The sequence below is a fragment of the Mytilus californianus genome, unplaced genomic scaffold (assembly GCF_021869535.1).
Source record: "Mytilus californianus isolate M0D057914Y unplaced genomic scaffold, xbMytCali1.0.p SCAF_20, whole genome shotgun sequence".
NCBI lineage: Eukaryota > Metazoa > Mollusca > Bivalvia > Mytilida > Mytilidae > Mytilus > Mytilus californianus.
In genome coordinates, this window is record NW_026262669.1 from 9,206,098 (window position 1) to 9,264,722 (window position 58,625).

Sequence of the window (58,625 nt, forward strand, 5' to 3'; positions counted from 1 at the left end):
TACCTTTGCATCATTCCAAGACATTGATACAGTTCCAAATAGGTAACATAAGTTGTTATAGGAAATGTATCCCGTTGGACATCGACTGTGAAAGTTCAGGTAACAGCCTGCAAATTACATTACAATGAATAATGAAAATATTTACCAGTGTGCCCTGAGAATTGCTTTCGATTCTAGGACACTGTGTTCAAGAGCTTGTGGCTTCATGTTGTTCTATTAAAGGTTGTGTGGCTTGCCGTTTGTGTTATTGTTCTATTTATCTTCGATTTAATTTTTCACAGTTTTGTTTCCTTAGTTTGTTTAACCCAAGAATTACCCATGCAAACTAATTTTAAAAATGCAACACCAAATTTGAATATCATTTAACGTATGGGCGTTTCAAGCATCCTTATTTTGTTTATAAAACAAAGTCCCATTTTAATATAGGAAATATCCCGTTAACAATTTTTGGTGAGAAAATAATAAAACATCGTTTCATATATCTTTTTTTGCTTTTATAACAGTAATTAAGCACTGATGTCAGTAAGACCTAATTTCGAAAATTGATATAAGTTCTGTCACGTTTTACTTAGACCATGTCCTTCAATTCGTTTTAAATAGCTGGAATTGTCAACTTTATTTTCACATTAATTGCCATCGATGAAGGATGACACTGCTGGTGGACTATTAGTACTCGATGCTACCATCAACGCAGTAGTCAGTGCATCGGCACTGACATAATTTATAACAAACTTATCATAAATTTGTTGATAAATTAAATATTTATTAAGAAAAAAAGGTTCTAACTCCCTCAGGTAAAGTTGACCTTAGATAAATTTAGCTAATTTTGTGTCCCTTTTTGTCATATAGTTATTCTTGTTTTTAGTTCTATACATCGCCGGCTTTCACATGTTTTTAGTTCTACACATCGTTGGCTTTCACGTGTTTTTAGTTCTATACATCGTCGGCTTTCACATGTTTTTAGTTCTATACATCGTTGGCTTTCACGTGTTTTTAGTTCTATACATCGTTGGCTTTCAAGTGTTTAGGTTTGAATATTTTTAGTTCTATACATCGTTGGCTTTCACATGTTTTTAGTTCTATACATCGCTGGCTTTCACGTGTTTTTAGTTCTACACATCGTTGGCTTTCACATGTTTTTAGTTCTACACATCGTTGGCTTTCACATGTTTTTAGTTCTATACATCGTTGGCTTCGTTGGCTTTCACATGTTTTAAGTTCTACACATCGTTGGCTTCGTTGGCTTTCACATGTTTTTAGTTCTATACATCGTTGGCTTTCACATGTTTTTAGTTCTATACATCGCTGGCTTTCACATGTTTTTAGTTCTATACATCGTTGGATTTCACATGGTTTTGCTTTCACGTGTTTTTAGTTCTATACATCGTTGGCTTTCACATGTTTTTAGTTCTATACATCGTTGGCATTCACATGTTTTTAGTTCTATACATCGTCGGCTTTCACATGTTTTTAGTTCTATACATCATCGGCTTTCACATGTTTTTAGTTCTATACATCGTTGGCTTTCACATGTTTGTTGTTCTATACATCGTTGGCTTTCACGTGTTTTTAGTTCTATTCATCGTTGGCATTCACATGTTTTTAGTTCTATACATCGTTGGCTTTCACATGTTTTTAGTTCTAAACATCGTTGGCATTCACATGTTTTTAGTTCTATACATCGTTGGCTTTCACATGTTTTCAGTTCTATACATCGCTGGCTTTCACATGTTTTTAGTTCTATACATCGTTGGCATTCACATGTTTTTAGTTCTATACATCGTTGGCTTTCACATGTTTTTAGTTCTAAACATCGTTGGCATTCACATGTTTTTAGTTCTATACATCGTTGGCTTTCACATGTTTTCAGTTCTATACATCGCTGGCTTTCACATGTTTTTAGTTCTATACATCGTTGGCTTTCACGTGTTTTCAGTTCTATACATCGTTGGCTTTCACGTGTTTAGGGTTGAGTGTTTTTAGTTCTATACATCGTTGTCTTTCACATGTTTTTAGTTCTATACATCGTTGGCCTTCACATGTTTTTAGTTCTAAACATCGTTGGCTTTCACATGTTTTTAGTTCTATACATCGTTGGCTTTCACGTGTTTTTAGTTCTATACATCGTTGGCTTTCACGTGTTTAGGTTTGAGTGTTTTTAGTTCTATACATCGTTGGCTTTCACATGTTTTTAGTTCTATACATCGTTGGCTTTCACATGTTTTTAGTTCTATACATCGTTGGCTTTCACGTGTTTTTAGTTCTATAATTCGTTGGCTTTCACGTATTTAGGTTTGAGTGTTTTTAGTTCGTTGTAGTATTATCTAAAAGCTATTTTTTAGAGCAGAATCTATAATCCCTAGCCATACAGAACTGCCGAGGCAATGATTTTTAACAAGTGGGTGACCCCAGAGCATATTTTATCAAATATGACTTTTTTCCCGTGTTACGGACGAAATTTTCGGCCTTTAAGAATGCTTACCCCAGAAATTATTTACCCTCACGTTTTAGTACTATCCAATTGCTATTCCTTAGGGCAGCGTCTATAATGCCTAGTCATAAAGAACTACCAAGACAATAAGTCGGAAAGTGGGTGCCCCCAATGCATATTTTATAGACTTTTGTTTTATTTACATGTTTCGAACGCAATTTTCATCCTCTAGGAATGCTTACCTCAGAAATGCTTTGGCCCCTCGTTGTAGTTCTATCCAAATAACTATTTATTAGAGCAGAATCTATAATCCCTAGCCATACAGAACTGCAGAGGCAATGGTTTTGAACAAGTGGGTGACCCCAGAGCATATTTTATCAAATATGACTTTTTCCCATTTTACGGACGAAACTTTTGGCCTTTAAGAATGCTTACACCAGAAATTCTTTACCCTCACGTTGTAGTACTATCCAATAGCTATTCCTTAGGGTAGCGTCTATAATGCCTTGCCATAAAGAACTACCGAGACAATGGGTCGGAAAGTGGGTGCCCCCAAAGCGTATTTTATAGAATTTGGCATTATTTCCATGTTTCGGGCGCAATTTTCTTCCTCTAGGAATGCATACCTCAGAAATTCTTTGGCTCCTCGTTGTAGTACTATCCAAAAAACTATTTATTAGAGCAGAATCTATAATCCCTAGCCATACAGAACTGCAGAGGCAATGGTTTTGAACAAGTGGGTGACTCCAGAGCATATTTTATCAAATATGACTTTTTTCCCGTGTTACGGACGACATTTTCGGCTCTTAAGAATGCTTACCCCAGAAATTCTTTACTCTCACGTTGTAGTACTATCCAATAGCTATTTCTGAGGGCAGCGTCTATAATGCCTAGCTGTAAAGAACTACCGAGACAATGGGTCGGAAAGTGGGTGCTCCCAATGCGTATCTTATAGAATTTGGCTTTATTTCAATGTTTCGGACGCAATTTTCGTCCTCTAGGAATGCTTACCCCAGACATTCTTTGGCCCTTCGTTGTAGTACTATCCAAAAGCTATTTATTAGAGCAAAATATATAATCCCTAGCTATACAGAACTGCCGAGGCAATGATTTTGAACAAGTGGGTGACCCCAGAGCATATTTTATCAAATATGACTTTTTTCCGTTGTTACGGACGAAATTTTCGGCCTTTAAGAAATGCTTACCCCAGAAATTCTTTACCCTCACGTTGTAGTACTATCCAATAGCTATTCCTTAGGGCAGCGTCTATAATGTCTAGTCATAAAGAACTCCCGAGACAATGGGTTGGAAAGTGAGTGCCCTCAATGAGTATTTTATAGAATTTGAATTTATTTCCATGTTTCGGACGCAATTTTCGTCCTCTAGGAATGGTTACCCCAGAAATTCTTTGGCCCTTCGTTGTAGTACTATTGAGAAGGTATTTATAAGAGCAGAATCTATAATCCCTAGCCATACAGAACTGCCGAGGCAATGGTTTTGAACAAGTGGTTGATCCCAGAGCATATTATCAAATATGACTTTTTTCTGTTGTTACGGACGAAATTTTCGGCCTTTAAAAATGCTTACCCCAGAAATTCTTTACCCTCACGTTGTAGTACTATCCATTAGCTATTCCTTAGGGCAGCGTATATAATGACTAGCCATAAAAAACTACCGAGACAATGGGTTGGAAAGTGGGTGCCCTCAATGCGTATTTTATAGAATTTGGCTTTATTTCCATGTTTCGGACGCAATTTTCGTCCTGTAGAAATGCTTACCCCAGAAATTCTTTGGCTCCTCATTGTAGTACTATTGAGAAGCTATTTATAAGAGCAGAATCTATAATCCCTAGCCATACAAAACTGCCGAGGCAATGGTTTTGAACAAGTGGTTGATCCCAGAGCATATTTTATCAAATATGACTTTTTTCTGTTGTTACGGACGAAATTTTCTACTTTAAGAATGCTTACCCCAGAAATTCTTTACCCTCACGTTGTAGTACTATCCGTTAGCTATTCCTTAGGGCAGCGTATATAATGACTAGCCATAAAGAACTACCGAGACAATGAGTCGGAAAATGGGTGTCCCCAATGCGTATTTTATAGAATTTGGCTTTATTTCCATGTTTCGGACGACATTTTCGGCTCTTAAGAATGCTTACCCCAGAAATTATTTACCCTCACATTGTAGTACTATCCAATAGCTATTTATTAGAGCAGAATATATAATCCCTAGCTATACAGAACTGCCGAGACAAAGGTTTTTAACAAGTGGTTGACCCCAGACGTATTTTATCAAATATGACTTTTTTCCCGTGTTACGGACGACATTTTCGGCTCTTAAGAATGCTTACCCCAGAAATTATTTACCCTCACGTTGTAGTACTATCCAATAGCTATTCCTTAGGGCAGCGTCTATAATGCCTAGCCATAAAGAACTACCGAGACAATGGGTTGGAAAGGGGGTGCCCCCAATGCGTATTTTATAGAATTTGGCTTTATTTCCATGTTTCGGACGCAATTTTCGTCCTTTAGGTATGCTTACCCCAGAAATTCTTTGTCCCCTCGTTGTAGTAGTATCCAAAAGCTATTTATTAGAGCAGAATCTATAATCTTTAGTCATACAAAACTGCCGAGGCAATGGTTTTGAACAAGTGGTTGACCCCAGAGCATATTTTATCAAATATGACTTTTTTCCGTTGTTACGGACGATATTTTCGGCCTTTAAGAATGCTTACCCCAGAAATTCTTTACCCTCACGTTGTAGTACTATCCAATAGCTATTCCTCAGGTCAGCGTCTATAATGCCTAGCTATAAAGAACTACCAAGACAATTGGTTGAAAAGTGGGTGCCCCTAATGCGTATTTTAAAGAATTTGGCTTTATTTCCATGTTTCGGACGGAATTTTCGTCTTCTAGGAATGCTTACCTCAGAAATTCTTTGGCCCCTCGTTGTAGTACTATCCAAAAGCTATTTATTAGAGCAGAATATATAATCCCTAGCTATACAGAACTGCCAAGGCAAAGGTTTTGAACAAGTGGTTGACCCCAGAGCATATTTTATCAAATATGACTTTTTTCCCGTGTTTCGGAAGAAATTTTTGGCCTTTAAAAATGCTTACCCTAGAAATTCTTAACCCTCACGTTGTAGTACTATCCAATAGCTATTCCTTAGGGCAGCGTCTATAATGCTTAGCCATAAAGAACTACCAAGACAATGGGTTGGAAAGTGGGTGCCATCAATGCGTATTTTATAGAATTTGGCTTTATTTCCATGTTTCGGACGCAATTTTCGTCCTCTAGGAAGGCTTACCCCAGAAATTCTTTGGCCCCTCGTTGTAGTACTATCCAATAGCTATTTATTAGAGCAGAATCTATAATCCCTAGTTATACAGAACTGCCGAGGCAATGGTTTTGAACAAGTGGTTGACCCCAGAGCATATTTTATCAAATATGACTTTTTTCCCGTGTTACGGACGAAATTTTCGGCCTTTAAGAATGCTTACCCCAGAAATTCTTTACCCTCACGTTGTAGTACTATCCATTAGCTATTCCTTAGGACAGCCTATATAATGACTAGTCATAAAGAACTACCAAACAATGGGTTGGAAAGTGGGTGCCCTCAATGCGTATTTTATAGAATTTGGCTTTATTTCCATGTTTCGGACGCAATTTTCGTCCTGTAGAAATGCTTACCCCAGAAATTCTTATGCCCCTCATTGTAGTACTATCCAAAAGCTATTTAAAAGAGCAGAATCTATAATCCCTAGCCATACAGAACTGCCGAGGCAATCGTTTTGAACAAGTGGGTGACCCCAGAGCATATTTTATCAAATATGACTTTTTTCCCGTGTTTCGGAAGAAATTTTCGACCTTTAAAAATGCTTTCCCTAGAAATTCTTTACCCTCACGTTGTAGTACTATCCAATAGCTATTCATTAGGGCAGCGTCTATAATGCTTAGGCATAAAAAACTACCAAGACAATGGGTTGGAAAGTGGGTGTCCCCAATGCGTATTTTATAGAATTTGAGATTATTTCCATGTTTCGGACGCAATTTTCGTCCTCTAGGAAGGCTTACCCCAGAAATTCTTTGGCCCCTCGCTGTAGTACTATCCAATAGCTATTCCTTTAGGCAGCGTCTATGATGCCTTGCCATAAAGAACTACCAAGACAATGGGTCGAAATGTAGGTGCCCCCAATGCGTATTTTTTCGAATTTGGCTTTAATTCCATGTTTCGGACGAATTTTTCGTCCTCTAGGAATGCTTACTCCAGAAATTCTTTGGCCCCTCGATGTAGTACTACCCGAAAGCTATTTATTAGAGCATAATATATAATCCCTAGCTATACAGAACTGTCGAGGCAATGGTTTTGAACAAGTGGGTGACCCCAGAGCATATTTGATCAAATATGACTTTTTTCCCGTGTTACGGACGAAATTTTCGGCCTTTAAGAATGCTTACCCCAGAAATTCTTTACCCTCACATTGAAGTACTATCCAATAGCTATTCCTTAGGGGAGCGTCTATAATGCATAGCCATAAAGAACTACCGAGACAATGGGTCGGAAAGTGGGTGCTTAAATGCGTATTTTATAGAATTTGGCTTTATTTCCATGTTTCGGACGCAATTTTCGTCCTCTAGGAATGCTTACCCTAGAAATTCGTTGGCCCCTCGTTGAAGTACTATCCAAAAACTATTTATTAGAGAGAATCAATAATCCCTAGCCATACAGAACTGCTGAGGCAATGGTTGAATAAGTGGGTGACCCCAGAGCATATTTTATCAAATATGACTTTTTTCCCGTGTTACGGACGAAATTGTCGGCCTTTAAGAATGCTTACTTCAGAAATTCTTTACCCTCACGTTGTAGTAATATCCAATAGCTATTCCTTAGGGCAGCGTCTATAATGCATAGCCATAAAGAACTACCAAGACAATGGGTCGGAAAGTGGGTGCCCCAATGCGTATTTTATCGAATTTGGCTATATTTCCATGTTTCGGATGCAATTTTCGTCCTCTAGGAATGCTTACTCCAAAAATGCTTTGGCCCCTCGTTCTAGTACTATCAAAAAGCGATTTATTAGAGCAGAATCTATAATCCCTAGCCATACAGAACTGCCGATGAAATGGTTTAGAACAAGTGGGTGACCCCAGAGCATATTTTATCAAATATGACTTTTTTCCGTTGTTACGGACGAAATTTTCGGCCTTTAAGAATGCTTACCCCAGAAATTCTTTACCCTCACGTTGTAGTACTATCCAATAACTATTCCTTAGGGCAGCGTCTATAATGTCTTGCCATAAAAAACTACGAAGACAATGGGTCGAAATGTGGGTGCCCCCAATGCGTATTTTATCGAATTTGGCATTATTTCCATGTATCGGACGCAATTTTCGTCCTCTAGGAATGCTTACTCCAGAAATTCTTTGGCCCTTCGTTGTAGTACTACCCAAAGGCTATTTATTAGAGAGAATATATAATCCCTAGCTATACAGAACTGCCGAGGCAATGGTTTTGAACAAGTGGGTGACCCCAGAGCATATTTTATCAAATGTGACTTTTTTCCCGTGTTACGGACGAAATTTTCGGCCTTTAAGAATGCTTACCCTAGAAATTCTTTACCCTCACATTGTAGTACTGTCCAATAGCTATTCCTTAGGGCAGCGTCTATAATGAATAGCCATAAAGAACTACCGAGACAATGGGTCGGAAAGTGGGTGCCCAAATGCGTATTTTATAGAATTTGGCTTTATTTCCATGTTTCGGACGCAATTTTCGTCCTCTAGGAATGCTTACCCTAGAAATTCGTTGGCCCCTCGTTGAAGTACTATCCAAAAACTATTTATTAGAGAGAATCTATAATCCCTAGCCATACAGAACTGCTGAGGCAATGGTTGAATAAGAGGGTGACCCCAGAGCATATTTTTTCAAATATGACTTTTTTCCCGTGTTACGGACGAAATTGTCGGCCTTTAAGAATGCTTACCCCAGAAATTCTTTACCCTCACGTTGTAGTACTATCCAATAGCTATTCCTTAGGGCAGCGTCTATAATGCATAGCCATAAAGAACTACCAAGACAATGGGTCGGAAAGTGGGTGCCCCAATGCGTATTTTATCGAATTTGGCTATATTTCCATGTTTCGGATGCAATTTTCGTCCTCTAGGAATGCTTACTCCAAAAATGCTTTGGCCTCTCGTTCTAGTACTATCAAAAAGCGATTTATTAGAGCAGAATCTATAATCCCTAGCCATACAGAACTGCCGATGCAATGGTTTAGAACAAGTGGGTGACCCCAGAGCATATTTTATCAAATATGACTTTTTTCCGTTGTTACGGACGAAATTTTCGGCCTTTAAGAATGCTTACCCCAGAAATTCTTTACCCTCACGTTGTAGTACTATCCAATAACTATTCCTTAGGGCAGCGTCTATAATGCCTAGCCATAAAGAACTACCGAGACAATGGGTAGGAAAGTGGGTGCCACTAATGCGTATTTTATCGAATTTGGCTTTATTTCCATGTTTCAGACGCAATTGTCGTCCTCTAGGAATGCTTACCCCAGAAGTTTTTTGGCCCCTCGTTGTAGTACTATCCAAAAGCTATTTATTAGAGCAGAATCTATAATCCCTAGCTATACAGAACTGCCGAGGCAATGGTTTTGAACAAGTGGGTGACCCCAGAGCATATTTTATCAAATATGACTTTTTTTCCGTGTTACGGACGAAATTTTCGGCCTTTAAGAATGCTTACCCCTGAAATTCTTTACCCTCACGTTGTAGTACTATCCAATAGCTATTCCTTAAAGCAGCGACTATAATGCATAGCCATAAACAACTACAGAGACAATAGGTCGGAAAGTGGCTGCCCCAATGCATATTTTATCGAATTTGGCTATTTTTCAATGTTTCAGACGCAATTTTCGTCCTCTAGGAATGCTTACTCCAAAAATGCTGTGGCCCCTCGTTGAATTACTATCCAAAATCGATTTATTAGAGCAGAATCTATAATCCCTAGCCATACAGAACTGCGGAGGCAATGGTTTTGAACAATTGGGTGACCCCAGAGCATATTTTATCAAATATGACTTTTTTCCGTTGTTACGGACGAAATTTTCGGCCTTTTAGAATGCTTACCCCAGAAATGCTTTACCCTCACGTTGTAGTACTATCCAATAGCTATTCCTTAGGGCAGCGTCTATGATGCCTTGTTATAAAGAACTACCAAGACAATGGGTCGAAATGTGGGTGCTCCCAATGCGTATTTTATCGAATTTGGCATTATTTCCATGTTTCGGACGCAATTTTCGTCCTCTAGGAATGCTTACTCCAGAAATTCTTTGGCCCCTCGTTGTAGTACTACCCAAAGGCTATTTATTAGAGCGGAATATATAATCCCTAGCTATACAGAACTGCCGAGGCAATGGTTTTGAACAAGTGGGTGACCCCAGAGCATATTTTATCAAATATGATTTTTTTCCCGTGTTACGGACGAAATTTTCGGCCTTTAAGAATGCTTACCCCAGAAATTCTTTACCCTCACGTTGTAGTACTATCCACTAGCTATTCCTTAGGGCATCGTCTATAATGAATAGCCATAAAGAACTACCGAGACAATGGGTCGGACAGTGGGTGCCCCAGTGCGTATTTTATAGAATTTGGCTTTATTTCCATGTTTCGGACGCAATTTTCGTCCTCTAGGAATGCTTACCCCAGAAATGCTTTGACCCCTCGTTGTAGTACTTTCGAAAAGCTATTCATTAGAGCAGAATTTATAATCCCTAGCCATACGGAACTGTCGAGGCATTTGTTTTGAACAAGTGGGTTACCCCAGAGCATATTTTATCAAATATGACTTTTTTCCGTTGTTACGTACGAAATGTTCGGCCTTTAAGAATGCTTACCTCAGAAATTCTTTACCCTCACGTTGGAGTACTATCCAATAGCTATTCCTTAGGGCAGCGTCTATAATGCCTAGCCATAAAGAACTACCGAGACAATGGGTCGGAAAGTGGGTGCCTCCAATGCGTATTTTATAGAATTTGGCTTTATTTCCATGTTTCGGACTCAATTTTCGTCCTCTAGGAATGCTTACCACAGAAATTGTTTGGCCCCTCGTTGTAGTACTATCCAAAAGCTATTTATTAGAGCAGAATCTATAATCCCTTGTCATACAGAACTGTCGAGGCAATGGTTTTGAACAAGTGGGTGACCCCAGAGCATATTTTATCAAATATGACTTTTTTCCCGTGTTTCGGACGAAATTTTCGGCCTTTAAGAATGCTCACCCCAGAAATTCTTTACCCTCACATTGTAGTACTATCCAATAGCTTTTACTTAGGGCAGCGTCTATAATGCCTAGCCACAAAGAACTACCGAGACAATGGGTCGGGAAGTGGGTGCCTCCAATGCGTATTTTATAGAATTTGGCTTTATTTCCATGTTTCGGACGCAATTTTCGTCCTCTAGGAATGCTTATCCCAGAAATTCTTTGGCCCCTCATTGTAGTACTATCCAAAAGCTATTTATAAAAGTAGAATCTATAATCCCTAGCCATACAGAACTGCCGAGGCAATGGTTTTGAACAAGTGGGTGACCCCAGAGCATATTTTATCAAATATGACTTTTTTCCCGTATTACGGTCGAAATTTTCGACATTTAAGAATGCTTACCCAAGACATTCTATACCCTCACGTTGTAGTACTATCCAATAACTATTCCTTATAGCAGTGTCTATAATGCCTAGCCATAAAGAACTACCGAGACAATGGGTCGGAAAGTGGGTGCCCCCAATGCGTATTTTATCGAATCTGGCTTTATTTCCATGTTTCGGACGAAATTTTCGTCCTCTAGGAATGCTTACCCCAGAAAAACTGATAATATGTATAAATCTCATCTGAACCCATTTTCTCAGTCACGGTCACATATTATGTTCATGATCTATCATTTTTCTGTCAAGAATCATGTGCTTGTTCATGGACTAATGATTAAGAAGAAACCTAGGTGAAGGGAGAACACGATATAACAGGCCTACAGAGGATTAAGAGGAAACCTACGTTAAGGGAGAACACGATATACCAGGCCTACAGAGGATTAAGAGGAGACATAGCTGAAGGAAGAACACGACAAAATAGGCCTACAGAGGATTACGAGGCTAGACATAGGTTGAGGAAGAACACGACATAACAGGCCTAGCGGATTAAGAGGAGACCTAGGTTATGGAAGAACACGACATAACAGGCCTAGCGGATTAAGAGGACACCTATGTGAAGGGAGAACACGACATAACAGGCCTACAGAGGATTAAGATGAGACCTAGGTTAAGGAGAGAAAACGACATAACAGGCCTACAGAGGACTAAGAGGAGACCTAGGTTAAAAGACAACACGACATTAAAGGCCTACAGAGGATTAAGAGGTTAGACATTTTTGAAGGGGGGAACATAACTGGTCAACAGAGGTAAAACGATACACCTACATGTAGGTAAAGGGAGAGCTTAAAAAAGCCAACAGAGGATTGAGATGTTAGACCTAAATGTAAAGGGGGAGCTTAAAAAGCCAACAGAGGATTGAGATGTTAGACCTATATGTAAAGGGGGAGCTTAAAAAGCCAACAGAGGATTGTGATGTTAGACCTATATGTAAAGGGGGAGCTTAGAAAGCCAACAGAGGATTGTGATGTTAGACCTATATGTAAAGGGGGAGCTTAGAAAGCCAACAGAAGATGTAGATGTTAGACCTAGGTGAGGAGAGAACATAAAAGGCTAACACAGGATTTATAGGTTATAACTTGGTAGAGTAAATTTAAAACGGAAAGTCAATAATCAAATGGCAAAATTAAAAAGCTCGAAACATATGAAACGAATGGATAACATCTGTCATATACCTGACTTGGTACAGTCATGAAAATTGTGGATTAGACCTGTTTTCATAGCTAGCTAAACCTCCCACTTGTATGACAGTTGCAACAAATTCCATTATATTGACAACAATATGTGAACAAAACAAACAGACACAATAGGTTAAAATGTCTGAAATAGGGGTACAGCAGTAAACATTGTGTTATAATCTTAATCACTATAAAAACAAACAAATATACGAACACGACAAAAAAAGGCTTACAGAGGATGAAGATGTTAGACCTAGATGAGGAGAGAACACGACATGAAAGGCCAACAGAGGATGAAGATGTTAGACCTAGGTGAGCAGAGATCACGACAAAAAAGGCCTACAGAGGATGAAGATTTTAGACCAAGGTGAGGAGAGAACACGACATAAAAGGCCTACAGAGGATGTAGATGTTAGACCTAGGTGAGGAGAGAACACAACATAACAGGCCTACAGAGGATGAAGATGTTAGACCTAGATGAGGAGAGACCACGACATAAAAAGTCTACAGAGGATGAAGATATTAGACCTAGGTTGGGAGAGAACAAGACATAACAGGCCTACAGAGAATGAAGATGTTCGACCTAGGTGAGGAGAGAACACGACAAAAAAGGCCTACAGAGGATGAAGATTCTAGACCTAAGTAAAGAGAGAACACGACATAAAAGGCCTATAGAGGATGAAGATGTTAGACCTAGGTGAGGAGAGAAGACGACATAAAAGGCCTACAGAGTATGAAGATGTTAGTCCTAGGCGAGGAGAGAACACAACATAAAAGGCCTACGGAGGATGAAGATGTTAGACCTAGGTGAGGAGAGAATACGACAGAAAAGGCCTACAGAGGATAAAGATGTAAGACCTAGGTGAGGAGAGCACACGACAAAAAAAGCCTACAGAGGATGAAGATGTTAGACCTAGGTGAGGAGAGAACACGACATAAAAGATCGACAGAGAATGAAGATGTTAGACCTAGGTGAGGAGAGAACACGACATAAAAGGCCTACAGAGGATTAAGAGGAGACCTAGGTTAAGGGACAATACGACATTAAAGGCCTACAGATGATTAAGAGGTTAGACATATTTAAAGGGGGGACATAACTGGTCAACAGAGGATTACAACAATACACATACATGTAGGTAAAGGGGGAACATAAAAGGCCAACAGAGGATTAAAACGATACACCTACATGTAGGTAAAGGAGGAGCTTAAAAAGCCAACAGAGGATTGAGATGTTAGACCTATATGTAATGGGGGATCTTAGAAAGCCAACAGAAGATTGAGATGTTAAACCTAGGTAAAGGGGGATCATAAAAGGCTAACACAGGATTTATAGGTTAGACCTTGGTGGATGAACAAGTAAAATAACAACATTACCGAACTACGAGGAAAATGTATCTTACTAGCAAGTTTCATTATGTTTCAGACAGAAATCCATACCCATTGTTCAAGGAAACCTCATACTCCCTAAACCAAAAAAATAGAATTGTTCAAGAAATCTTTTATGTATTCATGTATTCTGGACTATTCTTGTGGAATAATTTGCCAATATCGTTAAGAAATATAACAAATGTTAATTCTTTCAAATACAAAATAACAGATCATTTATTGAAATGAACTTGTTGAAAAAATATTAGATATTGACTATTTCATCATGTTTATTTTTTCATAACATGTTTTACCAAGCTGTATTGAACATTATCATCATACTTGACTTTTATACTAATGTATGCCATGTATATGTTTGCATTTTTGTTCATGCTTTTTCTATGATGAGGGCCTCGGGGGAGATAAGTTATATAGCTAACTGTGTAACCCTCTTAAATGAAGTATTGCTAAAGCTTTTTCTACACCCGTGATGATTTTAAAAGATATTGGATATTTAATTGACAACATATTTGTTGCGATCGATGGACTAAAATATCAACAAACAGAATTAATAAAACCATTCTCCAGAATTAAACGAAAACACATATTGCAAAATGTGCTACAATGTACGTTCAATTTCAGATATACTGATGCTGTCCTGTTTCTCAAAACCTATATTTGAGTGAGTGCTTGCATCTCATAAAACCAAGTGAACTATGCCCATATCTGACTGCTCACTGAAACACGCTATAAACTCCCATAAATATTGGTGTACATGTACGTAAGTGTGATATAGTCCGGCTTACATGATTAAAAGTGTGTACGTCTGAAGCGCTTTTCGTCTACAAAAGACACAAAATAGTCAAAAGGTGAAATAAAGTACAAAGTTGAATAGCATTTAAAAAAGGTGGTTGCTATTTTTCCGGCTTGCTCGAAAAAAGCAAAACATGTCAGTTCTGTCTTGAAGAAAAGCTTTGCATTGCTATTATTGATGTTTTCTGGCCATACATAACAATGACGAATTGATATGCTTTTGTCTAAGTGGTTATTATAGCATCGTAAAAAAAAAAATCAAATCAAAAACAGAATTACTATGGGAATACACTCCTCAAAACTTCAATCTAGTTTTCTACTGGCTGTTCTTTGGAACAACCTAATTCTCCTTAACTATATCAGTTTGTCAAGAGAGATCAAAAGATATGTCAACATCGGTATGCAGCAAAGAAACTTTTGACTTTATATCACTTTGCAAAAAAGTTTACATTCACTAAAACCAATGAAAATGCAAATACATGTACTTCATAATAATATAGTATATTCAGATGTTGTTCTTGCTTCTAAGGGAATGGGGGTTCAAAAATGACAAACCTCTTTTTACGTTCTTTCTATGAAATTACTGTAAGGTTAGGAGTCATGCCAGTGACTCATGGCTTCAATGAATATCTATGATTCCTAAAGAAGATCCCGAATTTAAGATTTCCTTGAAGTTTGGTTTCAATGAAGTCGTCAAATGATTTTTCACGATTTTTTTCATTTGAAATGTGCGAATAGTTTTTAAACAGAAAATAAGAGAAAAGGGTAGGCACATGTAAAACGCTCAAAAGAAGATTGTGTTTAAAATAGCAAAGCATGATAATTTTTATTGAGAACATAACTACAACAGAATAACATTTAAATAAAAGAGGGGTTTCCCCTCAAGCCGGGTAAATTTTCCCAGTCAGGGCATTTCAGTGCATGTTCATAGATCTCCATTAAAGTAGAACTTAAAAATCACGCAGTCAAGGATAATCTCATTAAGTCGTTTTCCTGTAAATCGTTTCTTTTATGTGATTTGTCTCTATTGATACAGGTAGAGGAAATTTGTGTTTAAAGCAACCAAATTCTCTGTAATTTTCATAAGGACAAAAAGCCATCCTTAAATATAAAATTATTTATATATTGAATATATATTCAATTCTCCAAACGTCCTTTGCATTTGCGCGTTTGAAATCCTTCATCACACCAACGAAATTGTCCACGTCACAAGACATTGCTCTTGATATTGAACATTTGCTCATGTGCAAACGGATGGCCTGGAGATAGAAATTGTTACCTATTCTTCCGGCTAGCCGGAACAGTACACACTCCGTTTAAAAAATTGTATACCAAATAGAGAAAACATGACAGCATGGTGAAGCTTTTAAGGAATGAACATGACTAGTGGTTGATACTTTATAGTTAGGAAGAAAATGTTACAGAACATATATAAACATAAGCAAATAATAAATATCATATACAAGTAGTACATATGTCAATATTAAATACACTGAAAAAAACGATCATATCTTTATCCTACAATTGGAAGGTTTACATAGATATAAATCCAGGTTAAACTATCCTTTTTATCGGAAAATGCCTGTACCAAGTCAGGATTATAGCAGTTGTGTTTCACTTGTTCCGTTAATGATAACATTTGATTTTGTTAAACTATATAACATCGATGGGTAATTATAAAAGATGGGGTTGTATCAATATTAGCCGGGACAACACACAGCCTTCAAGGATAGACAGATGTCTTTACACGATTACAAGCTTTAATCACCTCGGGTCTATACAAGTTGTGAGTAAATTAAACTGCAAATAATTCAATTTTAAAATACAAATAAACAGTCAGATAAGACATACGACAACCACTGTGGACAGGTGGAAGTATGTGCACCTCTCAACAAGAGGGGCGTGGTAAGCATTCAGCATATATTTATTGACTACTTGTCGTGCATGTATTGATTACCGGTATGTAAAGCTCGTACTAGATACCACAACTTCGTGTTGTACATTTATTTAATTAATGAACCAACAATGTTATTTGTAGGTCATCCGTGCATTTGTTTAATGAACAGCATTGACATGTTTAAGTTATGGCCAGTATATCACTAGATTCAGCTCTCTTGTGAAGATAAGTGTAATGTGCCTTGCTCCTTGATTCTTTTTTTGGGAAATTTTAGCTTTTTAAATGGACAAATTACATTTACACATACATTGTTAAATAAAGGCAACAGTAGTATACCGCTGTTCAATAAGACGTTAAGTAAGATAGAAGCAGCATTCACATGATATCCGTTATAACTGTCAGCATTAGGTATTTCTGATAATTTACATGGACTGTTTAAGTTGTGAGCTTTTGCTTGTTATCTAAAGATGCACACGCCATTCATAGAACCATGTCGTAGGTCGAATATGTGCTTCTAAGAAACTGGCTCACAAATCTTATTTGAACATTGTATAAATAATATAACTGTGACCATATATTATTTTTGTTTGTTCTTGATGTCTGTCTGAAATTCTTCGAGATGGTGGTAACTCTGGTACACAGTATAATATTGAACATTTTGAGAATGACATAGGTTAATCACTATCATGCACATTACACACAGAATACACAAATTTACAATACTAAATTTCTAAATAAATATGGATTCCACAACTTCAACAAGTGTGTTACGATATTTCTTCACTCGAGACAGTTAAATTTTAATATTTAGCGCGAGGTTTGCCGAACTTTTTAAATAATTAGAATTTTACTGTTGAAAGTGGGGAACTATAAGTAAATATTGTCAATACCATACAAAACCACGAGTTATAGTGGTGAAATCTGTTTCTTTAATGATTTTTATCCTTCCTTTTAAAAGATTTGCAGAAAGTTGTGTTCTTTATATGTGACGTCATTAGGCATGGTCGCCTTTTTTTCATGAAGTCACAATAGGAAATTCAGAAGAAACCAAGAAAATTAGATTTCATTTGCCGAGAATAAATATTTCACTAGTGAGGAGAAATATTTTTCTCACACCGATCAAGAAATGTTATATTAAAATAGCAGAAAAATTAGAGAATAAGTTATATACAACAGAGAATAAATGTAATCCTTATTCAAATTATATTCAAGTTAATAACAAAGGATAAAACATGTATGTGTGAGCCAAGGCTCCGTGTTGAAGGCCGTACTTTGACTTATAATGGTTGACTTTTTACAAATTGTGATTTGGATTGAGAGTTGTCTCATTGGCATTCATACCACATCTTCTTATATCTATGAATATTTCAAACAAAGTATAACTTTTATAAAAATGAAAATATAAGGTCTTGGTTCAAATAAGGAGGTACTGATATAAACATAAAAATGTAAGCTCCTGATTGTAATAATGTATAAGATATATACAACAGAATGTCAATATAGGGTCCAGATTCACATTAGGTATCATGTACATACAAAGAAACTTAATTGCAAGGTTCTTATGCATATAATGAAAAACTTATAAAAAAAAGATAGCAATGCATATACATGTAAGGTCCCAAATTCAAAAAAAGAATAACTTATATACATATGCAATTGAATACATGGCATACACATGTGTTGTCCCCGTTCAAATACAGAATAACTTATATACAAATGTAAATGAATGCATGGCATACATATGTGTGGTCCCCGTTCAAATAAAGAATAACTTATAAACAAAGCCAAATGAATGCATTGCATACAAATATTTGGTCCCCATTCAAATAAAGGATAACTTTTTTACACAGTCATATTCATGCATTGCATACACATGTACGGTCCCTATTCAAATAAAGAATATCTTATACACAAACGAATATGAATGATTGACGTACACATGTATAGTTCCCATTCAAATAAAGAATATCCTAAATACAAAGACATTAAAAAAAACAAGGCTTCGATACAAAAAAAAAAATAACTCATGCACTTTTTTGCAATTATAATGAAAAGCTCATACACAAAAACATATAAATTGAAGGTCAATACTGCAATACCGAACTAATTATATACATAATATGTAAATGAACAAAAATTATAATTCATAATGAATAACTAAAAGCAAAGAAAAACACATAAAACATTTTGATTAAAATGAAGAATAACTTGCATACAATCAACATACATATAAGGTTCGTGCTGTTTCAAACAATGAATAACTTATAACATAAACAATAAATGAGTGAGCATATGGATCATTTATTCAGTTGTTATTGCTTGTCGAGAAAATCATAGTTCTTCAATGCAGTCTAAAGGTATAAGCACACACATGCACGGTCCCTATTCAAAAAAAGAATAACTTATATACAAAAAATATGAATGATTGACGTACACATGTATAGTCCCCATTCAAATAAAGAATATCCTAAATACAAAGACATTAAAAGAACAAGGCTTCGATACAAAAAATAAATGACTCATGCACTTTTTGCAATTATAATGAAAAGCTCATAAACAATAACATATAAATTGAAGGTCCATATTGCAATACCGAACTAATTATATACATGATATGTAAATGAACAAAAATTATAATTCATAATGAATAACTAAAAGCAAAGGAAAACACATAAAACATTTTGATTCAAATAAAGAATAACTTGCATACAATCAACATACATATAAGGTTCGTGCTATTTCAAACAATGAATAACTTATAACATAAACAATAAATGAGTGAGCATATGGATCATTTATTCAGTTGTTATTGCTTGTCGACAAAATCATAGTTCTTCAATGCAGTCTAAAGATATAAGCACAGTACCGTGTGTGTTGTGATTCAATCTATCTTAATTAAACAGGTTGATTGACTGAGTTGAAATCTACCTTAATCGGTTGAGAGAAAAACATCCGGGTTACAAACTAAAACCGCGGGAAACACATCAACTAACAACTGCTATATTCCGGACATGGTACAGGACATTTAAAAAAAAATTGTTGGTTGAACCTAGTTTTATGGCTAGCCAAACTTCCCGCTTATATGGCTATGTTAAAAAATATCGCTAAAATGACAACACTACGTGACAGGAATACAGTACAAACAAACGCAAGAACACTCAACAGAGAGAAAGGCATACATAAATAATATAATAGTACATTACAACATGTAAACCGCAGAATAACAACGGACATCTTTCTTTAACGACAGCACAGGTACCACAAACAGTGACGTATTTAAACTCATTAAATATATATGCTTGTTAGTATTTTTGATTTGTTATCACAAACTTAAGTTCCATTTTCACAAATATCACAAATATCATACAGACCACATTTAATCCTTTAAGGTTTCAACTCATCAGGCATAATTGACCTTAGGTGGATTTTAATATTTTTATGTCGGTTTGGTCATATAGATCTTTAACTGTTTCGGTTCTTATACATCCTTGGTTTTCAAATATTCGACTTTGAGCGTGCCTGATCAAAGTACAGCCGAAAAAAGCGCTTCGGACGCATGTATAACTTGTTGTTTTTACTTTCATAGGATAACTAGATAAGCGTCATCTGTTTAAATTTACTCTGTGTGTCTGTGGACAGTTTTCATGATTCCTTGACAAATTATGCGTCCCGTGACATATTTAAGTCTCATGGCGAAGAACAACGTACAACTCTAATCTATCATACTATGTATGACTGACAAAGGTTACTATACAAAGAGCACAGTTTAAAAAAATCTTATGTCCAGCCAGTTTCGTTTCTTATTTCGGAAAAGACATTTTTCGTGTAGCTCTGACAGTTGATAAAACATACTTTCCGAAAGTTTATAACCAACAAATACATGTACGATGAAGTATTTGTAAATTTGAAAGTGTATGGGACATTGATGTTGAAATATAACCCTCGTTCACTTCTTCAACAAGCTTTACATATAAAAAAGAATGTTGCAATGATTTATCATTCACAGTTTAACAAGAGTGCACACTCTATATTTTGCCGGTTTTACTAAAGACGCCTGCATTTTACGTTGACAAAAAAAGTTAAGACACCACTTGATAAATTACATACTCTTAAATATTATCTGTATGTACTTTCAACTAATCATGATAAATGTTACATGTGTTAGTTGCAAAAAAGCTACGTCTATTAATAAGCACCAAGTAAAGTGACAATGTAATTCATGTGTAACAAAAACAAAATATACTGCAAAATATATATACAATATTATTTAGTTCACGCTCCTATTTACAATGGTTGCAATATAAGATATTTGTCAAAGAGACATGTAAAAACGCACACAAAATAAGCAATAAACCTGAATTTCGCATCAGTTGGGTGAGTTCTTCATCAGTTAATAGAAATAAAAGTTGCATCTGGTGGTCTTGTTTGTCGGCAATAAAATAACAAATAGCCTCTGGTTGTCTTGTTTTTAATCATTTAGAATAAAAAAGTGCATCTAGTAGCCTAACTTTTCAGCAATAGAAGTAAAAATTGCATGTGGTGGTGTTGTCTTTTAGAATTAAAATGTGCCTCCGGTGTCAAAGTCTTCGTCGACGAACTCTAAAGATTGCCCCTGATGGTTAAGTTCTTCATCCATAAGAATAAAATATTGCCCCTGGTGGTTGAGTTCTTCGTTCATAAGAATAAAAGATTACCCCTGGTGGTTGAGTTCATGAGATAAAAAGATTTCCCTTGGTGGTTGAGTTTTTCGTCCATAAGAATACAAAATTGCCCCTTGTTGTTGATTCTTCTTCGTCCAGTAGAATTCCAAATTTCCTTTGGTGGTTGAGTTTTTCATCCATCAAAAATAAAAGATTACCCCTAGTGGTTGAGTTTGTCATCCATAAGAATAAAACAACACCTTCTTTGGCTGTGTATTATCTATTTGAATTAAAAAGTGTTTGTCTGATGTTAATGTTCTTCTTCAATCAGAACTGAAGATTGCCTCTGATGGTAAAATTCTTTATCTCATCAAATGGACATCATTTCTAGAGAACCATGCAATACAAAGCGTCAAAATATACCAAGGAAACATTAAAATCACACACGTCGTAGTCAAACTGACAACACCACTACAAAAAATATAAACCGCAAGAAAACTGAATATGTCCTAATACACAACATAACATGCTAAAGATTGAGACACAAGAACACACAACTTCCTGTCAGGTTCTTGTTGAAATATTTACAGCAGGTGTAGGATTTGACAGATTTGTGTACTGTACAACCAATGGTTTCACGTTTGCCATCTGATATATAACAAATAATGATCATTAACAAATGCTTTTCACATGATTAATTTCTGACAGATAAAAAACAATTCCTTTGTACACTCAGAGAAGAATAATGAAAAAATCCCCCGATCAAAATTTGCCGTACATCCCCTGCTGTCTAAGATTTCCGAAGGCAGACATTCTTTTCATTTGATTTAAACAGCATAAAAGAGAACATTAAACAAGACCTTTCCTAAATAATTTCTACCGATTTTGGATCGAATTGCATGGTCCAATAGTTTCAGAAAGGACACAAAGGGATAACACTGGCTCGTATTAATTTAAACTGAATATAGCATTAAACAATAAGTTCTCTCCTTGGAAGATTTTTTCTTCTGCCAAGCTATCTGCACCTTAGAGTATGTATTGTAACCTTCATTGTAAAAGGTTTAAATATAACAGTAAACAGTTTCGGTCATACTATCAACACCTTAGTGTCTATGTCCTTCACAGTATTAGGTTTCTGCCACACTATCTGTGGAAAGGTCAAACATCACTGGTATTCATGTTTGATTTTAAGTCGCTTGCATCTGTTGGCTTTCTTAGGTATCAGACATACTGCTAACATGTCTATTAATTCTGCCCGAAAACTTCACATTTGATATATGTTATGTTATATAACTACACTTAAATAATCTAATTTCATAAACCTTAAAGCTGAAATTCAATAACTTACAAACTGAAATAAATTTTAAATGATCTTTGCAAATATAAAAAAAAACAAAAAACAAATGACTACAATAAAAAATATACTCTTCCCAGAATTTTGGTCAATATGATAAGTTACAGGTAACATAAATATACAGGTAAACACTATTATAAAAAATTAGCAACTAATTAAAATACCTTTTAAATTCTACCATGAGAGCTCGACATTATAGCTATTATAAATAAATATTTCAAATTTTCCTATTATCAGTTGTTAACCAAAAATACATAATATTAGGATACAAATATTGGGGTAAAATGAAATAATGAATGGGTAGTACATGTATATAGATCCAAATTTAATAAGGTTATATTGATTTGGTTAATTTATGTACGTCTTCTTCCAATCATCATCTTCTCTGTTCATGGTGAGATGTTGACAAAAAAGACTTTGACGATATTTTGTGGTTTTTGTTTCAGGTATTTTATCTTGTCTCTGTATAAATTAAAAGCTAACCAGTTACTGTTTTTCATTTTTCGAAATAGTGAACAAGTCATATCCTTTTAAATATTATATAATAATGGATAATGAATGAGATGATATAATGTTATCAATGCTGATCCTTTCAGAATACCTTAGTTTACCACTGGATAATGAATTGTATAGTATAATGTAATAAAAGATTGTCTTTCAAGAAAGCTTTAGTACACCACTGAATAATGAATGAAATAATATAATGTAATCAATGCTGACCCTTCCAGATCACCTCAGTACACCACTTGATGATAAATGGAATGATATATTGTAATCAATGCAGACCCTTCCGGAACACCTTAGTACACCACTGGATAATGAATGGAATGATATAATGTAATCAATACTGACCCTTTCGGAACACCTTAGTACACCACTGGATAATGAATGGAATGATATAAGGTAATCAATACCGACCCTTTCGGAACACCTCAGTATACCACTTGATAATGAATCGGATGATATAATGTAATCAATGCTGATCCTTTCGGAACAACTATAACACATATTTGTATTTCGTTAATTGCTTTGTACATTCATCAGACCGTTATTGTTCTCATTTCGGGGCGTGTATAGGTTGTTTTGAAGTATACATTTTGCTCATAGCTGAATAACGTACTTATAATTGCTAGTTTGCCCGCAATGTTGTCTGTTTTGGGGCGTTGTCTAATTGACAATTATATCACATCTTCCAATTATGTATCTTAAAAAAATATTGTTTTTGTTAAACTGACGATATGCATAATCTTTATCATTACGCTAAATATATTTAATTCACTTATTCATTTAAGATTGCAAATTATTTTAAACTTCGACTTTCTGTCATAGCTAAGTGAAAATAAAAAAAAAGTTATGTGTAGTTTATCCAACAAACACATACATATACTTTCAACTTACTCTCCTTCAGTTCATTTGAAGCAACTCTTAATGGTTGATATATCTCTGCTTGCGACTGTTGTGTTTTCTATTTCATCTGCCAGTTCTGCATATACAGAGTCTTCTCGGAGAGCTTTGATAAATTCAATAAATTCATGTTCACTTTCATGCAAAAGTATGTCCATTAATTTCCTGTTCTTTTGTATTTGTGCTGGACAAGCATTTATCATTTGACTATCAGCTATGGTCAACACATCACGTGATATCAGATGATCGACTATTTTCTCATGCTGTATACTGTCAATGATGTTTGAGTAGTTCTTTTGTAGACGAACTTTATACATCGGAACAGTCCAATTTGACAACCCTACAAATGTTTTACAATTTTAATTATCGCCACGTCTACTTGTATATCATGAATAAATAAGCATAAATAAGTCTGGATTGAAAACAACGTTCAAACCTATGATTGTGTTGGATAAAAACCGCAATTTTTATACGTGTGCATGCAAAACAAATTTCTTGGTAGAGGGGTCTAATAAATAAGCTTTATATTCATACGAGCAATCCCGCGTTTTACTCTATCTGGTAGAAGAGAGGGTCAAATACTGCATGCAGCATCATTGTTGGGGAGTAGTCCTTTCAATGAAAATATTTTCTGAAAAAATCTATTTGAATTCAAAACTGTGCATGTGGAATAGTGGAGTTCTTATTGTATGTTCTATTAAAATGTGAAACAATATGAATCACTGTATAATGATTTGGGCAACTGAATACTTAATTGTACAAGCCTAATCACGTATCAAACCTGTTGTGTTGTCTACCTTACAGGAATCAGGATATACACAATAAGACACCATACCTTTGGAAGGCTTGATATGAAATAAACACATGTATTTTACTTTTTTAGTTCGTTTTTTTTTTGTGTGACTTGACCTCAGCAGTACTAAACAATATGTAATATCTAAACTTAACCAATGTGATTTGTTATGTATTACACATAAATTTGGTTTCTTCTTGATATACATGATGTTAAAGTCAATATTAGCATTGACAACGTAGAACAAGTAATTGTAATAGCTCATGTGTTAAATATTCCATGACACAAATTATGTTAAAGTCAACAGTAAAGTTCACAACATAGACCAAGTAATTGTAATAGCACACGTGCTCAATATGCAACACGAACATGATGCAAAATCTTACTAAAGCCATTCATGCGTAAAATGAAGGTCAGCAGTGACCTTATCTTTAGTGAATAATCCTCACCAAACCAGGTGATTCAAGTGAATAAGTAGGTTGCCTATATCTTAGGCAGACCACACAATTGACCCAGGATGGCGGAACAAAATAATTGCGTTGCCTATATGTTGGGGCAGAGCACACAATTCACTCAGAACTGAAGAACAATATAATTGTGTTACCTATATCAGTATTTGTATAAGATGTAATAATCAACATGAATACTACATCAATGTAATACAAAACACTATTCAATTTGTATTTGTATTTAAATAAACCAAACAAACACCAAAACCGGTCATACCTTTATTTTCCATGTTTTCAGTATATACTAATGCTGCACTTGAGGCTTCTTCATGTGATTCACATTTCAAATCATTTGCTAGATCTGTGTATCCACTTGTTCGTAGTGCATCAACAAACACAGAATAGGTAGGCTCTCCCCTCTTGTTCACTACTTCAAGTAATGCTTTATTCTGATCATCTTGTCTGACAGGTTGTTCAATGCTTCGTCTGTCATCTGATGATATTACCAAATGTGACATCATATAATCTAAAATCTGACTGATTTGTATGTCGTGTATGATTCTCTCTGGAATGTGAAACATACATACAAACTTATAGAAATGTGAAACATACATACAAACTTATAGATAAGACTGAACAACACGAATACATCTATCATTATCAACATATATTATCTTTTTTTTCTAATGTTTATCACATTTTAGTCTGATTTCGTTATTCAAAAGACTAATGAACTCGATAAAAACCATTCTCAGTTTTATTTTGATAATTGTTCATGTGTTTATATATGTAATGTTGATAAATATGATTACAAACTGTTCATTCGCTAAATATACGTGTTTTTCCCTGTTTTGCATAAATCAGACTTTATAACGATCAATGATTGATGACGAACTAGGATTCCAGTGCCCGTTGACAGACTGATATGCACACATTAACTTATCCAATATTCCTTCTTCTGCTCTTGTTTAAGATATCACGTCCCATCAAACTATATGATTGCCAGGAGTAACCATACAGCTGCTTGTTATATTGTTTAAGGTATCACGTCCCATGAGACTTTATGATTTCCAAGAGGAACAATACAGCTGCCTGTTATCTTGTTTAAGGTATCACGTCCCATGATACTTTATGATTGCCAGGAGGAACAATACAGTTGCCTGTTATCTTGTTCAAGATATCACGTACCATGAAACTATATAATTGACGGGAGGAACAAAACAGCTGCCTGTTCTCTTGTTTAAGATATCACGTTCAATTAAACTATAATGATAGCCAGGAGGAACAATACAGCTACTTGTTATCTTGTTTAAGGTATCACGTACCTTGAAACTATATGATTGACAGGAGGAACAAAACAGCTGCCTGTTATCTTGTTTAAGATATCACGTACCATGAAACTATATGATTGACCGGAGGAACAAAACAGCTGCCTGTTATCTTGTTTAAGATATCACGTACCGTGAAACTATATGATTGCCAGGAGGAACAAAACAGCTGCCTGTTATCTTGTTTAAGATATCACGTACCGTGAAACTATATGATTGACAGGAGGTAAAATACAGCTGCCTATTATCTTGTTTAAGGCCATGAAACTATATAATTTCCAGGAGGAACAATACAGCTGCCTGTTATCTTGTTTAATGTTGCGTAATCATTGTTTACTAGTGTTATGTGATCTGGTTTTTTGTCTTTGTCTTAACAAGTTTGCTTTTGAGTTTGAAGTTGGTTCTCTTATATCTCGTTGTTTTTAAATTGGCAATATTTCTACCAATGTTTAATATGTTGTATTATACCATATGCTGGCAACAATATTTAACCGATGTTCAAATATATTTTTTTAGAGAATCTTACTGAGCATAGAAACTGAAGGTTGATCAAAGAAACTAAATAATGGCTAAGTGATACGAAATCAAGGCCAAGTTATCTCAGTCATATAGATTATATATTATCTTATACTATATCAATGATCCTACAATTACCAAAATGAGTTGGGTGAAGCCAATTATAGGTATCGTTTGGCCTTTATTAACAAATACTGTTTATTCCGCGATAAAAGTCCCCGACATGTAAAATAATTGAATATGCGGCAATTCAATTTAAACAAAATAACCAGCAGTCTCATTTATGAAAAAGCAATTAAAGCAAAACAAATATAGTTGACATATAGTTTAAGTAAGAAAGAAACCTTAGCATAGAAACTTAAGTTTGACCAAATAAACAAAATCATGCCTACGTGATCCCAGTCACATAGACAATGTTGCCTTATAACATGACAATCAGGGGTCACCTTACAGCGTCAATTTAAACAAAAAAACCAACATCCTTATTTATGACTAATCAATTAAAGAAAATCGAATATGACCATAACCAACAGTTATTAGATCTAGAACAAACAAAACAAAGGCAAACATGTGTTTCAAAAAAACCCTACCTATTCTAATTTTTTTTAGTTTGAAGGTCGTTCTTTTGTATCTTGTTGTTTTTAAATTGGCAATATTTCTACCAATGTTTAATATGTTGTATTAAACCATATGCTGGCAACAGTAGTTAACCGATGTTCAAATATAGTGTTTATAAAGAAACTTACTTAGCATAGAAACTGCAGGTTGATCAAAGAAACTAAATAATGGCTAAGTGATAACAGCCACATATACAATGTTGTCTTGTAACATAAAAATACGGAGATGTGGTAATTATCCAAATTACGTAAGTTTAGGCAACTATATGTCACCGTACAACGTCAATTTAAACAAGAAAATTAACAGTCTAATTTATGACAAACCATTTAAAGAAAAAAAAACAAATATGACGAAATAAACCAATATATGTTCAGTGATACAAGGTAAGGGAGGTAATTTTATAGCAAACTTTCAGTAGGAATGCAAGTTAACTATAACCAGTAGTTATTAGATCTAGAACACAAAATACATGTGTTTCTGAAAACCTAACCTATTCCATTTTTAAGTGCTTGCCTCAAAACCTTGGAGCAAACACTAATAATGCAAGACCGTGTTTCCTGTTTAAAACAGTCAAAGACTTTTAAAACCATGAATGTTTTGTCTACCTTCCTACATCTCAAACATAAACAGTTAAACGTAAAAAAAAGTATGATTATATTAGGCCTTAGGAAGCTATCAGTAGGTATTTAACGAGCAGTTCAACTTTAAAATAAACTACAGTAAAGTGCAATAGACTGAAACAACAGGTCAAAGACAGCATTGAAAGAAATAACAAATCATGGACAAGAAGAAGAACAAAAAAGTACAAAGAAACAATTTACAGTCTACAAAAAAAAACACAGACACCTAAGGACTGCGCAAAATTAAACCCGGGAAAATCGGGATGATCACATGTGCACTGGAAGGGTAAGCAGATCATGTTCGACTGATGACACACATCGCGCTGCTGATGGCATGTTACAGTTCTGCGACAAATAACACCAAGTGATGTCAAATGGGTCAGACAGAGAAAGAGAAACTTGACCAATAGACAGATGTTTGGGAAATGGATTATTATGTCAGAATGTACAAACCTGCCACTTCCTCTTTTAATCTTACTTCCACTTCCTCCTCTATTCCTACTTCCACTTGTTCCTCTAATCCTTCTTCATATGTTAAGAATGATAAAACTCGAGACAAGTGAAGGCGATGAAGAGCCCGTTCTAAAACTTCATATGTAGCTTCTGGAAGTCTCCTCCATTTGTTAAGGACCTCCTCTGTTTGGCTACGAAGATTTGTCACATGGTTGTTTTCAATCTGCTGCATCTGAACAACCGTAAGTCCAAGTTCTATTCCAAGCTGGAATGTTTTAATACCAATATGATTCGGCAATTGCTGTATATTGGAATCTGATGGTCTAAGTTTCAACTTATCTCCTGGTTGATCTAAAATACATATGACAAGTTTACTATGATAATTAGCTACTAGTATTAATAATTTATAATTTATAATGTAGGACCATAAAATCAAAATAATATTTGTGTAGGACCATAATTGTTGCATACTTTTTGTGTCGGACCATACACTCCTCATACTATTTGTATAGGACCTGAATGGCAACACACTATTTGTGTAAGAACTAACTATCATCATAATATTTGTGTTAGGCCCTATTGTCATCAAATTATATGTGTCGGCCCCTAATGTCATAATGATATTCGTGTAGGACCTAATGACATCACACTATTTGTGTAGGACCCTAATGTCCTCATACTATTTGTGTAGGACCCTAATGTCCTCATACTATTTGTGTAGGACCCTAATGTTATCATATTATTTGTGTAGGACCTTAATGTCAACATACTATTTGAGTAGGAACTAAATGGCATCATTCTATTTGTGTAGGACATGAATGGCATTTTAATATTGGTATAGTGCTTTTAGGTCATCATACAATGTATGTACGACCTCAATGTCGTCAAAATATTAGGAGTCATTCTCTGTAAGCATCAAAATCATGTGGAAATGACAAGTCACAGAATTGGTTCAAAATTTGTAAAAATGTTCTAACAATTGATATAAACTGAAATATACATGAATTTTCACTTAAAATTTTGCGGTTGCTATGGTAACCGCTTGAACACTTTTTGGTCATTTTTTGTAAGTAAAAAAGGCTTAAAATGTTCAATTACTCTTGGATGTATATGGCCTTTTAGAGAATAAAAAAGAAAATTGTGTTTGTTGTTATGACTAAGTTTGGTTATGACATATTTAAAAAATGCATTTAGAAAAATATATTATTCAGCAGTTTGGTCAAGAACCTAATCCCAAAAAGGGTCAAATTCCTTGTGTATTGGGAGTCCTTTTTTACCATGTTTTGAAAGCTTTGAGATTTTTCAACCCAGATTTTCCTGATATGGCTAAAATAATTTTTTAATAGTCTAACCATTGCTTAATCAAAATACAAAAAATTGAGAGGGGTATATTTGAAAATTTTGCAAAATTCTATTTTTCGAAATCATGGTTTTTTGAAAAAACTGTTTTTAATATTGTTACAAATAGAATACTGAAATTAACACGAATGCTTTTTTTTGTCTGGAAATACTTAATCCTGCTCTAAGAAAAAATAAAAGTTCTCAAATTAAATATAACAACTGCTGGATTCTTAAATCTCAATTAAAAGCCCCTTTCAGTACACCAACATTTGGCGGTAAATGATTCTCTCTAGATTTTTCATGCATTTAACATTGGCACTTTTTTCTTTTAAAAACAATGAAAACATTACAAGGATTTTATAAGATTTTAAAATATAGCTTTTTAAACTATATGTAATATAACTATGAAAAGAAAAGTAGGGGTAAGTGGGCAAAATATTTTAATGGCACTACATGGATAAAACCAGAGGATTCTGAATATGTGACGAAAAAGTCAACAACAATAGTAGCGAACATCCACAGCTAAAGACAGTGAAGTATATATTTTACAAGCATTAACACATTCCCAAAACTTGCTCAAGCAAAATGGAGAAAGGAAAAGGAGGACTCTATGCATGGTATACAGGGCAATTGGTACACACCAAATGTAGACCATTCAAAGAAGAGGTCGGGTCGAGCAGTACCTGCTGTGAACCTGGAGGACAAATAAAATGTTCTAAACGCCTGTCAGAAAGAGACATACTTTTGACACGAAAACAATATGGAAACGTTTTACTGTATGAGCTCGGTAAGTAAAAACTATTTTTTCCTGAAAATATTGATGTGGGGGTGGGGACGAGGAACTGGACCCTTAACCATGTTAACCGAGATCCCCATTATCATTGAAACCTGTAATACAGAACCAAATTTATGAGTTTTTGTATTAGCCGTTAGTATATAAACAGTGTCTTATAAACTCGAATTTATGAATATTGAATAGATATATCATGTTATGGAGGGGCATTTCCGAAAAAAAACTGTCGAGGGACTGTAAAATTTCCCCAGCCGCTAGGCAAGGGAAATTTGGTCCCAAGACTGTTATTTTTCGGAAATACCCCTCCATAACATGATATATCTGTTTAATTACACCGAATAGATTTTGATTGAAACTCTCTGTACTGGTGAAAGGAAATATTTTTTTTACTAGTGAGATTTTATTCATAAACATAATTTGGAGGATAAGTAGAAACTATCATAATACCGCGGGAATTATACATGGACTTATATTCACTCGTGTTAATATGTCTTTTGATTGAGTTAAGCCATTTCAATTGATATTTTATAGTGTGTCTTTCTGTGTTGTGGTGTTACACTATTGTTTCAGATAAGGGTGAAGGTTTGGTACCATTAAAACGTTTGAACCCGCTGCAATTGTTTGCACCTGTTCTAAGTTTGTTGATGTGGTTCATAAGTGTTCCTCGTTTCACGTTTTTTTTATATAGATTAGACCGTTGGTTTTCCCGTATGAATGGTTTCACACTATTAATTTTTGGGACCCTTTATAGATTGCTATTCGGTGTGAGCTAAGGCTCCGTGTTGAAGACCGTACTTTGACCTTTTACGGTTTACTTTTATAAATTGTGACTTAGATGGTGAGTTGTCTCATTGGCACTCATACCACATCTTCTTATATCTTCTTATACGCGTTAGCGCTGTCTTTATGTAACGTCATATCCGAATAATTTTGGAGGGAAGAGGCTCGCAAGGGTAAAAAAGGAATTTCCAAAATGGCAAATACCACGGCATAGAGGGGAATTTTGAGGCAAATACACCGACAGTGGTAAAAAACATGCAAATTCGTTTGAAATGTGAAAAAAGGTTAGAATATGCGAAAAAAACTCTGGCTACCAACCAATCAAAATACAGCATTCTCATTAACATATAAGGTGTAATTGTATATTGTAAGGGGTACATGTCCAACTAACAGTTTTCATCTGTATTTGAACACAATTTCAAGATTCATTAGACAATGTTAAGTTGTTTTGGTTTGGTCTATTTCTCAGATACATGTACACGTACTATTACCAATAGGGCCACTGTATTTTGTGTATGGGATAATTGTCAGGTGTACATGTTCGATTGGCAGGTTTCATCTGACCTCGGACTCATTTTTCTTGGTTATTGGACAATTTTTTTGTTTTTGTGTTTTGATCTATTTTGAAGATATTATAGCAATATATCAATTATATTAAGTGTATGGAACAATTGTGAGGTGTAAATTTCTGTCTGGCAGGGTTCATATGACCTTGACATCAGTTTCAAGTTTTATTGGTCAATGATTTTTTTTGTAATTTCTTCAGTTTAGTAGATACTTTTACCAATAAGACAACTATATTTGGTGTCTGGAATTGTTCGAAGATGAACATGTCTATCTGGCAGGGTTCAAGTGCCCTTGACCTCATTTTCATGGTTCATTTGTGGTTTGTAGAGAAGAATTTTACATATCCGGGCCGTAAGACTTGTGGTTAAGCGTGAAGACTTAGAGTTATGCCACTTTACAAATTGAAGAATTGCTGAATTTTTTGTTTCAGTTCTCTAACTTAAGTTTGCCTCGACCAAATGTTATGAAACTTATACACAATACTTATTACCACACAACTCATTTCAAGTACAGATTTGGGTAGTGTCACATTTATGGTTCTTAAGTTATGTCCCTTTATGACTTCATATGATATGCAATTTGGGGCATCATCTGTGTCCCATAGACACATTCCCCATTTATTTAAATAATGAAAAAATGTTGCTTTCACTTTACACCAAATTATACATGAGTACCAAACCATTTATGTATACTTACATCTATATAATATGATGCTTACACGATTTTGAATTACAGTTTTATTTTTGTAAACTTCCATCAAGTTAAGTTATCAAAACTTATGTTTTGATAGCTATAGTTTATATGTTTAAGAAAAAATTGCGACACCTATGTAAAATGAAAAGGCAGCTAATTCAAACCTTGAAATTCAGTCATTCATCATAATGTAACCAGTTTCCAACAAATTGCATGCAAAATGTATATTTGAGTTGTCGAATCAGGGAAAATATGAAAAAAGTTAAAGGACCAAGAGAATTTTTTGTTATTATTTTTTTTTTTATCATTTTTCGTATTTAAACATGATATTCATATCTAATTATCATTGACTAAAGGTATGTAAAGTATCAGAATGTGTGTAGTTTATTTTCATATCATTATTTGATCATAACTGATCTTTTCATATAAAAATGATTGCATTAATAACATTTACATGCAGATTTTTTTTTCTAAGATTTGAAAAAAAAATCAAAAAATTCAAGTGACCTTTTTTCAATCAAAATTAAAAAAAAAACTAAAAATATACCCTCTGAGATTTTTTTGTCAAGAATGCATCAAATACAATATTTCTTAATGGTGATATTCGTTTATGCGACAAAATCTGGAATAAAAAATTTTGTGGCCATAAAAATGGGTTATTTTGTGAATTTTTGCTAATCTTGATTTTTAAAAAAACATCCAATTTTAAAATTCAAAATTTTTACTTTAGATGAAAGAACTTTAAAAAATTTCATATATATTTTAAAACACTAATATATAATAGGTTGATAGCAAAAGAAAAACCGGGGATATATGTTTCCATTCTGTTACAAAAAAAGTGGTAAAAACAGGAAAAAATGCACTTTTCATCATGCTTTTTTGATGTTTTTCGAGCAAATTTAAAATAACTTGTTTCCATGGCAACCAACGCTTCAACTTTTGAAATGATTATTATTTTTGTTGTCAGTGCACCATGACAAACCCATGATATGAAAATAAAGGAAATCATGGCGTATGCATTTCTCATTTTCTTTGAAATTCTTTGATGCCTACAGAGAATGACTCTTAAGTGTGTAGGACCTTAATGTCATACTAATATTTTTTAGGACCCTTATGTCATCATGATATTTGTGAAGGACCTTTAAGGCATCATACTATGTGCGTGGGATCTTTATGTCATCCTACCACTAATGTAGGACCCTAATGTCATATAAATATTTGTGCCCTAATGTCATATAAATATTTGTGTAGTACCATAATGTCATCATAATATTGGTACAGGACCTGAGTGTCATCTTAATATTTGCGTAGGACCATAATTTCCTCAAAACATGTGTTTAACACCGCAATTCCGTCATAATTTTTGCGTAGGATCTTTATGACATCATACTATTTGTGTAGGACCTTAATGTCATTATAACGTCTTGATTGACGAGTTTTTCAACAAAAAAAACCTTTAAACAAATGTAGTTGTAAACTTTGCTTTAAAAATCATCGCTTACCAAACTCTTTTTTAACCTCTCTTGAAATCTGAAATATCAAATGTAAAGCAACAATTACACATAAATCTTTATAACAATAATATCTTATACCTGTTAATTATCATCGAATTGTGTTATTTTATACTTCAGTCCATACAAATCTATATTGTAACCAAGAATTATCACAGAATTTCAAATATTTTGATGGAGGAATATTGTGCCTGCAATCACAAACGTGTGTATTACAAAAAGTTCCATCATGTGTAGTGAACTGGCATAATCTTAAACTATTAACGTAAACTTTCAATTAATATCTTAAACAAATAAACCAAACTTTGACTCCAACTATAAATGTGACCCTCTTTAGCCTTACCGCATGTTTTTGTTTTTTTATCTATTTATTTCAGTCAATGTATTAGCAAACATTGATTTAAATACAATTAAAAATCATTGAAGGTCTTTCCACCCGTAAAGATCTATTTTGATATGAAAATAGTAAAATTTGGTTTAAAATGTCATTTCCAGCGTCAAATGATAGCTTATTGTACGCTGAATCCAAAAATATATGGTTTCTATACATTTTTTTTAAATAAGGGAGATCCTATTTTCCTTCCGGTTTGAAAAATGTTACTTCCGGTATTATTTGAATGTTTACTTGACACTGATTCCAAAAATATATGGTTCTATATACTGTTATATCAAATCAGTACAAAAAATAGCTACTTCGGTTTACGCAAGGTCATTTCTGGTTGGCTTTTCCAAGGTTAAATGGCTTGCAACATTATGCTAAAAGTCCCATGGCTTTATCATGTATACATATGAGGTAAAAGCAAAGGTCTTAATTATATATGGTTAATGAGTTATATCACCATACGCGTATTTTAAATACAAGAGGGGAGAACATTCTTATATAATGATAGCGTATCCTTTAAGCCAAAATGTAAGTGTTATGACATGTCGCAACTAACAATTTAGTAAATATATGTTGTCGATATCTTGAATGGTGTTTGAAAATAGTGAAAATAAGCCAAAATCAAAATTTAGAATATGACCTTGACCTTTGACCTTGACCATATTTTCTTTTTTTTTGGACCAAGGACCTCAAATCAAAAGACCCTAGGTCTCTATCACTTATGGTTTACCAGTTACAATTACATTTTACTTATTTTAAATACAGAAGGGGAAATAACTCTCATATGGAGTCTCCGGACCGTTTCGGCAAAAATTATTTTTAAGATCCTAAGGATATAGCGAGCAAATTGGTAATATAATAATTGTCGTAATTTTTAACGGTTGCAAAGGAGATGAACACACAAGAAACACAGTGTTAGGGGAGATAACTCTTACAATAAAAAGAGTACGGCTAAACGGGGTCAGTTTCAAAAGCGCAATAACTGTTCGATATCATATGCAAAAAATCTAAGCGACATCATGCGAAACCACAAAGCACCGTATATGGCGAAAGAAGAAAAACAAAATAATAATATTTAAAAATTAATTGTTCAGAGATCAATTAAAGGTCTTTCCTCAAAAAAAATACCCAATGTATTTTAATATGAAAATAGTAAAATTCGTTTAAAAATGTAATTTCCAGCGTCAATTGATAGCTTATTGTACGCTGATTTCAAAAATGTATGGTTTCTATACAATATTTTTTAAATAAGGGAGATCATTTGTTACTTCCGGTTTGAAAAATATTACTTCCGGTAATATCCAAACGTTTAATTGACACTGATACCAAAAATATCTGGTTCTATTAACTTTTATATTAGTTAAGTACAAAAATAACTACTTCCGGTTCACACAAGGACACTTACGGCTGGCATTTCCAAGGTTAAATGACTTGAAACCTAATGCAAAAAGTCCCATAGTTTTATCATGTATATATATGAGGTAAAACCAAAGGTCAAAATCTAGAACGTCAATGTAACTTATGACCTTGGGCCCAATTTCAAGTTCATCAACCAAGGACCTCAAATCAAAAGACCCTAGGTCTTGATTATATTTGGTTCATGAGTTACGACATGTCGCAAATAACAATTAAGTAATAATGTGTGGTCGATATTTTTTATCGTGTTTGAAAAGAGGTGAAAATAAGCCAAAATCAAATTTAGAAATGACTTTGACCGTTGACCTTGACCCTATTTTCTTCCTTTTTTTTTGGACAGACGACCTCAAATTAAAAGACCCTAGGTCTCTATCACTTACCAATTACAAATTCATTTTACTTATTTTAAATACAGATAGGGAAAAAACTCTCATATGGAGTTTCCGAACCGCTTCGGTCAAAATTATTCTTAAGATCCTGAGGATATAACGAGCAAATTGGTGACATAAATTTGTCATAATCTTTTACGGTTGCGAAGGAGATGCGTACACAAGAAAAATAGTGTTTGGGGAGATAACTCTTACAATAAAAAGTGTTTGGTTAAACAGGGTCAGTTTCAAAGTCGCAATAACTGTTCGATATCATATGCAAAAAATCTAAGCAACATCTTGAGAAACGAAAAAGCACCGTTAGAAAAAAAGTGGCGGAAGAAGAAAAGAATAATACTTGAAGGACTTTCCACAAAAAAAAATGTATTTTAATATGAAAATAGTAAAATTCGGTTTAAAATGTAATTTGAAGCGTCAACTGAAAGCTTATTGTACGCTGATTCCAAAAATATATGGTTTCTATGATATACATATTACTTCCGGTTTAAAAATGTTACTTCCGGTATTATTCTAACGTTTTATTGACACTGATACCAAAAATATCTGGTTCTATAAACTTTTATATTAATAAGTACAAACAATAGCTACTTCCGGTTTATACAAGGTCACTTCCGGTTGGCTTTTCTAAGGTTAAATGGATTGAAACCTAATGCAAAAAGTCCCATGGCTTTATCATGTAAACATATGAGGTTATAGCAAAAGTCAAAATCTAGAACGTCAATTTAACCTATGACCTTGAGCTCAATTTCAAGGTCATCAACCAAGGACCTCAAATCAAAAGGCCCTAGGACCTAATTATATTTGGTTCATGAGCTATATCACGATATAAATATTTTTAAATAAAAGAGGGGAGAAAACTCTAATTTGATGTAAGTGTACCCTTTAAACCAATATGTATGTGTTACGACATGTCGCAACTAACAATTAAGTAAAAATATGTTGTCGATACATGTATCTTATAGCGTGTTTGAAAAGTGGTGAAAATAAGCCAAAATCCAAATTTAGAAATGACCTTGACCGTTGAACTTGACAGTATTTTCTTTTTTTTTTTGACCAAGGACCTCAATTCAAAAGCTCCTAGGTCTCTATCACTTATGGTTTACAAGCTACAACTGCATTTTTAAAACAAAAGGGAAAATAACTCCATATGTCGTTTCCGGACCGTTTCGGTCAAAATTATTTTAAAGATCCTGATCCACGAGCAAACTGGTGAAATAATTTTGTCGTAATCTTTACTTGTTGCGAAGGAGAATTGTACACAGTGTTTGGGGAGATAACTCTAACAATAAAAAGTGTACGCCTTTACAGGGTCAGTTTCAAAATCGTAATAACTGTTCGATATCATACGGAAAAAAATCTAAGCGACATCTTGCGAAACAAAAAAGAACCGTCAGAAAAAAGTTGCGGAAAAAGAAAAAAAAAAAAATAATAATAATCAGAAGAAAACCATAAGGGCTTTCCACAGAAAAGTGGAAAGACCTAATAATCATTAGAAATCCAATAGGTCTTTCTTCAGAAAAGTGGAAAGACCTATTAAGTCAATCGTCGATTTCAACGATGTCGACTTATGTGTAACTCATATTATGCTAAACCGAATTTTGCTTTCTACAACGTTTCACTATCTATTATGGTTTCTACACCAATTGGAAATATCATCAGTCAAGGGCAATAACTCCTATAAGAGGTCAATGGAAAATCATGGCTTTCAAACTTATTTGAAGACCTTATTTTCTTGAATATGTTTACAAGTTAAAGCTTCCCTAACCTTATGATTTGTTTCTATAAATAAATGGATAAAATTCATATTCTAAGGACAATAAAAACCTACACGTGTTCAATTGACGATTTGCCAGGTTTGATTAAGGGGGCTCGCGGGTACAAATGTTTGCGCCTACTGCACAAGATTGCGCAATGGTATCGTAAGTCATACCTGTTGTCGTAATTGGCAGTAACAATTAATTTTGACTATTTTGTAATTATTATTTAACTGAACATTTTGACAATTGCAAATGGTATCTCTTTTTTTTGAAAAAAATGAATAAAAGGACAAAAATAATCATTCAAAGGCAAAACTGCTACATGTATAAGGGGTCAATTGATGATTGCAATGTTGACTGACTTATATATCTTATTGTTGTTATCATTGTTACTGTTTGTGTTTTTCTCCAGATTGATTATAGGTTTCAAAAAAAATAACCAACACAACAATTGACAGGGACAAAGGGAACATCTAGCGATAGTTTATAGTTACACCAAAAACTGAATTATGCAACAAAATAAAGCTAAAAATGATTGATGTAATTAGACAAGCAATATTTCTAAAAAAAAACAACGTCAAAAAACCAGTTCACAAGCGATAAAATGTTCTCGATGCTGACCAAATCATAAAATATTAAAAATCAAAAAGATACAATAGTTACTTATATCAAATTAAAATCAAAATTCAGGAATGGTAACAGTATAAAAATTCAGCAATCCTGTTATTATTAACCCCTATCTTTCATAGCTAAAAAAAGAAAAGCGTATTTCAATTAAATTTAAGTGTAAATATTGTACGTCAAAACTAAGTTCAAAGACTATGAAATTGTTATAATGCAACATTGACAATAATTCCAAATCATCTATGAACTTTTGAGAGAAATCTTCAACGATCAAAATTAAGCAAAATGTGGTGTGATATAACATGTAAATCATCAAATGTGTACCTGACATAGTTTGTGAATGTTTATATCTTCATCCTCCAGACTCTGTTGCAACTGCTTAAATGAGGCATATTTTGAACTATCCTTCCAATCATATAGAGCGTTTATCTTTATATCAAACCCTCCTCTCTTGCTGGATTCGTTTATGATGTCCCATTGCAGAGCTGGTTCGACTTCCTGTAAACGCATATATATTTTCCTTGTGTCTTCGTGTGTTAGTTTAGCTGCTAGGCGTCCAAGGTGTTTGTCCGCGGGCTGGCGGTCTAACCATACTTTGTCTAAGCCTGTTAAATAGTATAGGTCAGGTATGCCAATATTAGCATTACTACATTTGATCCACTAGTGATTTATGAAAACTCAAAGTAGATCATGACTGAGTGGGCGGGGTTAAATAGTAGTGCTTACACATTTAGATACTATTCATATCAGTTGGTATGTAATTTTTGGTTTCTGTATTATGTATATCAAAAATATATGAATCCTTGTACTGGTTTCGTTGATTGATAGCGTTGAATTTTGTCAGTTTTTATGGACGCCCTCTTTTTGACTTTGCTGTGAGTACTGCATGTTTGTTAAATTTTTCATTCATACGGGTTAACTTATCAAATATCCGGTTTTCCCCTTTATTCATATAGATTGACATGCTTGTAAGTAGCTGCAAGATGATTATTTTACAGATTCAAAAAAAAAAAAAAATAAAGGATGTGTCTGTGGGACACAGTTGATACCCCCGCTTGCATGTAATTTAATACACGGACATACCGCAAGACTGATAAAGTGACTGTGTTATGTAGTAATACGCATTGTGTTTACGTTTCATAACATTTGGTTGAGGCAAACTGAAGTTAGATAACATGAACAAAATCCAGGACGTACGGACGGACGAACAGACGGACCAGGACAACACTTAATGTTCCCTCCCCTGAAAAAACATTATTTTGTAGATGTTATACCATCATTTAAAATATTACTTTCGTTCAGATATTTCTTACCAGGGCAATCTTCAGGGCATCTGTCATCTTTTGTATGTAACTGTAAGATAAGTATAATTTAAGTCATAAAACACATACAAAATTATGACGTCATAACACGTAATTACCCGGATGTGTACTGGTTGACCATAGCTTTTGTACAAATCAGGATATTGCTGTTCCGTTTTGAACAGTTTCATTTTTTTGTTCACATCAATGGACCTTTTTTTATAGTGTCATCAATATTTGTCGCCTCAGCCAAATATTGTATGCTGAGCTATAAAACTGTACCGTTAAGTGTGCTTGTATGCATAAATTTTGCCTGAAATGGTTTGTATAAATCCAAATTCTTAACTATTCCTTTCCGATATTATTTTTTCTGATTTGGTTTTGCAACTAGATGCTTCAAAGAGCCTGTGTCGCTCATAGGATCTATGTGAATTTTCAACATTGAACACAAGAAAACAAGAAAATAATTCCAGACTTGGATTTATCTTGTATTTCTGATATTTTTGTTCTGTGTTCTTTTTTCAGTGTATCTCTATCTTTTATAGTTTTGCCCATACAATACATGATAAAAAAAATGTCATTCAAGGGCAATACTTTGTATTAGAAAATTTTGTTCGGTTTGTCTAGTTTCAAGATCTTGTCTTTGTAATCATTTGTGCTCCCTGAAGTATATGTCATATTTTTGGCCCAATGTCTGAGAAGGTAAAAAATCTTCATTTACGCGTAGTTATTCTAATAAGGTGTCAACTGATAATTCGACTATGCTGACCTATGTTTTAATCTGGTGTTTTTATTTCGCTTTTATCAGTTTTTCTTTGTCGATTATAATTGATACATAACATGTATGACATTTGTAAGACATTATTTTTGGAAGATATGTTGTGTTTACATATTTATTTGATTCGACTGTACAAAAAGTTCAAGTACCAAGCTAAGTCAGCATTATTTACAACATGTATTATTTCTTTCCGGTTTGTTTGAATGGTACATACAACTCTTCTTTAAGGCAGATAGATGCTAAATTGAATTTGCTGATACATTAACATTTGCATATAATTATTATTAAAAGTATAGACCAATATTTTCTGCTGTTTTACAATCAATAATGGTGGAACACATCCTATTTACCTTAAATAAGGAGCGTATTTTATTTAACGGTGTGGCACTGTTTAGCTTGATCTACCTAATATGTAAAATTTATTTAGTTTGTTATACAATTTATGGACAGTTTCGTGGAAATACTTTCGGCTTTTTGGTGTGAAAGTATGGTGTCATTACAACTAAATTAATGTATGAGAACAACCAGAATACTAAATAGAAAAACAAAATCTTGATTTTGCTTTAGGTTCTTTCTATCTTATTGATCAATAATCTCTTATCCTTGTTTTGTAAAATTTCATGAAAGTTTGACAACATAGTTTAAGTTTTAAAATCTTAACCCACACACCGTACGTAAATGTTGACTGCAGACAAACCGTTGTTCATCTACTAGTTAGCTATTGCAGAATGAGGGGATCAACATTTTACTTTACAGAGTGGTGTCTTGATTAAAAGGAAGCTTAGTAAATGTTTCCATGATATTCATGAGGACATGATATATGGTTCATGATTTTTTGGAAATATTATCAGGTATATATGAGAACTACAAAGACTGCATTAATAGTAACAAAAAAAATACGTCCATGTATTGGTGAACAAGATATAGTTTGTAATTATTCGTGTGGATGTACAGGAGGTACACCTCATTGTATTGAACGTTCCCTTTGTCTTTATCGAAAGCGGTCTCATGATGATACAAACATCTTGCATTTAAACCCTATATTTAAAATTTAAGCCATTAAGTGATCAGAATTGCCCATTTAACACTTAGTATCAGGTCTGCTTAAACGCATTGTAAATAATTTATTATTAAAGATAAATGGATTGCCCATCATCTGATATGAACATAACTACCACTTATTTTAAACAGCGAAATCATTATTAAAATATAGATACCTTGTCTGCAAACCATATTGACACAGCATTTGTGTTGTGTCTTGTCTTGTGTTCTGGGCATGTCCATTCCTCCTTTGATGACAGTGTATGGTCAAAAAAGCAAAGATCTGTCCCACAAACTATACCAATCTGAATGATAAACGGCACATCTCTAGTACAAGCAGAATCCTCTGAAACTGAGAAATAGAAATTGGAAATGTTCGTGATAGCATGTGTTAGGCATTCTTGAGCTGTAGATGCAATTGTTGGTACAATAGAGATTTTGTTTTCTTTGTGCGAGAGAGAAACTATGAATCTGTTTCCCTGAATGTCAAATCTCATATCATGCTCCCCGTCAATTCTTACATCAGCACTGTCTGTAAAGATCATCAGACGACTGGATTTAGCACTGACGCGTAACTTCCATATTGATATGAAGGTGGCAATGAACCTGTACAAAATAGCAGGTGGTACAACTTCCTCCTTAAACCTGTAAGCCAAATGAATGCTTCTGTCATGGTTTATCTGTTGGCTCTCTTCTCTTTTGGTACTAATCATACATGGCACCAAGAAAAAGTGTGATCCATCTTCATCGTCTTTCTGTCTGCAAAGAATGTCCAAATGAACTAGCATGTCTACTATGTAATCGTTATGTGCCCAGATCTCACGAAAACAGTCTTGCTTCCATATTTCATATAGGTCCTGTTCCAACAGTTTTCCGCTTTCTTTGAGAGCGTTTAACATTTCTTTGAGGTGCTTTGGCCAAAACTGGTCATCAGTGACAATGGAACGTAGTACATCCACCAAAAACACAGGATCTATTATAACATTATCTCTCAGGCCTGCTTCATCAAAATAGATCAGTTTTCCCAGAGCATGGTTAACCTTTAGAAACGATTTAAGCTGAGCAGGGGTTAAAGCCATTTTTTCATTTTGCTTGTTAATGTCATTCAGTTGATCCATTGTTAGTATTTTCTTGTTTTCCTCTACTTGTCTTGCTAGTTGAAATTCAAGGGGTACAAACTTTGTTGGCATCAGTTCCCCACAGCGAGGATGGTCTAATGCAACGTCAACTAGCTGTTTCTTTAATGTGGCTAGTTCTTCGTCTTCCTTGTTTCTTGCATCAACAAAGATAAGTGGTTTATATTGAAGATGTTTTTTTCCTCCATGGTTTTGAAAGAGTGCTTCGATTGAGTTTTCCAATGAACATCTCTGTTCTTCCACATCACCCTGCAATAAACATAGATTATAACATTACATAAACAGAACAGTTGTTGCAGAGTCTATTGTCTTCTATATCACCCCACAATATACATAGATCATAATGTTACATAAACAGCTCAGTTTTTGCAGAGTCTATGGTTTTCAATATCACCCTATTATATACTTTAATAAATAGTTATATCAATGAACAAAGACCAGCCACACTTAATAATACCGTTGCCTATATGTGATTTAATATCTTGTCTAGATCAGCTTTATATAACGACTTTCAATTCTAGTTGTGTATATTGATTATGCATAAACATGTTTTACTACAATTACAGGTTTATTCTATTATTTTTTTGCTAGGATTGGTTCATGGACACGCCACTCCCGACACGACTATTTATAAAAGTAAATATATAAACTCTAGCTATTTAAACTCGATATAGTATAAACAAACCTTTGACTATTTAAATTAAATACAGAGGATAACATTAAACGATACCATATTCGACGAGCGGTTAAACTTTTTTCTATTATAGTAAACCATTATTTTGGCCTAAATTGAAAATTCAGCGACTTGATGATCTAGTTTTTTGCACATAACACATTGTAACAGTAAGAATTCATTCGTTCTATTTTGGCGTCAAACTTAAACATCAGACATTTAAAAAGAAATGTACGCTTCAGAACGTAATAGAATCCGACCCAATCGAATTGACTTTTGAAAATCAAAAATTTTTGTATCACTTTCACAGGTTTTTGGTCGGGCTGTGTTGATCATTCCTAAGTTTTCTAGGTTGTGTTTCGTCTACTATTGTTTGTTAGTTTTTGTTTTTTGTCATGGCATTGCATTTTTTCGAATATTAAGTTTGAGGAACTCTTGGTGACGTTCGCTAATCTTGTAAACAGAGTGTGATACGAGAAATATTTTGGCATGCGAGAAAAAGATAAAAAGAAACAGTCATAAGAGAAACAGATCAAATATTTTATATAAAGACATGTTATTCGATAGTCTAAGGTTTTCGTTAACACCTATTATAAACATAGTTCAAAACATTAGATATACAGCTCTGTTAATTCAAAGTCTCACGTCTTTTATAACCCAATGTTCTACACATATATCACAACATTAAGATATACAGCTCTGTTATTATGGGTCTTCGTTATCCTGTATTTTAAACACAGATCAGAACCTGATACAGTAAGCTCTGATATTTAAAAGTCTCAGGTCTTGGTTAACCCCCTTTTCTAAGCATACATTTAAACATGCTACATAGCATTAAGCTGTGTTATTTCATAATATCATGTCTTTGGTATCTCGATAGTCTATGTAGGTTGGTTATTGATGTTTGTTTTAAATGTTGTGTGTATTGTACCTATATTTTCTTGTAAGATCAATATGTGACACTCTAATAAAATACTCATTATCTTATCAGATCGTTATCACTTTACTAGTATTATAAACATAGATCAAAACATTATACATACAGCTCTGTTATTTCCAGATTATAAGGTCTTCATTAACCCACTATTATAAACACAGATTAAACCATTTTAAATACAGTCCTATTATTTCAGTCGTATCACCAAATAATCAGTATTGATGGTAAGGAGGAAGGACATTGTAGAGGTATTACAGCTCTGTTATTTCAGTCGTATCATTAAATAATCAGTATTGATGTTAAGGAGGAAGGACATCGTAGAGGTATTCCAGCTCTGTTATTTCAGTCGTATCATTAAATAATTAGTATTGATGTTCATGGGGAAGGACATTGTAGAGGTAATACGGCTCTGCTGTTTCAGTCGTACCTTTAAATAATCAGTACTGATGTTAAGAAGGAAGGACATTGTAGAAGTATTACAGCTCTGTTGTTTTAGTCGTATCATTCAATAATCAGTATTCATGGTAAGGAGGAAGGACATTGTAGCGGTAGTACGGCTCCGTTGTTTCAGTCGTATCATTAACTTATCAGTGTTGATGTTCAGGAGAAAGGACATTGTAGAGGTATTACAGCTCTGTTATTTTAGTCGTATCATTAAAAAATCGGTATTCATGGTAAGGAGGAAGGACATTGTAGAGGTAATACGGCTCTGCTGTTTCAGTCGTATCATTAAATAATAAGTATTGATGGTTAAAAGTAAGGACATTGTAGAGGTTTTACAGCTCTGTTATTTCAGTCGTATCATTAAATAATTAGTATTGATGTTTAGAGGGAAGGACATAAAAGAGGTAATACAGCTCTGTTATTTCAGACCTATCATTAAATAACCAGTATTGATGTTAAGGAAGGAGGACATAGTAGAGGTATTACATCTCTGTTGTTGCAGTCGTATCATTAAATAATCAGTATTGATGTTAAGGAGGAAGGACATTGTAGAGGTATTACAGCTCTGTTATTTCAGTCGTATCATTAAATAATCAGTATTGATGTTAAGGAGGAAGGTCATCGTAGAGGTATTCCAGCTCTGTTATTTCAGTCGTATCATTAGATAATTAGTATTGATGTTCATGGGGAAGGAGATTGTAGAGGTAATACGGCTCTGCATTTTCAGTCGTACCTTTAAATAATCAGTACTGATGTTAAGAAGGAAGGACATTGTAGAAGTAGTACAGCTCTGTTGTTTTAGTCGTATCATTTAATAATCAGTATTGATGGTAAGGAGGAAGGGCATTGTAGAGGTATTACAGCTCTGTTGTTTTAGTCGTATCATTAAATAATCAGTATTGATGGTAAGGAGGAAGGACATTGTAGCGGTAGTACGGCTCCGTTGTTTCAGTCGTATCATTAACTTATCAGTGTTGATGTTCAGGAGAAAGGACATTGTAGAGGTATTACAGCTCTGTTATTTCATTCGTATCATTAACAAATCAGTATTCATGGTAAGGACGAAGGACATTGTAGAGGTAATACGGCTCTGCTGTTTCAGTCGTACCATTTAATAATCAGTATTGATGGTAAAGAGAAAGGACATTGTAGCGGAATAACAGCTCTGTTGTTTTAGTCGTATCATTAAATAATGCGTATTGTTGGTATGGAGGAAGAACATTGTTGAGGTAGTACGGCTCCGTTGTTTCAGTCGTATAATTAAAAAATCAATATTGATGTTTAGAAGGAATGACATTGTAGAGGGTTGTTTGAGACCTATCATTATATAATCAGTATTGATGTTAAGGAGGAAGGACATAGTAGAGGTTTTACAGCTCTGTTGTTTCAGTCGTATCATTAAATAATCAGTATTGATGTTAAGGAGGAAGGACATGGTAGAGGTAATACGGCTCTGCTGTTTCAGTCGTACCTTTAAATAATCAGTACTGATGTTAAGAAGGAAGGATATTGTAGAAGTATTACAGCTCTGTTGTTTTAGTCGTATCATTAAATAATCAGTATTGATGGTAAGGAGGAAGGGCATTGTAGAGGTATTACAGCTCTGTTGTTTTAGTCGTATCATTAAATTATCAGTATTGATGGTAAGGAGGAAGGACATTGTAGTGGTAGTACGGCTCCGTTGTTTCAGTCGTATCATTAAATAATCAATATTGCTGTTGAGAATGAATGACATTGTAGAGGTATTACATCTCTTTTGTTTCAGTCGTATCATTAAAAAATCAGTATTCATGGTAAGGATGGAGGACATTGTAGAGGTAATACGGCTCTGCTGTTTCAGTCGTACCATTAAATAATCAGTATTGATGGTAAAGAGGAAGGACATTTTAGCGGTATAACAGCTCTGTTGTTTTAGTCGTATCATTAAATAATGAGTATTGTTGGTATGGAGGAAGAACATTGTTGAGGTAGTACGGCTCCGTTGTTTCAGTCGTATAATTAAAAAATCAATATTGATGTTTAGAAGGAATGACATTGTATTGGGTTGTTTGAGACCTATCATTAAATAATCAGTATTGATGTTAAGGAGGAAGGACATTGTAGAGGTTTTACAGCTCTGTTGTTTCAGTCGTATCATTAAATAATCAGTATTGATGTTAAGGAGGAAGGACATTGTAGAGGTAGTACAGCTCTGTTATTTCAGTCGTATCATTAAATAATTAGTATTGATGTTCATGGGGATAACATTGTAGAGGTAATACGGCTCTGCTGTTTCAGTCGTACCTTTAAAAAATCAGTACTGATGTTAAGAAGGAAGGACATTGTAGAAGTAATACAGCTCTTTTGTTTTAGTCGTATCATTTAAAAATCAGTATTGATGGTATGGAGGAAGGGCATTGTAGAGGTATAACAGCTCTGTTGTTTGAGTCGTATCATTAAATAATCAGTATTGATGGTAAGGAAGAAGGACATTGTAGCGGTAGTACGGCTCCGTTGTTTCAGTCGTACCATTAACTTATCAGTGTTGATGTTCAGGAGAAAGGACATTGTAGAGGTATTACAGCTCTGTTATTTTAGTCGTATCATTAAAAAATCAGTATTAATGGTAAGGAGGAAGGACATTGTAGAGGTAATACGGCTCTGCTGTTTTAGTCGTATCATTAAATAATGAGTATTGTTGGTATGGAGGAAGAACATTGTTGAGGTAGTACGGCTCCGTTGTTTCAGTCGTATCATTAAAAAATCAATATTGCTGTTTAGAAGGAATGACATTGTAGAGGGTTGTTTCAGACCTATCAGTATTAATGTTAAGGAGGAAGGACATTGTAGAGGTTTTACAGCTCTGTTATTTCAGTGGTATCATTAAATAATTAGTATTATGTTTAGGGGGAAGGACATAAAAGAGGTATTACAGCTCTGTTATTTCAGTCCTATCATTAAATAACCAGTATTGATGTTAAGGAAGGAGGACATAGTAGAGGTATTACATCTCTGTTGTTTCAGTCGTATGATTTAATAATCAGCATTGATGTTAAGAAGGAAGGACATTGAAGAGATATTACAGCTCTGTTATTTCAGTAGTATCATTAAATAATCAATAGTGATGTTAAAGAGGAAGGGCATTGTAGAGGTATTTCAGCAATGTTGTTTCAGTCGTTTCATTAAATAATCAGTATTGATGTTAAGGAGGAAGGACATTGAAGAGGTATTACATCTCTGTTATTTCAGTCGTATCATTAAATAATCAGTATTGATGTTCAGTGGGAAGGACATTAAAGAGGTATTACAGATCTGTTATTTCAGTCGTATCATTAAATAATCAGTATTGATGTTCAGGAGAAAGGACATTGTAGAGGTATTACAGCTCTGTTTTTTCAGTCGTATCATTCAAAAAATCAGTATTCATGGTAAGGAAGAAGGACATTGTAGAGGTAATACGGCTGCTGTTTCAGTCGTACCATTAAATAATCAGTATTGATGTTAAGAGGGAAGGACATTGTAGAGGTATAACAGCTCTGTTGTTTTAGTCGTATCATTAAATAATCAGTATTGGTGGTAAGGAGGAAGGGCATTGTACAGGTATAACAGCTCTGTTGTTTTAGTCGTATCATTAAATAATCAGTATTGTTGGTCAGGAGGAAGAACATTGTAGAGGTAGTACGGCTCCGTTGTTTCAGTGGTATCATTAAATAATCAATATTGATGTTTAGAAGGAATGATATTGTAGAGGTATTACAGCTTTGTTGTTTTAGTCGTATCATTAACTAATCAGTAGTTATGTTTTAGAAGGAAGGACACTGTAGAGGTACTAAATCTCTGTTGTTTCAGTCGTATCATTAAATAATCAGTATTGATGTTAAAGAGGAAGGACATTGTAGAGGTATTACAGCTCTGTTATTGCAGTCGTATCATTAAATAATCAGTATTGATGTTAAAGAGGAAGGACATTGTAGAGGTATTACAGCTCTGTTATTGCAGTCGTATCATTAAAAAATCAATATTGATGTTTAGAAGGAATGACATTGTAGAGGGTTGTTTCAGACCTATCAGTATTGATGTTAAGGAGGAAGGACATAGTAGAGGTATTACATCTCTGTTGTTTCAGTCGTATGATTCAATAATCAGCATTGATGTTAAGAAGGAAGGACATTGAAGAGATATTACAGCTCTGTTATTTCAGTCCTATCATTAAATAACCAGTATTGATGTTAAGGAAGGAGGACATAGTAGAGGTATTACATCTCTGTTGTTTCAGTCGTATGATTTAATAATCAGCATTGATGTTAAGAAGGAAGGACATTGAAGAGATATTACAGCTCTGTTATTTCAGTAGTATCATTAAATAATCAATAGTGATGTTAAGGAGGAAGGGCATTGTAGAGGTATTTCAGCAATGTTGTTTGAGTCGTATCATTAAATAATCAGTATTGATGTTAAGGAGAAAGGACATTGTAGAGGTATTACAGCACCGTTATTTCAGTCGTATCATTAAATAATTAATATTGATGTTAAGTTGGAAGGACATTGTAGAGATATGACAGCTCTTATATTTTAGTCGTATCATTAAATAATCAGTATTGATGTTAAGGAGGAAGGGCATTGTAGAAGTAGTACAGCTCTGTTGTTTTAGTCGTATCATTTAATAATCAGTATTGATGGTAGGGAGGAAGGGCATTGAAGAGGTATAACAGCTCTGTTGTTTTAGTCGTATCATTAAATAATCAGTATTGATGGTAAGGAGGAAGGACATTGTAGCGGTAGTACGGCTCCGTTGTTTTAGTCGTACCATTAACTTATCAGTGTTGATGTTCAGGAGAAAGGACATTGTAGAGGTATTACAGCTCTGTTGATTCAGTCGTATCATTAAATAATCAGTAATGATGGTAAGGAGGAAGGTCATTGTAGAGATATTACAGCTCTTTTATTTCAGTTCTATCATTACATAATCAGTATTGATGTTAAGGAGGAAAGACATTGTAGAGGTATTACAGCTCTGTTGTTTCATTTGCATCATTAAATGTTTAGTATTGATGTTAAGGAGGAAGGGCATTGTAGATATATTACAGCTCTGTTATTTCAGTTGTATCATTAAAAAATCAGTAGTGATGTTAAGGAGGAAGGACATTAAAGAGGTATTACAGCTCTGGTGTTTCAGTCGTATCATTAAATAATCAGTAATGATGTTGATGTGAGGACATTGTAGAGGTATTACAGCTCAGTTGTTTCAGTCGTATCAGAATATATTCAGTATTGAGGTTAAGGTAGAAGGCCATTGTGGAGGTATTACAGCTCTGTTGTTTCAGTCGTATCATTAAATAATCAGTATTGATGTTAAGGAGGAAGGACATTGTAGAGGTATTACAGCTCTGTTGTTTCAGTCGTATCATTAAATAATCAATATTGATGTTAAGGAGGAAGGACATTGTAGAGGGATTACAGCTCTGTTAGTTCAGTCGTATTATTAAATAATCAGTATTGATGTTAAGGAGGAAGGACATTGTAGAGATATTACAGCTCTGTTAGTTCAGTCGTATCATTAAATAATCAGTATTGATGTTAGGAGGAAGGACATTGTAGAGGTATTACAGCTCTGTTATTTCAGTCGTATCATTAATTAGTCAGTATTGATGTTAAGGAGAAAGGACATTGTAGAGGTATTACAGCACCGTTATTTCAGTCGTATCATTAAATAATTAATATTGATGTTAAGTTGGAAGGACATTGTAGAGATATGACAGCTCTTATATTTTAGTCGTATCATTAAATAATCAGTATTGATGTTAAGGAGGAAGGGCATTGTAGAGGTATTTCAGCAATGTTGTTTCAGTCGTTTCATTAAATAATCAGTATTGATGTTAAGGAGGAAGGACATTGAAGAGGTATTACATCTCTGTTATTTCAGTCGTATCATTAAATAATCAGTATTGATGTTCAGTGGGAAGGACATTAAAGAGGTATTACAGATCTGTTATTTCAGTCGTATCATTAAATAATCAGTATTGATGTTCAGGAGAAAGGACATTGTAGAGGTATTACAGCTCTGTTTTTTTCAGTCGTATCATTCAAAAAATCAGTATTGATGTTAAGAGGGAAGGACATTGTAGAGGTATAACAGTTCTGTTGTTTTAGTCGTATCATTAAATAATCAGTATTGCTGGTAAGGAGGAAGGGCATTATAGAGGTATATTAGCTCTGTTGTTTAAGTCGTATCATTAAATAATCAGTATTGTTGAACAGGAGGAAGAACATTGTAGAGGTAGTACGGCTCCGTTGTTTCAGTGGTATCATTAAATAATCAATATTGATGTTTAGAAGGAATGACATTGTAGAGGTACTAAATCTCTGTTGTTTCAGTCGTATCATTAAATAATCAGTATTGATGTTAAAGAGGAAGGACATTGTAGAGTTATTACAGCTCTGTTATTGCAGTCATATCATTAAATAATCAGTATTGATGGTAAGGAGGAAGGACATTGTGGAGGTATTTCAGCTCTAATGTTTCAGTCTTGTCATTAAATAATCAGTATTGATGGTAAGGAAGGACATTGTAAAGGTTTTTCAGCTCTGTTGTTTCAGTCGTATCATTAAATAATCAGTATTGATGTTAAGGAGGAAGGACATTGTAGAGGTATTACAGCTCTGTTGTTTCAGTCGTATCATTAAATAATCAGTATTGATGTTAAGGAGGAAGGACATTTTAGAGGTATTACAGCTCTGTTATTTCAGTCGTATCATTAAATAATCAGTATTGATGTTAAGGAGGAAGGACATTGTAGAGGTATTACAGCTCTGTTATTTCAGTCATATCATTAAATAATTATTATTGATGTTCATGGGGAAGGACATTGTAGAGGTAATACGGCTCTGCTGTTTCAGTCGTACCTTTAAATAATCAGTACTGATGTTAAGAAGGAAGGACATTGTAGAAGTAGTAAAGCTCTTTTGTTTTAGTCGTATCATTTAATAATCAGTATTGATGGTAAGGAGGAAGGGCATTGTAGAGGTATTACAGCTCTGTTGTTTTAGTCGTATCATTAAATAATCAGTATTGATGGTAAGGAGGAAGGACATTGTAGCGGTAGTACGGCTCCGTTGTTTCAGTCGTACCATTAACTTATCAGTGTTGATGTTCAGGAGAAAGGACATTGTAGAGGTATTACAGCTCTGTTGATTCAGTCGTATCATTAAATAATCAGTAATGATGGTAAGGAGGAAGGGCATTGTAGAGATATTACAGCTCTGTTATTTCAGTTCTATCATTTCATAATCAGTATTGATGTTAAGGAGGAAAGACATTGTAGAGGTATTACAGCTCTGTTGTTTCATTTGCATCATTAAATGTTCAGTATTGATGTAAAGGAGGAAGGGCATTGTAGATATATTACAGCTCTGTTATTTCAGTTGTATCATTAAAAAATCAGTAGTGATGTTAAGGAGGAAGGACATTAAAGAGGTATTACAGCTCTGGTGTTTCAGTCGTATCATTAAATAATCAGTAATGATGTTGATGTGAGGACATTGTAGAGGTATTACAGCTCAGTTGTTTCAGTCGTATCAGAATATATTCAGTATTGAGGTTAAGGTAGAAGGACATTGTGGAGGTATTACAGCTCTGTTGTTTCAGTCGAATCATTAAATAATCAGTATTGATGTTAAGGAGGAAGGACATTGTAGAGGTATTACAGCTCTGTTGTTTCAGTCGTATCATTAAATAATCAATATTGATGTTAAGGAGGAAGGACATTGTAGAGGGATTACAGCTCTGTTAGTTCAGTCGTATTATTAAATAATCAGTATTGATGTTAAGGAGGAAGGACATTGTAGAGATATTACAGCTCTGTTAGTTCAGTCGTATCATTAAATAATCAGTATTGATGTTCAGGAGAAAGGACATTGTAGAGGTATTACAGCTCTGTTTTTTCAGTCGTATCATTCAAAAAATCAGTATTGATGTTAAGAGGGAAGGACATTGTAGAGGTATAACAGCTCTGTTGTTTTAGTCGTATCATTAAATAATCAGTATTGTTGAACAGGAGGAAGAACATTGTAGAGGTAGTACGGCTCCGTTGTTTCAGTGGTATCATTAAATAATCAATATTGATGTTTAGAAGGAATGCCATTGTAGAGGTATTACAGCTTTGTTGTTTTAGTCGTATCATTAACTAATCAGTAGTTATGTTTTAGAAGGAAGGACACTGTAGAGGTACTAAATCTCTGTTGTTTCAGTCGTATCATTAAATAATCAGTATTGATGTTAAAGAGGAAGGACATTGTAGAGTTATTACAGCTCTGTTATTGCAGTCGTATCATTAAATAATCAGTATTGATGGTAAGGAGGAAGGACATTGTGGAGGTATTTCAGCTCTAATGTTTCAGTCTTGTCATTAAATAATCAGTATTGATGGTAAGGAAGGACATTGCAGAGGTTTTTCAGCTCTGTTGTTTCAGTCGTATCATTAAAGAATCAGTATTGATGGTAAGGAGGAAGGACATTGTAGAGGTTTTACAGCTCTGTTGTTTCAGTCGTATCATTAAATAATCAGTATTGATGTTAAGGAGGAAGGACATTTTAGAGGTATTACAGCTCTGTTATATCAGTCGTATCATTAAATAATCAGTATTGATGTTAAGGAGGAAGGACATTGTAGAGGTATTACAGCTCTGTTATTTCAGTCATATCATTAAATAATTAGTATTGATGTTCATGGGGAAGGACATTGTAGAGGTAATACGGCTCTGCTGTTTCAGTCGTACCTTTAAATAATCAGTACTGATGTTAAGAAGGAAGGACATTGTAGAAGTAGTAAAGCTCTTTTGTTTTAGTCGTATCATTTAATAATCAGTATTGATGGTAAGGAGGAAGGGCATTGTAGAGGTATTACAGCTCTGTTGTTTTAGTCGTATCATTAAATAATCAGTATTGATGGTAAGGAGGAAGGACATTGTAGCGGTAGTACGGCTCCGTTGTTTCAGTCGTACCATTAACTTATCAGTGTTGATGTTCAGGAGAAAGGGCATTGTAGATATATTACAGCTCTGTTATTTCAGTTGTATCATTAAAAAATCAGTAGTGATGTTTAGGAGGAAGGACATTAAAGAGGTATTACAGCTCTGGTGTTTCAGTCGTATCATTAAATAATCAGTAATGATGTTGATGTGAGGACATTGTAGAGGTATTACAGCTCAGTTGTTTCAGTCGTATCAGAATATATTCAGTATTGAGGTTAAGGTAGAAGGACATTGTGGAGGTATTACAGCTCTGTTGTTTCAGTCGAATCATTAAATAATCAGTATTGATGTTAAGGAGGAAGGACATTGTAGAGGTATTACAGCTCTGTTGTTTCAGTCGTATCATTAAATAATCAATATTGATGTTAAGGAGGAAGGACATTGTAGAAGGATTACAGCTCTGTTAGTTCAGTCGTATTATTAAATAATCAGTATTGATGTTAAGGAGGAAGGACATTGTAGAGATATTACAGCTCTGTTAGTTCAGTCGTATCATTAAATAATCAGTATTGAGGTTAGGAGGAAGGACATTGTAGAGGTATTACAGCTCTGTTATTTCAGTCGTATCATTAATTAGTCAGTATTGATGTTAAGGAGAAAGGACATTGTAGAGGTATTACAGCACCGTTATTTCAGTCGTATCATTAAATAATTAGTATTGATGTTAAGTTGGAAGGACATTGTAGAGATATGACAGCTCTTATATTTTAGTCGTATCATTAAATAATCAGTATTGATGTTAAAGTGGAAGGACATTGTCGAGGTATTACAGCTCTGTTGTTTCAGTCAGACCATTAAAAAATCAGTATTGGTGGTAAGAAAGAAGGACATTGTAGAGGTATTACAGCTCTGTTGTTTCAGTCGTACCATTAAATAAGCAGTATTGAAGTTAAGAAGGAAGGACATTGTAGAGGTATTACAGCTCTGTTCTTTAAGTCGTATAAATATATAACCAGTATTGATGAAAAGGAGGAAGGACATTGTAGAAGTAGTACAGCTCTGTTGTTTTAGTCGTACCATTAAATAATCAGTATTGATGTTAAGAAGGAAGGACATTGTAGAGGTATTACAGCTCTGTTGTTTAAGTCGTATAAATATATAACCAGTATTGATGTTAAAGAGGAAGTATATTGGAGAGGTATTACAGCTCTGTTGTTTCAGTCGTATCATTGAATAATCAGTATTGATGTTAAGAAGGAAGGACATTGAAGAGGTATTAGAGCTTTGCTATTTCAGTCGTATCAATATATAATCAGTATTGATGCTGACAAAAGGACATTGAGAGGTATTACAGCTTAATTGTTTCAGTCGTATCAGTGAATAATCAGTATTGATGTTAAGAAGGAAGGGCATTGTAGATTTATTATAGCTCTGTTAGTTTAGTCGTATCATTAAATAATAAGTGTTGATGTTAAGAAGGAAGGACATTGTAGAGGTATTACATATCTGTTGTTTCAGTCGTATCATTAAATAAGCAGTATTGATGGTTAGAAGGAAGGACATTGTAGAGGTATTACAGCTCTGTTGTTTCAGTCGGATCATTAAATAATCAGTATTGATGTTAAGGAGGAAGGACATTGTAGAGAAATTACAGCTCTGTTGTTTCAGTCGTATCATTAAATAATCAGTATTCATGTTAAGGAGGAAGGACATTGTAAAGAAATTACAGCTCTGTTGATTCAGTCGTATCATTAAATAATCAGTATTGATGTTAAGAAGGAAGGACATTGTAAAGGTATTACAGCTCTGTTTTTTAGTCGTATCATTAAATACACAGTATTGATGTTAAGGAGAAAAGACATTGCAGAGGTATTACAGCTCTGATGTTTCAGTCGTACCATTAAATAATCAGTATTGATGGTAAGGAGGAAGGACATTGTAGAGGTATTACTGTTCGCCAAGAGGTTACATCTTCTGTATAATCCTCTTCTAAATATAACTGTATACAAGATTACAAGATTATTTACGCCCCCCCCCCCCACCCAAAAAAAAAAAAAAAAAATTAACGAGACGGGGTTTACTATTTGAAACAGCAGATGACAGTGAATATAGATTAACAAAATTACAATTTAAAATCATTATAGTACGTACTTTGACTAGATCTTTGTGGGTTGCCACACACAAAATTTTCGGATACTCTTCATTTTCAGCAAAAGTCTTGCAATATGTGAGAACGGAATTGACCCAATGGATAAGATATACTACAAAAAACATACATACATTTATATATATTGAAAGTACGAATTGACATCCAGGTATAACAAAATTATAGGTATAGACATACTATAACTTCTAAAATCTTATCATTTAAATTAATGATACCTTGTAAATTATAATCAGCCTTGTTTAGATTGAAAAAAAAAGTCTGTATAGCTGTTTTCAAAATACGGGTCCTTGTCAAATTACACTTCTTTTTTGCGTTTGTGTAGTAGCCTATACAAATAAATTTCTTGAACTGAAAGGACACTTTATTCCTTTTATACCATAGGAGTTGCCTCATGCCATTTGTCTAGTCAGAATACAGGACACACCATTTTAATCCCTTGACCAAACTCACAGTTTAAATGTGGGAGATTTATTGTCATTAATGTGTGAATTCATTGTACATACGTAGCTAAGTTGGTTTTTGATGAATTGCTTTGTGTACAATAAATATGCGTGGTACAGGAAAAATAAATAAACTGGTTTTTCAAGACAAAGTCATAATACATTGGTTGAATGGTCACAAGCATGACAAGGTTTTAACAACTTATGACAGATGATTTAAAAACTTATTTTGAGGCAATGCTTTATTTTCAACAGCTCCATAAGGTCATACGATCCAGTTTTGATCCCACTCAGCTGTGAATTTTTGACGAAATGGGGTCGAAATTTAAGAGACCCTTCTTTTGTTAAGTGAAGTTGAAAAACAGCGATAGAGAGTTTGGGATTTGCAATCAACTATTCATTATTTCAATCGACTATAACAATGAAATAATTATAATAACCAAAATACTGAACTCCGAGGTAAACCCAATCAATCAGCTATCACATTCCTCTACAGGTATTATCAGTAGAAAATAGTGGGTTAAGTTGTAGTTAAAATTGATGTGTTTTCCTCACTTTTAGTTTGTAACCCGGATTTGTTTTCTTTTAATCGATTTATGACTTTTGAACACCGGTAGAAAATAGTTGGTTAACTCTGTGTGTATATGGAGCTAACTATGTATGACAGGATGATGGGTATAATACCGTTATATTGACCAAACTGTTTGAGTCAAACAGACTTCATTGGTTAATGTGGCAATACTACGGTTCTAGCAGATAGATATGAATACATCATAGATATGCATCTTAAAATATGTTATCTATATATAAATGGATAATATATTCTTTGTATGTAAATGGGCAACATACTTTTTGTATGTGAAGGGACAATATTTTGTTTGTACATAAGATAGACAATATATTTCATTTATAAATATCTATGTACCTGCTGTATTCCGTTGGCTCTGACATCCGGGGAGTTCTGTATAATCTGGTATGTCTTCATGTATATCTTTGCTGCCATTGAAGATCAGCAAAAATGTACCCCTACTTGTGATGAATAGTTGGTGCGTCATGTGGTAGATTTTCTGACCACCAAAATCCCACAAATCTATAGGTACAATTACCATTTCGTAATGCCCCTTATGGCATTGAGAACGGACAAGCTTGAGAATGTCCTCTTCTGACATATCTATGGCAGTCATTTTTTCGTCTCTCTTAGTGTCCTCCATCTTTGCACGTGTGTCATCTGGAGTTACGATATGTGAGGGTGTTTTACCTATAAAGAAACATTTTACTTTTTGCAAGAAGTTATAACTTAAAAATCATGTACAGTTCAGCAAAAATCGTATGTATGTTTGTTCAGATACGCGGTTGTGTCACGTGATCACACGTCTTACACGTCTGTCATTGAACGACTTTGAACACGCATGTGTCATTAGAAATACATATATACTCTAAAAGTCCATGTGTCATTGGCAATACATAGATACTCTAAACGTCCATGCGTCATTGGCAATTCCACGTGACATTGGTAATTCCACGTGTCATTAACAATACATGTATACTCTGAAGTTATAGTATAACATTTGCTATGGTCTCAAATGAAACATGTTTGTAATTTGAATACTTTCAATGATAACAACACTTTACTTCCATGGCGCTTGTAATATTCATCTGCTATATTTTATAGAAATTAGTATAATCCAACAGAATTGGAAACGGCAGTTATCATGGCCAAAATCCTGTCTTCCTGTTTATTCTAGATCGACTGAGTTTCCAAATATAAAGTCAAACACTAAATTTGGTACAAATTTAATTTTTAACGGAGTTGAGTGAATACTTCAAGCAATCTGCCTAATTTGTAGATCTTACTTTGTTATTTATCTTTGAAATATACAGTTGTTCTTTATTTTCAGTAGTTGAAGTCAAAACAGTAAGTACTTAAAAAAAATC

General features: G+C 34.3%; 1 protein-coding gene and 1 long non-coding RNA gene across 2 annotated transcripts; both read right to left on the bottom strand.

Moving 5' to 3' along the window:
• Nucleotides 1–15,306: 15,306 nt before the first annotated feature.
• Nucleotides 15,307–28,914, bottom strand: LOC127731768 (uncharacterized). The gene is made up of 4 exons (XR_007995745.1): nt 28,572–28,914; nt 25,314–25,601; nt 23,789–24,134; nt 15,307–22,852 (listed from the first exon to the last, which is right to left on the bottom strand). It is a non-coding gene; the product is annotated as an uncharacterized LOC127731768 (long non-coding RNA).
• A 1,857-nt stretch (nt 28,915–30,771) lies between these two features.
• On the bottom strand, nt 30,772–45,945 carry LOC127731828 (uncharacterized). Its single transcript, XM_052240668.1, has 4 exons — nt 45,868–45,945; nt 42,121–43,329; nt 40,117–40,177; nt 30,772–30,800 (listed from the first exon to the last, which is right to left on the bottom strand). Exons 1-4 carry the CDS (start codon nt 45,943–45,945, stop codon nt 30,772–30,774), a joined length of 1,377 nt encoding a protein of 458 aa, XP_052096628.1.
• Between the last annotated feature and the right edge of the window lie 12,680 nt (nt 45,946–58,625).

Bases quoted from the DNA above. Each gene is read 5' to 3' on its own strand.
- LOC127731828 (XM_052240668.1), bottom strand. From the start codon at position 45,945: ATGATACGACTAAAACAACAGAGCTGTACTACTTCTACAATGTCCTTC. The intron at 43,330-45,867 runs GTACGACTGAAA...TGTTTATTGCAG, and splicing joins TCAGTACTGATTATTTAAAG to GGTGATGTGGAAGAACAGAG. The intron at 30,801-40,116 runs GTAATATTTTAA...TCTGTATTACAG, and splicing joins TAAGAAATATCTGAACGAAA to GTTTCAATGATAATGGGGAT.